We start from the raw sequence: 72,089 nt of genomic DNA on the forward strand, positions 1-72,089 counted from the left end.
GCAATTTATTTGTCCTTAATGGCAGTCTAACATTTCATAAATCTTGCATTTACTCATTTCCACATGTACTTTACATTCCCCTCATGATTTATGGCCATATAATTCTGCACTTTGCCTTGCAGATTCAAATCCAGATGCTCTACAACATGGACATAACAAGCTTCAACTCAATAGCTTCTGAGGACGGAATCTACATCAAGAAGCCTAGGCATGTTAACCCTTGTGGCTCATGGACACCCTATCACCTACGACAGACGCCGTATTATTTATTTAGTAGAGTCAGGCACCGGGCTTGTCGATCCAATAGGAAAAGGGTAGAGTGATCGTCGATGAGAGGCGCACTCTAATTGGAACACGCAAGGGTTAGTTGGCTAAGCATGGGTGCCCAAATGTGAATGGGGCGAGCTCATATAAAAGTCACCTAAACCTAAAATTGACCTATTCTCTCAGTGTGAAATAGAAGAAGTGCTCTTGCCCTATCTCCATCCCCATCTCCATTGTGTGCTCACAGGTGTGTGTGTGTGTGTGTGTGTGTGTGTGCGTGCGTGCTTGAGGGAGAGAGGGAGAGAGTGTGTGTGTGATCCAGCATTGCGATGGCACCTGCGGTTGTGAGGCGGTTGAGCGTAGTACGGCGGTGGCTCCCTCTTCTTCGCGGCGAGGAATCCTTCACGACGACAAGCGCAGGGAGGTGAGTAACACACCCCTGCTCTCTATGAGCTTGCTAGTCCTGCTAGTTGTGTGCTTGCAGCCTTCGTGGCTCGCACACGGTGCTCGACAAGTCCCTAGCTCCGACACGTGCGGCAGACGTGCACACTGGGGATAACAGGGCTAATCGCAAAACATTTGGGAAAATTGAAACATGAATTGGATAACAAGGAGATTAGATCTATCCCAATGAACAAAGTCAGAGAATACTACGAAGGGCAAGAAGGAAATACAACCCTTTCGGTGAGATATAATGATATAAAGGCCATGGAAATATTGGATAGTGGGGCAGGCATAGCCATAGCCACAAAAGTAGTATGGGAATCATGGGGAAAATTAGCCATTAGATAAACCTGAACGAAATTACAAATTTGCTGATGGACACATCAAAATATCCCTAGGACTACTTGAAAAAATGGATAGTTAATTCCTGTGGAATTGATTATCAACATACTTTTGTGATAGTGGACTTTGGAAAGAAACTTAACTATGAAATCATCTTGTGAAGACCATGCATGCGTCAAGTATAGCTTATTTGAATTTGGGGAAACAATTACATGTACTTGAAGAAAGTGGGATCAATCACAAGGATTAATTTGAAAGATCACGCTTATCGAGATATGATGAAAACCCCCATTCGAGAATTAGAGTCAAGTCTCTTCAGCTGAATCAAAGATCACGCTGTCGCGAAATTTGCGGTCTTGCCAGGAAAGTCAAGTCTCTTCAGCTGAATCAAAGATCACGCTGTCGCGAAATTTGCGGTCTTGCCAGGAAAGCACCGGGCTTATGGCTGTGAGAGTTTGTGAGAGAACTTGACAAAAACTATATGAAGGAGTTAAACCATAGATGCCATGAAGACTAGGGTTTGGAAAGAATTACAATCAAAGAAGCCCACCCATTCTCTCTTGCACTCACACGCACAAAGAAAGAACACAAAAGAAAATGTCAAAATAACACAAAGATGAAAACATCAAGGCTATGGTCATATCGTATCATGGGTAATATGAAAGGGTTAACAGATGAGTTAATGGCATTCAATCTTGGCTGGCCAAATAGGCTACGAATTGTTCTTTGGAATTGTAGTTTTGTGCTTACCATAATATATATATTTTGTCTAGTGATTGGGATTAATTGTGTGTACAAATCCTCTTGGTTCATAGCAAGATAACTACGCTTATGTCAAAAGAAAAGTTATAGTCTATGAGAGGTAGTATGATGGGATCCGGTGATAGAAGTATTTCATTGAGCCTTTCTGGGCCAAAGAGAAACACTATACGTTGTTGAAAGTGTATTTTACGGCTAATCCATACGTTAATTCTAATAGATCGTACAGAGTGAAAGCGATAGAAATTATCATCATGTGGGTTATTCATCTAGGATAGTATGTGAGAAATGTAGATATGAGAGAAGTGAAGAGATGAGAAGTTTCCCTCCCAAGCCCTATTCTTGCCCGTAGGCAATAAGGATACTGCGGGGAGAGATGTACCTGTAGCAAAGAGAACCTAGAGAGGATGAATTACTAGGAATGAGAGAGATAGATTTGGTTAAAGAGATGAGATTAGATATATATATATATATATGTTGGATTAGAGATGAAAAATAAAACAACCAGAAATCAAGAAAACATCAATGTAGAACACATCTTACTTGACAAACCCTTCGACACCATTATTGATGGAGAGAGAAGAAGAGTGGAGAATTCCACTTTGATTGATACACCAAGTGTAAGACCTTCTTTGATTAGAGTTGATCTTCCAAGGGTAGCTTGTTGCAAGAATGGCTAGTCTTCTTCTAGGAAAAAGTGTAGGCTTGGGCTTATGTTAATGGCTAAGTACAATTAGGCGTTACTACTCACTCCCTCATGAATTCCTCTCATCAATGGCTTGAATGCTTGAGTTCCTTCCAAGGAAGAAGAGGTCTCCTTTTATAGGTGAAGGGAACCCACAAGGGTTTACACAAGAAGAGAGGAGCCAGTGTGAACAGGAATTGGAAAAGTTGGAAATGAGTTGTCCCTGCATGATGTGGGCAGACTGGGGTCCAGTATTTTGATCATATCTCCTCAACCGTGGCTCCAAATAAAAAATTAAAAATATGGGTAGAAACTTCAGCTCATTAGCTACGATTTTTATTTTAAAATCGTTTTCCAATTCGGATTGGAACCTTGTGTAAAAATTCATCAAAATAGGGTCCATTTATGGCAGCAAAAGTCTTCATGTGGTCTCCTTAGCCTAGACTTTCATTTAATTCCAAAGGACACCTCATGCCATATGAAAGCATGACATTGCTCCTTGACAAAGTTTTGTAATCATGCTTGCAATAATGCATTAAAATAAGTGTATCTTTGAAATCATGCCACCTAGTGTCCCACTAGAATTTGATTCTCTCCTTGTAGCTATTTACAAAGAAATATAAGACAAGTATAAAAAATACATAGAATATATATATATATTGGAGTTTACCCTAGATATAGGATCTAGCTAGGGTGTGAGATGATAATGAAATAGTAGAAATAAAGAATCAATGCTTTTTGCCCCAAGTTAAAAAGGCGAAGCTATTGATGCTTTTCCCATAGTATTTTCTGATGGTAAAGTAAGGATAGGTTACCCTTGAGAAAAATAATAGGATGAGATAGAAGGCTTATTATTATACTGAAATATGCATATGTACACTATAGGAAATATAATTATGTATCTAAAAAAATACAAGATAGATCTTGTAGCATGCGTTCCCACTATGTACGTGTCACAGCACGACAACGCTTATCGAGATGTGATGAAAACCCCCATTCAAGAAAGATCACGCTTATTGAGATGTGATGAAAACCCCCATTCAAGAATTAGAGTCAAGTCTCTTCAGCTGAATCAAAGCTCACGTCTTGGTTAAACAAAGACACACCTATTTGGATGTGTGGAGCCTCAAAAAATGGGAGATTAAAACAAGAAGAATGTATCTTAGATATGTATTTCACAGACGAAGCATATATACTTGAACCCTTTCCAGAGCATTTGTTTGAGTGGACTCAAATTTTGGCAACAATGGATGTCTGTGTGTGTGAATACATCTATGCCTACTCAATTTGGCAATGAGGATGGTTATGACATAATTCCCATACAAATGATCTCAACCCTTTACATTGAAGATGAAGTTCAAAAACCAAGGCCCTTATTGAAAGCTCAACAAGTCTTTTCAGAACTCTTTTATAATGCTACTGACGAGTTTAAAGAACATTCATCTACATCTGATGATTTTGGATCAGAAAAAGAACATGTGAGAGCCAAACTACTCATAAAAGGAAGAAAGGAAAAGTTTTTTGACTTTCCAAACCAGAAACCAAGAAAACAAAAAAGGTATAGAAGAAAAAGAGACACAAAAAACTTGAAATCTAGACCTATGCCATCAGTTTCTAGCACAACACAATTTCTGTTGTTGTAGATAGATGCATATGATTGTGTCAAGGACAAAATCACGGGTAGATATTCTTCAGACAACAAACAAGAGACATCAAAAACATCAAGGAAAATGAGAAAGGAAACTCAATCAAAACCTAAACACCATGATGATAATTTATCTATGACTTGAGTTGAACAAAAGAACAAATATCAAGAGTTGAAGAAAGCTCTAAAGGAGATGTATACCACTGAAATGGAAACAACTGAGGAAGAGAGTAAAGATGTAATGAGTGTTCCATCCCATTACAAGAAATATAATCTCAAAGACTGAAAGATCGTAGTCAAACAACCTGTCAGGGAACTAAGAAAACAGGGTGAGTCATATGAAGGACCTAAAAATGCAAAGAAGATAGATCTAGCCAAACCAGGAGAAGAGCTTATACTTGCCTACAATGTAAACGATTTGACTGAAGAAAAGGAAGAGATTTTTCTAAGCTTACTCAAAGAATACCGAGATATCTTTGCTTAATCTTATAAAGATCTCAAGGGTGTTAATCCAAAATCTGTCAACATACCATACCTATGAGAGATGATGCAAAGCCAACTAGACAACGCCCATATACTTATAATGAAACATTTTCCAGAAAGATCAAAGAAGAGATAGAAAAGCTCAAGGAATTTGAATTCATTTATGAAATTGAACACACAGATTGGGTGGCTCCAATTGTGGTGGTACCCAAGAAAAATGGAAAATTAAGAGTGTGTGTCAATCTCAAAAAAGTGAATGCAGCCACCGTTAGAGATAACTACCCTCTTCCAATCAGCGAGCATGTTTTAGAACAAGTTGCAAGAAAAGAAGCTTACAACTTTTTAGACTGCTTTTCAGGGTACAATCAACTTTTGGTGATCCCAAAGATCATCATAAAACTACCTTTACAACTGAATGGAGTACTTTTGCCTATAGGATTATGCCTTTTGGATTAACTAGCGCTCTTGCCACCTTTCAAAGATTGATGAGCCATGCTTTCAAAGAATATCTTAGGAATTTCTTGGAAGTATGTATGGATGACTATGTGTATATTCATCAATCCGGGCTGACCATTTTGAACATCTCAAAAAGGTATTCGAAAAATACAAACTTTATAGGATTTTCTTAAATCTTGAAAAGTGCATATTTATGGGCAGACAAAGAAAAAATCTTGGACATATAGTGTCTAAAAATGGCATAGCGATCGATATGGATAAAATTCATGTTATTGCTGAATTGCCTAGACCAACAACAGTCAAAGGGGTTCAAGCTTTCATGGGACATTATGTATATTATATACGATTCATTTATATGTATTCTATAATTGAAAAACCGATGTATAGCCTGATTACACTCTTTGTATGGTTTGATGACTGTGAAGAATCCTTCACAAAATGTAAACAAGCTCTCACTTTAGCACCAATATTGCACTGTAGTTGTAAAAGAGGGTACCACACACCAAAGACCAGATCATTTATCAAGGATTATTTCAGGAGAACCACCAAAAGGGGTCGACGATGATCTACTAGATGCATATCTGTTCTCCATAGAAATGATACCCCGTTGGTCAAAAGATATGGTTTCATTGATGACTATAGCTCAAGTGGGATCTCAAATACCACTTCCTATTACATCAAGATTAATTGGGCAATTGGCTATGTATCAATTACTAACTGGAAGGCTATACAAAAGAAATCGAGATGAAATATTTCTTTTGTGTATTAATCATGACGAGAAAACCCAATACCTAAGTCAAGCACACATTGCCATAGTAGGCCTTCACTTTGCCAAAGACCAAACTATGCAATGGATCTTGAGACTTAGAGTTTTTGGCCAACCATGAGGAGTGATGTTCACTCATTTGTAAAAAACAGTCTTCAATGCCAAAAACAAGCAGCTATACCTCATGTGACATTATTTCAAATTTCACTTGTTCCTAAGTGGAGTAACTATTTAGTTACTTACTTATCAAGCAGAGCATTTTTGAAGGATATGAGTAAACACCGTCAAAGAGCTAAACTAAAGCAAGAGTCTGTGCTCTTATTGGAAACCAATTTTATTGGAGAGAAAAGGATCAACATTTGTGTATCTGTGCAAATGAAGATGAATATATTTCTAGAACAAGCTCATGCTGGATTAGCTGGAGGTCACTTTTCTAGTGAAACCACCACTAGAGCAATTTTAATGGTAGGCATATGGTGGCCAACACTTTTTACAGATGCCAAAGAATATGTTCGAATATGAGATGCATGCCAACGAGCAAAAATATCAACGAGCAAAAATGTCAACCAGGGTAGATAGCATGCCTTTAAGACCAATGATGGGAGCTAGAGCTTTTGCAAAATGGGGCATAGATTTTATGGGACTAATACAACCACCTGCTTATAGAACTCAATCTCAATATATCATTGTAGCTACAAACTATTTGACAAAGTGGACAGAGGCTAAGGCCACCAAGAAGAATGATGCTAGAACCACAGCCGCATTCTTGTATGAGAATGTACTCACAAGATATGAACTTCCAATAAAAATGGTTAGTGATAGGGGAACTCATTTCCTCAATGAGGTATCTCTTGAATGAATTTATGTTCATCCATAACAAATCCGCTCCATATCATCCACAAGAAAATGGACAAGCTGAGCACACGAATAAAATTCTTAGCTCGGTATTGACTAAAGTGGCTAGTTTAGGACAATCTAATTGGGAAATGAATCTACATGCCGCTCTATGGGCTTATAGAGTTTCATACAAGACAGATTTAAATGCTATACCCTTTTATCTTGTTTATGGTCTTGATGCCATACTACCGATAGAATTTCTATAGCCGACACTAAGGGTAGCTAAACATCTGGAGTGGATCGAACATGAATTGTCAAAGAGGCTTGATGTTAACTCCCTCGTAGCATAGCTCCAAAGAATCAACAAAATTATCTATTCAAGGATGGTAGCGACCCATCTAGGGCATGGAAACATCACACATGGGTGATTGTGCGAGAGAAATGAGATAGGATTGAGTGGGGAAATCACATGAGGTTATCTACAATAGGAAGAAGAGAGAACTAATGAAGGGAATTAGTGTATGCACACACGCTAACCCTTATGCTAATCAAGATTTCTAATCATTGCATTCTCTATTGATCCTCGTGGTCACATCCTAATCACAAGCTCACCCAAGCTCATGGAGTTACAATTAGAGAAATGCATGCATAAATCCTTAATCTACACACTTATCTAATCATGCACACTACTACAATCAAGCATACAATAAGCAATCAAGAATGAGAGAGCGATTAATTCTTAATATACACCATCAAGACACTAAGACACAACCTAATGAAAAGCAAGAGAAAGGTGAAAGGACTCATCTTCATTGCATGCATACAATCGGTCCATGAAGAGAGTACATGCGGCTCCATGCTTCCACCTCCATAGCCTCCTTCTTCTCCTTCTCCACTCTAGGTTTCTCTCAAAATGATATCTCCCCTTTCATATGAGCTACATTCACTTATATACCTAGGGTTTTAAAATTTATGGCTGGCCACCCAAAGTACATGAAGTGAATAAATAGATACAACTTGGAACTCAATATGAGCCAGCAAATGGAAAAAGAATGTCCATGAGAAGGTGAAAATGGCTGTTGATGTTGGATGCATCCAACATTCCACCCTTCCTAGGCTTTGTCGTTTTCAACAAAGATATGTAGTGGTGAATGCTCCAGGAAGAATATGTCTGCAAAAGACAAAAGGCAACATTCCACCCTTCCTAGGCTTTGTCGTTTTTGACAAAGATATGTCGTGGTGAATGCTCCAGGAAAATTATGTCTACAGAATATGTCTGCAAAAGACAAAAGGCAATGAAGTAGCAAGCATAATCATGTGGCAAATAAGTCATAAGGCAAAGTAAGGCACATCATGGAATGACTAAGTGCAAAGAATCATGAATTGTTAAACTGCCAATAAAAGACAAATAAATTGCACTTGCTAAAAATAATTAAACAAGAGTTTTGGGCTTATGGATGAGTCTATCAATTAGTTAGCTATGACGAAGGGTTAAAATAGTCATTCTAGTACTATCTAAGTTAGAAAAAATATCTAAAGGCAAGATTCCCTATTTGTGTTTATGAGCAGAGATAAGTGAACTAACTGTAGAACTTCAAACAAAAGCTTGACTTTTTTACTTTAAGCTCAATGGAAGTCTTTTCTTTTTCTGTTTCATTTTTCTTGCTCTTTTCTTCTTCATTTTTTTTTCATATTGTTTTTTAAGAGCATTTTTCGTGAGTGCTTATTTTGCATGCCCGATGTTTTTTTCTTCTCAAGGAAAAGTGTCCCACTAGGAATCTCTAGGACTCTAATACCATAGGCTATACGTGAGTGAAGTACCAAAATCCAGCTGGGATTTCTCCTCCAGCTTAAGCTTTTACACTTGTGGCACTTTTGTGCTTCCATATCCTTTGTATTCTTACTAGTGCTCTTTGTTGTTGTGAAGTGAGCAAGCCTCTCTATGCCTAAAACCCTCCTATGGTCTCAAACATTTAAATAATTCTGCCAACTAGGACTAGTAGGTCAAGTAAATGAGCTAACCTAAAGTCACAACCTCCTAAGCTCAAGGCTTATCATTAAGACTAAACTCTATGTTAATTAATTAAAGCATGTACAAACTTATTTATCTCTACTGGAAGAGAACAAGACATAATAGAATGGACTCAATCAAACCATGAAAAGCCACAATAAGTAAATATAGGTGTACAAAAACATATAGCATAAGAAGTGATACACCTGGAGATATATGATGTAGCTCCTCAATAGCTGTGGAAATTGGCATATAACTGTGAAGCTCAATGGAACCATGCAATCTAGAATCTAAAGTCCATCTATGCTGCAAAATCATAAGGCAAGACACTACCACCTAGAAAGGTGTTTCAGCATAGTAGTGAAAGTTTTATTACAAAATGAAGGAAATCCTAAACTAGGGTCTCAAACCTGGATACCTAGAGGGAAAAAACCCGTAGGAAAAAAGTGCCTCTAGTATAAATGCATGTAGCTAGTGCACCATAGTCAATATGTTCAAGTCAATGGTCTAGAGCAACTAGGAGTAATAAAAGAACTCTCTCCAAACAATAAAGCATGTAATCTTCTAGCTCTCTGTCTAATGGTCAATGGCTGGCTAGCACCTAGCTCCATATGGATGGTAGAATCTATAGCACAAGTAATGGGTCTAGGGAGGTCATCAGCATGTGACTGTGTCATCAAATAACTTTGTAGCATAGAATCCCTCAGTGGAAGACTCTTGCCTAGCTCTAAATCAATAGCATGATCAATAGGAATCTCTGGTGAGTTATGGCTCATGGCACTCTGTGGTGTAATAAGTGGTAGGCTCTTTGGTACCCAAATTTTCAATGTCCGCAATATCTCAAGGAAGGTATGTCGAGCTCTCCTCATATGTGTTTGTGGATATCTTTCTCGTGTATGTCCTTGGCATGGAGTAGGCCTCTCTAATGGTCGTGAAAATGGTCTAGATCTCTGTGGCATAAGTGTGGTCAAAGAAACTATAGTAGATCTAGGAGGATGTGCAGTGGTTTGTGGTCTAGGAAGCCAAATTTGTCAATGTCCTCTATATAATCTCTGTGCCTCTAGTGACTGTCTAGATGTGAGCCAACCATGTGATAGTCCATCATGTGTGTTGTGGCTCTCAATCCAAACTGGCATGTCGTCACTAGCTAAAGGCCTAACATGTGTCATCGTTCGAGGCACATAAACATGTCTAGTAGTCCTATCATAAGCTCTCGATGATGATCTATAGGCCTGATATGTCTAGGTGGCTCATGGGGGGACTACTCCTGGTGGGAACATCCTCTAATAAGACCTATTTAAGAATTTTGGGAATTATTTAAGTCCCATTTCTTATAACGCTATTAAAAAACTTAGTATTTTTGTGTAGTTTGAGATATCATCTATTCATGGTTACACTCTATGTTTCATATACCCCTTAACACATATCTATAGGGATATGTGTATTTATATACATACTTATATGCATCAACTACAATGACATCAAAAGAATGTGGGAAGCATGGCACTAACTCAATTTGCATTATACTAAATTATTCAAGTAGAAAAAGTTCTTTGAATCAGTAGCTCAGATTTGAGACATTAACGTTAAAGAATTGGTTATATCAACACTCATAAAAAGAATCTACAATAATCAAAAACAAATTTTAGAATTGAAGGGACCTCAAAATAGTGTGGTGTTTAGAAACACCAAGATAAAAAATAAAATTCAATTCACATATTTACATGGATCCAAGTATTGTACAACTCATCTGAGGAAATGATACTATGTCAAGAGGCTCAATGACTATAAATACATCATTAAACTTTGTGTTTTCTCATGTATTTCTCCAATACATACAAGGTTTCTCTATCACAAGCTGCTTCATTTACCAACATATTGTAAGTATACTCTCGTTTGTCCCTTGCATAGATCCAACCAAGTAACCATGCAGTGATTGTTCTCTCCAAAAAACTTTCAAGCTCTTCATTTGATTGATTCCACATTTTTGGAAAAATCAAGTAGGTTCCGGGCATATTCCACATTACACTGTAAAGGGCCTCGTCAAAAATTAAGGTATTATTTCCATCCAGATCATGAAAAATTCCCCATGCTACATCCAAGTTCTTGTGGTATACAAATCGATATCCAATTAGAAGATCTGTCTTTTGGCATGCTGCCTGTCCTGCTATGACATTAAATTTTTGATGGTGTTGTGGAAAGCATAACTCAAGAATACGACGAGTCCTTTGCAATCTATTAGTGCTCCAAATCCACACCTCAAACCATTGCATGCAATAATCAAGGAAAGTGAATGCATCTTTGCGAATAAAATGCCACACATTTGTACTCTCTTCAACGAGATGCATATGTTTTCCCAATCTGGGCATACATCACCATGTTGCATTTCAATGGTCTTAAGTAAAACACCATTGAGTTCAAGGATCAATACTCTTGTTTGTTTCCGTATAGTATCTGAGGGTGGTGGAATCAATTTCCTTCTAGGCCTATGAGTCCTCAATGACATGTGCCACCTCAATAGTAAATGCTTTGTACATTTGAAATCGAATTTATATGCTTCAAAATCTCCTGTTCCAAAAAAAAGGCATGATGGTCAATGGAAGAGATATTATTTTCAATTAACACACTATGCACCAACATTATTTATTTTATCCATGATATATATAGACTTAAACCTTGAGAAGACAACAAAAGAAAATATTTTTCTTCAATACACAGAAGAAATCTTGTACAAAGAGCTCCAACCACAAAGATAAAAGAGAGACTTCTTTTCCAAGGCTGAATAACATCTAGTTGATGAAATATAAAAGTGTACATATTTGCAGTTTCATGTTCAAATAATTGGACCCAACACATTGTTTTGGCCGGAATACTAGAGCCCAACACATTGTTTTGGTCAAAATCTTCTTAACACATTTCCACCACTCTAGATGTATGTGAATATTCCAGGTAATTGAGTCAACGCGCACGCCAAGCCCTTATTGGTTGTTTTCTTCCACCTACAATAACAAATATGCTAGATTAGATAAAAATTTGATTTTATTTTTTATATTTTTTGATAAATCTAAAGTGAATCCTACCCATAAGCTTAAGTAGGCCTTTTGTAGCTTTGATATGTATGCTTTTGCTGCAACTCCACTAATGAAATGACCACGACCATACCCCAAGCTAGTAGCATAAGCAATAGCATGTTGATCACTCAAATTTTTTGTTTTGTGAGACAATTTTAACAAGTTCAGCTGGTTTGAAGATAATAGTGGCACACCAAACTTGGATGCCAACATAGCTAGATCCTTGCTTAAGGAGTTTACTACTTTCTTGCCTCTACTTTCTTGAACATAACTTAACTTGTTATTGCACAATGGTAGCTGTGAAGATGCACAAGATGAGCTTTCCACTTCGACTAAATTTTTGTCAAGTTCTTCCCTTAGAACTTGGACATTGAACATGCCCCATTCTTCCATAATGTCTTGAAACTTTGTAAATAGGTCATGAACCTCTGTGATTGGAGATTGTCCTAGCCAATTGAGTGAAATAACAGATCGAATGTCATCTGTATTATTTAGATTTAAAAGGTATGGTAGAAGCTCATTGCAAAGAAGATAGTCAGGCCTCCCTTGAAAACTTTCAGGATATAAGCAGTTATCATTTGGGTTAATACATCCCTTGAAAGGGCTATCATCAATGAGCAATGTATTCTTTGTATTGCATAAATTCCTGCAGTGATACCAAACCCTCAACAAAGGCTTAAACATAGCCTCAACATTAGGCTTATCCGGTCTATACACTTTTCGAAGATTATGGATGTAGCAATCTTCTTGTCCCCATACCATAAAGAAATGATATTTTTTATGTGCATGCTTTTCAAGAGTGTTCACATAAGTGCAAACATTCTTTTGTAGCATGGTTGACCAAATACCAACATGAAAGTACTGACATATCTCATCCAAAAATTCAAAACAACCCGGGCGAGCAACAATTGTGGTGTGACCAAGGTCAATTTTGACACAATCTGTACATGGATGCCTCTTGTCTTCTTTGTTGAGTAAAACTCCATTAAGATCAAGAATGAGTGCATGTTTCTTCATGCTGATTGCATGAGAAATATTTTCTGCATACGATACAAAAGAATGAGAACAATTTAAGTTTTTGCACTTATAAATCTCAAAACAAGGGACCATATATTTGCAGCACACAATTGTTAATTGCACACGTTTATTTACGTCTCATACTCCCATACTCATCTATAATGATGTCTCCTAAAAGTGATTGCATTTCTCTATTGATGTGGGAAGATTGAAAGACTAGTTTATCTCCATCTCTCTCAAAAGAATATAAGCTTCCAAGTGGCCTACGTTTTTGTGCATCAGGACGTAGCTCCTCAATGTTGATGTCTACTTGTGGCACACTGGATCCTTGATTTTGAATGTCAATTTCACCTGCAAAGACAACATAATAGAATTTTTTATTATCTTCCAAAAAGGGCCATATCTATACTAATCACATTGGACAAATAAGTACCTTTGTTTTTCTCACCAACTTCAATCCCTTGCTCCCTTTCTTGAATGCTTTGGACTTTGTTTGTATTTGGTGTCGCTTTTCCTGTCCCTTTGTCAGTTTTTTCTTGTATGTCCTTGGTTGCAAGATTCGCTTGGAGCTCTTCATTGGCTTCACCATTCTTCTCACTACCCTCTGCATCCTCATCTCTTTGAGGCATGTTGTTAGTGTTGTGTGAAGGTTTTGGAGAATTTTGCACAACAAAATCACTTTGATACTCTACCACCACCATCTCCTCTTCACTATTCCTAATGTCACTTTCATGAATTTGGGTCTCTTCAATTGTAGGTAGCATGTTCTCGATCTCTTTAGTCATGTCATTTGAATGTTTTTGAGAGGTTTGTTCTACAAGATCACCTTTATGAAACTTGGTCTCTCCAACAATGGTGGGCAGCACTTGTGCTTCTTGAGATATGTTATCTCCGTCTTCTATTTTGTTGTCTTCATCTGAAAGATTAAAAAAGCCAAATTTTTACCTATTTAGAAAATAGTCTAGTGGATTTTCAATAACCATAGAATCCATTTCATTTCCATCATCTAACCCAAACGTTTTATGCTAGAAAGGCTCCATTTAGCACATTAACACAAAAATGCTAACCTAGAATGATACCTAAAGCACATTTGAAAGTGAGGCTTAATCTTAAGCTCAGCCTAAGGCTTAAATCTCAAACTTTAAGCTTTTGTTTCAAGCCTAAAACTTAAGTCTCAAAATTTATGCTTATGTTTGAAGTTTAAAATGTAAGTCCTAAGCCCTTTTTAGTCTTCATCATTCACTATGTGAAAACCTTTTATACTATGTGCACTGAAGACCTATTCATAAAACCCCTTATCTATGAATTTTTCAAGGTATCATCCAATTTTCTTCATAATCTATAAGTATTTTGTTATTTGTAACATTTTTTTGCTACAATGCTCATGAGACTGGACTCATATGGTAGTGCTACACTAACATACAAAGGCAAGGCTCGAACTTAAGTTCGATCCTACAAAATAAATTTCAGTTTCTTGTTATAGATCATGACTCTTTCTCTTTCTTAACATATGTAATCGCTACAATAGGATATGAAATTGTGAGCTTCACTTGGAAGTACTGAGGTAGGATTCTATGACAAGGACTTTTGAGGCTCAAACTTAAGTTCATGCCTAAGGCTTAAGTCTTAACCTTAAGCTTATGTTTCAAGTGTAAGGCTTAAATCTCAAGCCATGTCTAGTCGCAACACATTCACTATGTATAAAATTATTATACTGTGCACATCTAGGGCCTATTCAAAAAACCTCTTAACTATGAATTTTTCAAGGTATGATCCTTTTTACCTCATGATCCATAAGTATTGCTATTTGGAAGATTATATTACTACAATGCTCTTGAGATTGGCATAACATGGTAGTGCTCATGAGCTCGGCCTAACATGGTAGTGCTACACTAATATGTGGAGGCAAGGTTCAAACTTAAGTTCGAGCCTACAAACTAAATTTCAATGCCTTGTTAGGCACAAAGACATTATGAGTTTCACGTAACATATGCAAGTGCTACACTAGGATAAGGAAGTTCAAGTCTCACTTAGAACAACTCAGCCATGACTTTTTTGATTGAAGTTCATACACAAGTGCTTCACTATCTCTCCTTGTTAGGCTTGAACTTAAGTTTGAGCCTCATTAGTGTTTGATAATGCTTCATTATTGTCTCACCAAAACCAAAATTTCTTACTCTTAAAACACATCTGTATGTTAGCTATGCTTTGTGAATTGACACTTTAAATAAAGACATGTGCTTTGTGATGGCTCAAACTCAAGTTTGATCCCCCCCATCATTTTTTAAAACAACAACAATTAAATCTAATTAAAATGACATTCTTTTAGATAAAGACAGAAGATAGTATTAAGAAAATAGTGTTTGAAGGACCTAAAGTATCACAATTGATCAATTCAATACACTATCCTGACTTTTTATACTTTAGGAGTCTGTTGGTACATGATAATGGCATGCATCATTAAACCTAGTATCAAAAATACTCTAAGAAGCATTCACACCTTTTTCATCAGCTACTACAATGTCTTGAGGGGCTCTATCATCCTCTTGTGCATCCTCATGGCCTGCATCATCATCCTCATTATCTTCATCATTTTCTTTTGCACACTCAACATCCACAACTGGACTCATTTCTCCAACATTGTCTGCCCCCCCTTGATGATAAAAATTCGTAGCTTCTTGAACTTCACTATCATCCGTGTTGTCTATGTTATGTTGTCTTCATTTCCATCAACATCCTCTCCACTGCTTTGTTGCTCATCGATGTCAAGATTGTTAAGGTCTTCTTTTTCTTTATCATCTAGCTCCACTGTTTGTCTCGCAAGTGATGCTTGACTTGCACCACACCACTCCTACAAGGACGGATTGCTCTCCAAAAGACTAGAGCATTGAGATTCTAACTTCATTGCTTCAAAATCATCTTTACATAGAGCAATTGCCCTTCTCTTCTTCGACAAGCTTTGCTCCAACACAACTCCACCGCAAAAAATTTCCAACACATAGCTTTGCTCAGGACAAAACCCTGTGATAAGGCCATCAATGAAGTTTCTATCAATAAATTCATGATCCTTGCCACGAGAGCCTGAGAAAAAGACTTTTTTTGTATAAGCTTTGTCAATAGCCTCAAATCTATCAACCTTGCTAGCAAAAAGAGCAACCATTGCAGAGTCCACAGTTCCATCTATCCATGAGTCATCTCTTGTTGCTTGGATATTTCCATATTCAATATGGACCTTAGTTGACTGGCTAGAAACCCCTTCAACAAGCATTCCGATATTGATGAAATCAATGAAACACACTAGCACATATTCGTATTGTGCATTCAATGTGTTTAGATTGAGTGCCAAATTTGCAAAAAAAATCTATAGAGAGCTTTTCTTTAGTACCATGAAGATCCAAGACAACCAATTGAAATGGTACATGATCTGTATTGCAAAAGTCTTTGATCTTACCCATATCAAAGCCCACCCCCTTGATTCTCCATGGAATAGACTAATCTTGAGATATTATGCCCATATTAGCTCTATAAAGATGATTGAGGAGAGTAATTACACTTTTTGGAAGTGAGGGTGGAGTCTTCTTTGCTCTGTTGAGGGAGTCCTTGACATAGTACTGGCTATAGCTCCTCATTTGATTGTACTCATGCTCTCCTAGCTTGTACTTCTCACAAACTTGCTCCCAAGATAAATTTTCCCTTATCAAATCAAAGAAGAATGATATTATTGCTTCTTTCAACACTCGATCTGTTTTTAGCTTCCAAGCCATCTCATCCATGTCCATTCTATGAGGGGTATGCTTGCTCTTCTTTAGCAAGATGGTTTTGTCGAGGATTGCATTCTGTAGTTCAAGAACTTCTTTATTCTCGAGGCCTAAAATGCACCTGAACAATGTAGGTGCCAGTGTTGTTGTGCCAGGTGCTTGTCGAATCTGACCACCCTTCATTGTTAGAAATTTAGGATTTTCATTGGAACCTTCGTCAATTGTTTCTCCCTTTGTATTTGGTAGCAAGCCTCGAGCATATTGTCTCATGATCTTGACCCAATTCTTCCATATCTTCTCATCACATAGAAGCAAATGCAAGTCGGTCTTGACAAATCCCTTTTGAAGTGTGTGCTCTGTTGTCTCAACAAAGGTCTGCAAAATTAAAAATTCCAACATCAATATTGACAAGTCTCTAACTTGTGGGATTGAGACGTATACTTAATAAGTTCAAGCCTATCTAGATTGAATTGTTTCTTTATATGCTCACATACATCTATGCAAAGTCCAAAATACATGGGTATATGTAAGTGGGGCTCAAACTTAAGTTCGAGCCTCGCTTAGCCTCATATGCAAGTGACACTAAATCTTAAGTTAAAACCTGAATTTAAGTTCTAAATGAGCACATGGAGGTCTTGCTTGAGCCTATGATAGACTCTAGTTTACAAATAGATATTGATTAAAAAGACTCACATCCATTTTTTCAAAGAATCAAACAAGTACCTTCCAAGCCTCAAAGTCCTTCTTGGTTTTGTTGACACCAGGTGGTGGCTTAGAAGGACAACCATTTGCATGCCATTGTGCTCGTGCTTGCATAAGTTGGTCAAGAAATGGCTCCTTTTGCATTGACATTGCAACATATAGATTCGCATCTTTGGAGATTTCACGAGAGATCTTTGGTGGGCAATTGAGAATAATCTTTGATCGTCTATATTTGAATTGTTGACGCAATTGAGGGGTAACCTTTGCAACGTTTGCACCTTGCAAACGTTTTGCAGCACTAATGGAGTGTTGTCCAGAGATGATCCAGTAATCAACATTGCGAACATCCTCTTTGGAAAGTTTGTCAAGAGGATGTTTTTTGGAAGGATCACAAGGCATCAAAATTCCTAGTATCTCCTCTTGCTTTGGCTCTTGAATGAAGTCTAAAGTCAAAATCCTGACCCAATCTAGATTTAATCTTCTGTACACATAGTTTGATGGAGCAGGAAAACACCTTTTCACGTCAATGCTAAAGACTTCATTGATCCCAAAAGGATAGAATCCCTTCTTGATTTCTAAAGAGGTCAGTGCCTTGTTATCTTTGGATGGAGTTTCCATGTCCATCAACTCCTCTTCAGAAACCTCTTTTTCTTCTGCACTCTTTTTCATCTTCCTCTTTGCTAGTTTATGTCGATCTTCCTCAAGAGTAGAATCATCCTTTGCCTTTCTTTTTCTTCTGAGTCCTTGTGCATCTTGCCTTTGTGAACCTTCTTGCTCCTCTAAATTAATGGTGGCAGTGATCTTCTCTACATGTGGTGAATCGCTTGCACGGGCACCTCTTGATGCTGCAAGTGCACTCCTAACTATGGCTTTCCCTGTCTTCTCCACAACTTTCTTAGGTAGTGCCCCTATTGGTTTCTTTGCAGGTACAATATTCTTTGGTAAGCTCAAGACTCGCTTTGCATGTTTCACTGCCTTCACTAGGTCTTCCACACAGTCCACACCCGAGTCTTCTTGATTAGTGAAGCTAGAGATCTTCAATCCTAATTTTACAATAGAATTTTCTTTTCCTAGTTTGCTACCATTCATGTCTGCTACATGAAAAGTGCCCAATGATAAGCAAAACTTTTTTGCCTTTGTGGTCTCTCCAATAGGTAGCACATTACATGCAAAGCATGGCATTGTTGTTGCATCCACATCATCTTTGACACCCACAACAATCCCCATGTCTCCATATTTCATATCACCTTGTGACAAATATAGGTGGATGTCACCTTTGTAGTTTGCATCTGTATCGTAGGTATCCACAAACCACTTCACTCCTTCTTTTGTTAACTCAAAGGTCTTGTCAACCTTTATTCTTGGAGCAGTAGTTTTGGCGTGAGTGGACATTCCAAGAACATCGAGTGTGAAGACTTGTGCACCCTGCTCTGGTATACTTGGTACATTGGAAGCCTCCATTCCTGAAACAACCAAAAAGAACAATGTTAGAACCTAAACAAGGAGCATATTTTTAAGTTAAATAGTACATTTAAAAAAAACACTAGCATGTGTAGGCGAGGCTCGAACTTAAGTTTGAACCAAAAGATGTTGTTTTGTACCCTTGCTAGCCACAAGGATGTCATGAGAGTAGTCTTGCAAGTTAGTGCTACATTAAATTAGAGCCTAAAAGTGAAGCTCTATGATTTTTCTAGCTAGAAGGATGTCATGAGGCTAGGCATGCACCCCAGTGCTACATTAGCATATGGAGAGGAAGCTCAAACTTAAGTTTGAGCCTAAAAGTGATTTTTTATTCCTTGATGCACTTGAGGCTCGAACTTAAGATCGAGCCTAAAGGTGCTATTCTATGCCCTTGATAGCCACAAATATGTCATCAAGCTAGCCTTCCATGCTAGTGCTACACTCAAATATGCAAGTGGGGATCAAACTTAAGTTTGAGCCTCTTGTCATTGGTAACCAAAAGGATTCCATGAGGCTAGACTTAAGTTCAATCCTAAGTGTTTTTCTATTCTTGCATGATCCTAAAAGGAATTAGTGAATCTAGATTTTCATGATAGTGCTATACTAACATATCTAGGTGAGGCTCGAACTTAAGCTCGAGCCTCTTGCCTTTGGTAGCCACAAGGATGTCCCTCGGCTAGCCTTACACCCTAGTGCTACAATAGCATATGCAAATAAGGCTAGCCACAAGGATGTCATGAGGCAAGCCTTGCATCCTAGTGCTAAAGAATATGCACTTGAGGCTCAAACTTAAGATCGAGCCTAAAGGTGTTCTTCTATGCCCTTGGTAGCAACAAGCCCTACATGCTGGTGCTACTCTAGTATATGCAAGTGAGGATCGAACTTAAGTTTGAGCCTACTGGCATTGGTAGCCACACATATTTCATGAGGCTAGCCTTACACCCTAGTGCTAAAGTAACATATACAGTTGATGCTCAAACTTAAGTTCAAGGCAGACTTGCTATATTAGCATATGTAGTCAAGGTTCGAACTTAAGCTCGAGCCTCTTTTCCTAAGTAGTCACAAGGATGTCATTAAGCCAGACTTGCTACAATAGCATATGTAGGCAAGGTTCGAACTTAAATTTGAGCCGCTTTCCCGAAGTAGACACAAGGATGACATTAAGTTAGACTTGCTATGTTAGCATAAGTAGGAAAGGTTCAAACTTAAGTTTGAGCCTCTTTCCCTAAGTAGCCACAAGGATGTCATTAAGATAGCCTACAATAGCATATGCAGGCAAGGTTCGAACTTAAATTTGAGCCGCTTTCCCTAAGTATTCACAAGGATGTCATTAGGTTAGATTTGCTATACTAGCATATGTAGGCGAGGTTCGAACTTAAGTTCGAGCCTCTTTCCCTAAGTAGCCACAAGGATATCCCTCGGCTATCCTTACACATTGGTGCTACAATATCATATGCAATTGATGCTTAAACTTAAGTTTGAACCTAAAGGTGTTGTTTTGTTCCCTTGGTATCCACAAGGATGTCATGAAGCTAGACTTTCATGCTAGTGCTATACTAGCATATGTAGGCAAGGCTCAAAGTTAAGTTCGAGCCTCTTGTCCTTAGTAGACACAAGGATTTCATGAGGAAAGCCTTGCATCCTAGTGCTACACTAGCATATGAAAATGAGGCTTGAACTTAAGGTGCTATTCTATACCCATGGTAGCCACAAGGATGGCATTAGGCTTGCATTCTAGTGCTACACTAGCCTATGCAAGTGAGGAGCAAACTTAAGTTCGAGCCTCTTGGAATTAGTATCTCTAAAGGATGAGTCCAAACATACTCACTAGTGCTACAATAGCTTATACAATTGAGGCTCGAACTTAAGCTCGAGCCTCAAAGTGTTTTTCTTTTCCTTTGGTATCCACATGGATGTCATGAAGCTATACATGCATCGTAGTGCTATACTGACATTTGTAGGCAAGGTCTACACTTAAGTGCAAGCTTTTTCCCATTGTTTGCCACAAGGATGCTATTCTATGACCTTAGTAGCTATAAGGATTTCACAAGGCTAACCTTTCCCCCTAGCGCTACAGTATGAAATACTCAAACTTTAGCTCAAGTCTAAAGATATTTTTCCATGTCCTTGATAGCCACAAAGATGTCATGAGGCTGTGCCCTTGCATAGTAGGGCTACACAGCAAGCAAGGCTCTTTCCATTGGTAGCTACAAGGATGTTAGGAGGCAAGCCTTGCATCCTAGTTCTAAAGAATATGCACTTGAGGCTCGAACTTAATATCGAGCCTAAAGGTGTTCTTCTATGCCCCGTGTAGCAACAAGCCCTACATGATGGTGCTACTCTACTATATGCAAGTGAGGATCGAGCTTAAGTTTGAGCCTACTGGCATTGGTAGCTACACAGATGTCATGAGGCTAACCGTACACCCTAGTGCTAAAGTAACATATACAGTTGAGGCTCAAACTTAAGTTCAAGGCAGACTTGCTATATTAGCATATGTAGGCAAGGTTCGAACTTAAGCTCGAGCCTCTTTCCCTAAGTAGCCACAAGGATTCCATTAAGACAGACTTGCTACAATAGCATATGTAGGCAAGTTTCAAACTTAAATTTGAGCCGCTTTCCCTAGAGCTATTATGCTCTAGCCCTAGTTAAGTCTCAAGAACTTGCATGAGGCAACGCTATCATGCTAAAATATCCACAATAAGCTCATGAGGTCACACTAGAGTGGAATATGCTAGTGCTTTGAGAGCATTAGAAGGTGAGGTTTAAGCTACATCAGCTCATTGTTCTAGTTTCTCAACAAGGAAACAAGGCACCAAAAATGAGCTAAATATCAAAAGCAAAGAATCTACGTCAAGTGGAAATGTCACACTCAGTACCCAACCAAGTAAGTGTTGTTATCTATCTTTTTCTTTAAGTAGATTAATTACTTAATTACAGTTTTTAAAAAAAGTTAATTAAAGTACTTATTGATTAAGTACTCTAATTAAAGAATAGACACTTACTTTCAATTTATAGAGCGTGATTTTAGACGTAGTTGTAGTTTGATTAACTTAATGATAGAGTTTAAAAGGTGTATTAAGGAGACGGTAGCAAAAAATAATGAGTATAAGTAGTCATTAGAAGTAGATTAAATAGAGATTAGAAACTAATAGAATGATATTGAAGACTAAACTTTTGAGATGCAAGTTTAGGAGAGATTAAGAGGAAGGGAGGGAGTGATTAAGAGGAGGCAAGGGAGATTACATAGAGAGATTAGAAGAGATTAGGGAGTGATAAAGAGGAGGCAAGGGAGATTACATAGAGAGATTAGAAGAGATTAGGGAGTGATTAAGAGGAGGCAAGGGAGATTACACAAAGAGATTAGGGAGTGATTAAGAGGAGCTGATGGTAATTACACAGAAAGATTAGAAGAAGATATCACACACACACACACACACACACACACACACACAAGAGAGAGAGACAAAGAAGTGCACCTGGATAAGCCTTTCGAATTTGAAATTCAAATTTCAAATCTAAATTGCAATCAGATCTTCACTTGCAATCAAAAAGAGAAAGATATGCACACACACATACACACACACAGAGTTAATGTAGATCGTTTTGGGACTGCAAATACATTCATAGCAGAGAGGGAGATGGGTAAGTAAAGAGCCATACCTGTCACGTCGTCGTCAGTTTTTTCACTGTCTACACAAAAACCGAAACCCTGTTTTAATGTAGAAGAGAGAGAGGGAGAGAGAGAGTGATAGAGAATTAATCTAGAGTTGTGAAAAAGGGCCTTGTGGGGCCGCGAGCAGATTCGCAGAGGGCAAGGAGATGCGGGAGTAAAGAATCTCACCTGTCGTGCCGTTGTGGAATTCGTCACAGTCTGTAGAAAAAACCAAACCTATTATAATATAGAAGGTTTTAAAAGCATTAAAAGGCCTTTAATAGATTTTCCCACCAACCCTAACAAGGTTAGATTAGCAAACTCACATGCGTGGACCAAAACTAATGGTTTTCATGATGGTTAAAAGAAGTGAAAAAAAAACTTTTCACGAAAATCAGCATAACTTTCACATACGGAGTCCGATTGCAAAACTTTTTTTATGAGCCTGGAGCTTGAGAGCAGCTCTACGCTTTTCTGAACAAACCCTGTTCAGAAAACCTGTTTACAACAGGTTCTATTCTATGAACAGTTTTCAAAAAAACGACGTTTAAGGGGTCAAAAAATTCGACGAAGTTAGGGGTGTCTAGAACTAGTTTTTTGAGAGTTTTGGGAAAATAATACTCACAAGTTGGACATAATTTTGACTTCCCTTGGCTAAAACCTCTTAGGATCAATGAGTGAGGGACCCACCTCCACCAACCCTCTTCCTTAACCGATTTCATTGCACCTTTTTGCATGTAAAATTGTCCTGCTACAACACATAAAACACCAGGACTATAATCACCAAGAATCGATTTACACATAAACAACCGAGAAAAAAACCTCATTGTATTTTGAATGTCCATCAACGCTCAATTTTCATAACATAATCTCCAAGCCCACCTATACTCAAACTAATGTCCTATCCTAAAAGAAAACTATATGACTAACTAGGCTCGAACTTAAGTTTGAGCCACTCATACAACTACTTTGAAGCCTCACCTTCTTGTAAGCTCCGACTCTTTTGATAGGTCATTCAAGGAAACTTAGGTTTGATGTAAAGCTCATCATTACCTTGGCTCCACCTTACAACTCTTTAAATTTATAATATAGCTCGAACTTCAATTTGAGTCTCCTTCCAAATTCAAGGCTACTTCAACATAGCTTGGGTTTTTTCTCACACCTGTTGTTGCTCGTAGATTTCTAACACTTGAATGTGCATCTATGCTCAAACTTGAGTTTGAGCTTTCTACCCAATTCCATGGGTGCCTCCATGTAACTTGGGCTACATCTTGCAACCCGTGTGACAAGTATAGATTTCTAACACTTGGATGTACATTTAGGCTCAAACTTGAGATCGAGCCACCTACAAAAATCCATGCTTGCCTCTATGAAACTTTGGCTTTGTGAAACTCTTTTTATCTAGGTATTTATAGCACTTAGATGTACATCTAGGATCAAACTTGATCTTGAGCCTCTTACCGTCGTGCGTGGGTTGACTTATAGCTTGAGATCCATCTTGCAACTATTTTAAGCTAAAGATTTCTAGCACTTAGACCTACATTTAGGCTCCATCTATGCTCCGACATTGTAACTTAGGCACTATATTGGACCTATTTTCAGCTTTAGATTTCTAGCACTTAGATGTACATTTAGGCTCAAACTTGAGCTCGAGTCTCCTACCATCCCCAATGGGTTGATTCAGTATAACTCGAGATCCATCTTGTAACTCTTGTGAGCTATATATTTCTAGCACTTGGATGTGCATAAAGGCTCCATCCTCCTATCCAATTCCATGGGTGCCTCTGCAATGTAACATAGTCCCTATCTTGCAACTCTTGTCAGTTATATTTCTAGCACTTGGATGTACATACAGGCTCAAACTTGAGCTCGAGCCTCCTACCATCCTCCATGGATTGACTCAGTGTAGATTTTCTTAATTGAATGGGATGCAAGATTTTGCCAAAATTGTGAGTGTATCTTGGGAATGCATTAAATTTTGAGTTATATGTTCAGGCATACAATTTTACTAATATCTCTTGATTTTCTCAAAAATTGCAGGGTCCAAAACAAGGTGATTCAGTGTTTCTTGTTGATGGTTCCACAAGGAAAGCTCGTGGGGTTATTCATTCCACTGATGCATCTCAACGTTGTGGTTTTGAATTGATTGGCACAACATGTGTGGCGATACATGTACGAGAAAGTTTTGATGACACCTTCTTGATTCCATTCATCACTATGGATGCAAGAACCATGTCTCAAGCAGTTGGAAGCATCATCAAATGGCCATTGCATAATATTGTTATGGATAGAGGAAAATCTCACACAATAGATGAGGATTTTCTTGTTGGTCAAGAAGATGGCTTGATAGATAGAGCAAGTTAGAAAGAGAAAAGAGTCATCCTTTGGGCTGACAATAGATCTACAAAACTTGGTAATGGAGTGGTATTGCTGGTCCACCCATATGAGGCTATAAACTGTACTGAACTAGGTGAGAGTAGCTTGGGTGTCATTGTGGAAGGGTCGATGCATCCACATCAAAGTAATATTTCAAGTTTGAATTTGGTAAGCTGGCCTATTAGGCAGCTCACATTTGAGAATGGTGAGCCCTTGATCAAAGACACTGCATCCTCTTCTACCATTGAGGGTATTCAAGATTTCCTCATGGAAGAAACGGGAGATCCCCTTGACAGCTTATATGCTTCCAGTGATGACTATGAGGATGATGCAATAGATAAAAACACTGAAACTAGTTTTGAAGAAGGTACCACCAGTACAGAACTAGATCTTCTTCTTCATACTCAAAATGATAGAGAGCAGGATGCCATTGCCGGTGACTATGATATAAGAGATGGGACAGGTAAGAAAAGGAGTTATGTACATAGAGTTAGGCCTAGAAAAAAAAAAGGTAATGCTCATGCTTTCAACAAACAATGTGATGCTGCAAACATTCACAAAGTTGCAACAATTGATTGTTGTGAGATGCGATGCTGCCAGATTGGAAACAGATCCAAAATCATGCAAGCGAGGGCAGACTTTTGGGGACAAAGCTACACTAGTCGATGCACATTTGTATTGGATTGTATGAGCATGGCTCATAGAAAAGATCAAGAAGAGGAATGCTTTGAGTTTACTTTTCATGGAAATAAGGTATGTAGTAAAGCATGGTATGTAATGCATGGAATAGGAAATTCAACATTTTACAGGCTGCGTAAAAAATTCTTGGATGGAGCATGCAATGGCAATCATGGAAACACTGGAATAATAAGGAAGAGCTTGACACATGTTGAGATGGCAAAAGCACTCATACAAGGCTTCATAGATAATAATGCAAATCAAATGCCACATAAGTCAAGGACAACCATGCATGGCACTCAGGAAACTCAACGTGTTCTACCAACGATGTACAAACAAGAGGACATTTTGCGGGAAGTAAATGACACACTTGTCACAATGGAATACAAAACGTTGTCACAACCAACATTCTCAAGGTTGTGGAACACAGTCTTCAAGACAGTCACTTTATCAAAATCAAGCACATTCTCTAAATGTGACATTTGCACATCCATAAAGGTCAAGCTGGAGTCTACCAAAAATCAGGTGGAGCGTTCTAGATACATGGCACAAAGGAGATCACACATGTTACAACAAATGAGCTGTAGAAATTTGTACTATGCTTGGAGGAGCTCTTCAGAAATGAATCCAACCAAGTTCTTGTGCATTATACATGACAAGATGGACCAGTGTAAGACTGCTATACCACAAATTAAACCAGTTCCAAAATCTCTCAATGGAGTTGAGAGGCTTCCAGTATCCTTGACAGGAATGCTCACTCATGGACATGGACAAACAGCTTATGGTCACTTTGCATTGGGATTATGGCCGAGTGATCCCAACTTCACAATTGCATCTCTCTTAAAATGTCTAAGAAACTTAGAAACAAGAGATAAACATATGTTTGGTGACTTGAGCTTAGAAAACTCAAGTGTAGAACCACGAACAAATCTTTTTTATTGTGTTTTGTCTACAACTTCTCTCTATCACCATATGAAAGTGCTTAAGGAGAAAAACCAGTACTGCAAGGAACAGAGTGCTCATAATGAAGAGGCAGAGACTGATCTAATCACAAATGTAAATGTGGACACTGAGAATTTTGCTTCTAGACTGGGAAATGATTGTCCAAGGATGCAATCAATCTTTGGTACTAATGCACATATACAGGAGGATGGCAATGTATTTGGGTTCAAGAGGTTGCCAAGAACATTGCTGTTGCAACTTGACAATTGTGGTTCAGAAAATAAGAATCGATATGTGTTTGCATACCTATCATTGTTGGTTGCACGAGGAGTCTTTGACAATGTACAACTTGGATTTCTTATGGTTGGTCACACTCATGAAGACATTGATGCATTGTTCAGTCGCTTTTCTGAGAAGCTTAGAAAACAAGCCATTTTTACATTTCCACATTTGATGAAGATCTTCAGTTAGTGTGTTAGCATGCATCCAACACCTTTTCTCCTACAAAAGGTGGCAGACTTTAAAGGATTTGTAAAGGGGTTCTTACATGATGGAGCAGATAGCTTAGTGGGTCATTCAAAGCCATTGCAATTTAGGTTCTATATGAGTGATGGAATACCTTTGATGCAGTACAAAGTGCACCCTAAAAATGTGGATTGGTTACCCGAAAATGGTATAGAGTTATGGAAGATAAATGACCAAGGAGGAGCCAAGCTTCCTGAAGGTGTTCCAAAAGTATTACCACCCTTTGAGTATGTTAAAGATAGTGAGAAAGTTATGGAAGGAATAAAGAAGTATGTTAGTTGGTGGAAAGATCACTTGCAAGAGAAAGGAGATGAAAGTGAGTATGCTAGGTGAATCAATCCAGTTCTTATGTACTGGGAGAATCTCATGCAAGCTATGCAAAACCCTGGACAAAGTGAAAACACTTTATTTGATGACTTTTGGCCAAGGAGTATGCGTGAACAAGATCATCCTCTTGAAGTTCCATTGGAAGATGGTCTAGATGAAGCACTTGACATAATAGAGGGCCAGCTTTGATGATCGGGTGGTTCTTGGAGATGGCTATGCCGACACGATCCATGTGTTCTGATCTGGGGCAGGTGGTAAATTTTTTGCCATGCCAACAGCATGGTATGCTATTCTTGTCAATACCTCAGGTGCACCCAGATACGTGATCTTACCCTGTTTATTGGTACCCTTTAGCGTTGATAGCACATACGGCGCGTGATCAATGGGTTTCCTGGTTGTCGACTTCAACACTTGTGTGAATGTAGTCACAACTGCATGATTAGGCGTTGTGTACCTTGGCAGTCTCTTTGCTAGAAAATGGAAGTGTTGATGATATAACTGTGCTGGTTCTTCCACTTGCTTTTGAATGAGATCAGTAAAGGTTGCCGCAGCAGTCTCCTATATGAAGGTACCTGCTATCTTTCTGTCTCGAGCCCTCCCACATAGTGGGCTCAACAAAGCCAGTAATAGATCCCAGACCCACTTACCCTAATATAATTAACAAAACAACCATTAATAGGCTACTTAAGGACCTCTCTTCTTAAGCAAGAAAAGAGAAACCAAATGCTCTGATACCCATGTAATGGAAATTGCCTATGAACTTTGAGAGTAGCAGAATTAGGAAATTAGGTGAAGCACTTTTGAGAGATTCTTTGTGAGCATAGCGGTTGAACTTAATTGATGGTAGCAACATAAATATGGTACTTAGTTAACTTGGCATGAACAATACTTCTGCAAGAGAGAGAGATTTTAGAGAACATGTGGTCCAAAGCGTAGCAAACCTGCTGAGGAGTTCAACCCAGCTCTTGATGTGGCAAAGGGAGACTTTGTACTTGTGCAACCTTGTGATGAAAATTACCCAATTTGGTTAGGAGTGGCAACAGATATTGATCAGAACAATGACTCGGCAACCTATCTGCAAGTGAAGATACAATACTGGGCGCCAATTTCAAAGAAGAAGAATGCAAGTGATGTGGAGGTTTACAAGGATTGTTGGAACAAGTATTGGAGAGAGAACATCAATGATCCTCAACGTTGGGAAGACACTAGCTGCATCATTTGGGCATGGAAGCCCAAGGGTGGACGAATTCCTGAGAAAATCAAGATTCCAAAGGCAATAATCCTCAAGGCCAAAGAGAGTCAGTTGAAACTTGATGAACATGAGGCACCATCAAATGTCAATGCAAATGAAGAGGAATGATCGCTTAGCATTCACCTTTCAACTTTGTAATATTCTAGCAACGGGTCATTATCAACATTGATAAAGGCATCCCACCTTTGTAATCTTCAAGAAATCTTATTCAATATGAATGGTGTTTTTTTTTCACATTAGTCACCCAAGTTTTTCTTGCAACTTACATTTTAATTGTTTTATCAAATGAAGCATGTGTGGGAAGAAAACATTGGGTGCATGAGCATGTGTGTGTGTGTGTGTGTGTGTGTGCACGTGCACGTGAGTGTGTGTGTGTATTTGTAAACTAACATGTGCAAAAACACTCTAGTGTATAGTATGGTTGTTGAAAATGGACCATATTGGATCTTGCAGACTCATAATCATCCACTAAACATTGTATCTCAATTTTCATATGTGCAACAACCTAGTACAATACAACCTTACCTCAAGTCCATGAGACACAAAGAATCGTCCCAAATGTGTGAATTTTTCCCTATTTTCCTAAATAGGTGTTTAATGTAGGCTCTACCTCTCGGGGTATCTCAAGTACAATGGTAGAAGTCACTCTCATCAAAGGGGTCCTGGGATCCTGATGTGTGACGTCTACACTCGGGGGGTGACAATCATGGTCTCTAAATATCTCCTATGTCCGTGTCTCTCATGGGGGGTCTCTATGCTCAATCATCAATGAATCTAGTGGTGAATGCTCATGAGTAGGTACCTCTATGCAGGATTTGTCTCTATAGGTATCTCGGTCTCTAAAGGCTCTATAATAATGTCAACACTTTCATGGTCATGTGTATCGGCTATCTCCTCATGTATAGGCTATGGTGGACATCTACCTCTATGATAGGTGCAAGGGGATCATCAATAATAGCTATGGAATCTGGCACTCTTTCAATCTCTAGTGGCTCAGTGCTCGTGTCTAGTGTAGAAGCAATCTCACTAGGTTGTCATAAATCATAGAATAAGTATCAACCTCTGGAATTGGCAATGTAGGTGGCTCCATGGTAGGGCCCTCTAGTGTACTTGTCCTATAAGTGCTCGTGTCTAGTGTAGAAGCAATCTCACTAGGTTGTCATAAATCATAGAATAAGTATCAACCTCTGGAATTGGCAATGTAGGTGGCTCCATGGTAGGGCCCTCTAGTGTACTTGTCCTATCATCAATCTCAGCATTCCTCCTCTTCATCTCAATCAATCTAGATCACAACTGATCAACTATGCTCTGTGGCAAAATCTGTTTAGGTGATAAGGCTCTGGGAGGTGACCTGGTATGGCATATCTATCTAGGAGGTGTATGTGAAATCTTGGTGGGTATCTGTCTAGTATCCTGGCCATGCCATGGAGGATAGGAAAATCCAATCATCAAATAGTAAATCTCACCCAATGGGTCCCTATAAATCCTATCATGAAGATATGCCATAACGCTCATGGCTGGCTCAATATACCATCTTGTCTGCTCATATCTACATCTACGCCCACAATCATCAACATAAGTCAATGTGTGCTCCAATCTACGTAACTGCAATATCCTAGGATGTACATGGGTATCTAAACAATCATTGGGATGTGCTATGTCAATAGCATCATATGGGTTGGTCAGCAGGGACATGTATGTGCGCTTGAGTTCATCGGTAAAGAACTCAGTCGTACCAAAATGTCTCCTCTGAACTCTGGCTATCTGCCGTATATAAGGGCCTATGTCGTCTGAGAAGGTACCTATGGTATAGGTATGTCTGTCATGGTCAAGAAACCAAGGCATGGCTCCTCTATGGCCTACAAAATGTAGCCAATCTCATCTCGGTCCTCAATACTCGAGTGTCAACCCTAGGCTCGGCTCGTGCCTGCATGGTGGCTCTAGGTGATCTAGCAATCATCGATAAATCTGGTGCATGTGAGCTGGAAAGCTCAATATCTAGTGTGCTCATGTGACTGGCAATGTGAAGGGTGGTACCATGTCTACAACCTCTCTAGCATGTGTGCTAATAGTAGGAACAGTCAAAATCTGAGGTGTAAATGTCTATGTGGCTCGTAGCTCTAGTTGTGCACTAGTATGGCTCTGCATCCTACGCTCCATATCTTCCCTAGCCTCTACTATGATCTCTGCTGAGGTCAGTCTCCTAGATGGTGGTGAGGATGGAAATCCTGGAGGTGATCGAACCTCAAGATCCATGACTACCAAAGTCTAGCAATCTAGGTCAAATCTGGTGCTAGGGGGCAATAAACCAATGCACTAGGTGCAAGGCGTAATCTGGCAATGAATGGCTATCCAAATGGAAATTGGGATCTCTCTATGTAATCTGGCTCTAAAATCGGTCACTCAATCAAAGTCGTAGCCAAATGTAGGTCTAGTAACCAAATCGAGCTCTAATCGCACGTCAGTGTGCTAAGAATAGCCAAAAGCGGTCAAATCGAGATCTTGCTTGTGAACACGCTCAAACTACCTAAATTTGGTCAATATCAAGACCAAAACAAATCTCTATCGCAAGTCAAGGTCAAATATGGTCAATCGTAAGACTCTACGGTCAAATTGAGCAAAATGCAATATTGCGCGTGAAACAGCTCTAAAACGTGTAATCTGGAAAATCGTAAACCCAAAATCAAAATCCGTGTCAAACACTGTTTGTGTGTGATCTGGCTCAAATATGCTAAAAACGGCTCAAATCAACAAAAGCGAACAATTTCGGATAAAATCTGACTCTCGGGGCTCTAAATGCATCTATTCGTACTTAAATGCATGTGAATGGGGCGTGTGCGGATGTTTGATGCATGTGCAATGCAATGAAGAGGAACAAGACAGAGAAAAGCAAACAAAACAAAAAAATTTGTTTTTTGAGTTTTTGAAAAAATATATATATTTATTTATTTTATTTTTTTGTCTCTTGTGTGTGCGCGAGAGAGAAAACGCGTGTGTGTTTGTGTACGTGTGTGTGTGTGTGTGTATGTTTGTTTGTGACTATGTATGTTTGTTTCTTTGTGTGTTGACTTTCTTATCTTTTCTTCTTTTGTTTTTTTTGTGTGTGTGTGTGTGTGTGCACGCGCGTAGGGGTTGGGTCACACGAGGTCAACAAGTGGAGACTAGTTAGACAGTGTGTGCACGGGGGCAACGATTGCGGGACAAGGTAAGTGCAAACGTGGATGCAGGCGAGGTTGAGCAGGGCCCGGTGGTCACGGAAGCGGGGCGGGTGAAAATATACACAGATGCAACAAAGTAAAAAAATTTGTCCGAGAAGGTAAAATTACCCAAAAAATATCCAAAAAATGCTAAAAACAGCCAGAAACTTAGCGAAAGTTCATCGTTTCAAAAATTTTATTTCGGATCGATTGTTCACATCATATTTTTACAATTTCATCAGTTTTTTATAAAAATTGAACAATTTTAAGCACTAAATTAGCACAAAAAATGTTAAAAATGCCAATAATTAACGAAATAATTACCAAAATTTAGCCGAATTCTTTTAAAAATGCCCTTGGTACGTTCTTATTGGAGTTGAGTAGTTGAACGTGAAGTACATGTTCATGAAAGGTGAGTGCTTGGGTGAAACACGGAAAGAGTGCCTGATGCAAGTGCCAATTATGGGACACTCTATATGCATATGAGAAATTTGTCAACAAAAGCATGCAATGTGAAAGAAGGAGATGATGGGTGTTTCGAGGAATAAATGTAGCACATGTGACATCAAAAGATGTCTCAATAGCTTCACCTTTCCAAGAAGGGTTTTCGATGTAGAAGTTTCTCCACTCGTATCTCACTGTGCTCAGTATGTGAGTGTCTTTTGGACCTTCTCCTTCACTTCACCAAACTTAAGTGCTTAGACTTCGACTCTTTTGCTCACCTATACCAGCATGAGTGACACAACGTAAATATGCTCAACTCTTCTAGCTTGAGCAATACCTAGAATAACTAAGACACTTAGACCACAGAGAATATTACTTGAAGCTTTGGGACTAACACCTCACTCATTTTGTGGCTTAGCTACTCGACTCTGACTTGTATGACTTGTCGGTTGCATGTTGACACTGCTTTGTGACAAGTTCTTCGGCTGTTGTAGTGGCTGCTGAGACATACTTCGTGAAGTTTCATCGTTTTCCTGTACCTTCTTCTCTTTGTAGTTCTCAGGCCTCTCGTCAGTCTTTTCTTCATGTGGATTATGAATTTTTTTTATTTTTTTCTTAATAATAAACCAAGAAAATCTTTAAAAAAACTTAACAAAATAAAAATCGTTCAAATAGAAATCTAAATGCTATGTACACTATACACATGTCCCTAGGGGCTCATATATGGATTTTGTTCCCATACTCCTCTGTAACACTACTAATATACTCTAAATTTTGTCAAAAAATTATCACAATAAAACGCAAAAATTCAATGCCTCTCACAAAACATTGCCCTCTAATAGTCATAATGTTAGGTCCGCATTCAGAATGCCTCCATCCCTTCCTATTTGGAGTCATCCTTTCCAACAGGGTATCGCAAAGGGTATGTGTTGTGCTTGGGCAATTAAAAATTGTGCCTATGCAGGCCTTGTAATGTAGCCCTATTATGCATACACAGTCAATGCATGGAAAAGATTTATGTTGTGCAAGATGTGGGTATAAGCAATTTTCTTATTGGCATTTTTTGGCGAGGCTTCCTATTCTAAGCAATGTAATGGTCTTTGAAGCTCCTGTATCGTTGCTTGATTGAAGCAACTTGCTCTCTTCTAAATGTACTGTAATCGTAGGAAGAATTGTAAGAATTCAAGCGGCGATGCACTGACAGCAGTTTTGTTGTTTTTCTTTGGGACCCATTTCTTTGCGATTATTGGCTGTTTTGTTGTTGGCTCTCGTTTGGGAACCCATACTTGCCCGTGCTTCGTTTGTGTTTGAAGAGACTTCTTTGGGATCCACTTTTTTGTTGTGTGAGTCGGCAGTGGTCTTTGCTTCAGCCCTTGTACGCTTGGTTGGGGACTTGATTTAGGTTTTGAAAGTTGATACTGTGGTTGTTTTGGAATCCAAATGAATTCCTGATTTTTTTGTGCTTGAATCAACTTCTTTGGAGCCCAAACCTGAGTTGTGAAAGCTTGCGACTTTGTGATATTCTTACCCGTTCGTGCACGCTTTCCTTGTTTTTGTTTTGGTGTTGGATCTTGTGATTTGTCATTAGAGATCTTTGTCTTCTTGATCCATATTTGTTTTTGGCCGATCTGGCTTTTTGGTATCCAAATTTGTCGAGCTTTTTGGCTTTGACTTGTTGTCTTGTTCTTTTGACCTGTCATGGTTGTTGCTGACGGGGTTGGTGATAGTGATGGCCTGAGTTAATGATAGGGGATGTCGTAAGATTCATCGCTATCGCTACTATCCTCAGCAAGGTTGACTTCTTGTACTTTCCCTTGATTTTTTGGCTGGTAGTGGAAAGTTACTGTTTGTTTGCTTGTGGGTGGTAGTTTCTTGGAGGACTTTTCTAGCCGATTGATTAGAGCATTGTTAGCTCGTTGCTCTGGTCGTATTCCTCCTAGCTAAGTCTTGGCATCCTTATTAGGAGCCATGTATGAGGATGCTTGTGGTGGCTGTGTCTTCACCGAGGACTTTGGAATCCACTTTTGATGCACTTTATTCGTGTAGCGATGACATTGATTCCCAGGTCGTTGATCTTCTTGAAGCTTGAAGTGTTCTACAGAGTCATAGAACTCGTCATCTTCTTCATCTTTTGATTCTCCACATTTCTTTGCTTGCTCCTTATTTCGAGAGCTTGTTGATGTCTGGATCTCTTCGTTTTCCTGAATTACACTCGCTGCAATATAAGGAACGACATCATAGCCATTTTCATCACAAAACTTTGTTGTGGGAGCATCCTCCATGGCGCACACGTCCAGAGTAGCCAAGATGTGTTCCCATCCAAAAGGCTCTAACTCTTCTTCAGGAAATGGTTCTGGGATATAGTCCATATCCTCTATAACCCGCTCTAGGATACATTCCTCAAGTTTCAAGCTACCACATTGTGAAGCTCCACACATCCACAGTTCTTTAGGCTTACCTAACCAAGCTGGAAGTTCTGATCCTGCAACTGCGGTGGAATCAAACTCCTCAATCGGTGTTCTTGTCACATCCCTATAGCTATGGTCCCTCAATTTTATCTTTGTTATGGTTTCCATATGTCTCAGGTATATATGGTCATAACCCCAATCATGGACCATTTTCAATTGTCGCATGAATGGTCTTCCCAGAATGATGTCATAGTTGTTCTTCTTGCCAAAGCCAACAACAGAAAAAGTGTGTTCATATTCAATGCCACAAGAAGTAACAAGTACTTTTTCTAGCAGTCCTAGGGGCTTTTCCTTGTGTCCGTCTGCAAGCTGCAGGGTCATTCGTGTGGATATCAAGGCAGGTTTTCCCCATTTTTTCCAAACCTCTTTGGTTGCAATGGCCACACCAGCTCCACTATCAAGGATTGCCATGGTTTTTACACCATTGAATTCCATAGGAAGGGTGGTGTTACCCTCTTCTCCCTCATAATACTGGCCTACCTTGTTTAATGACACTGGCCTAGTATTTGGTTGAGGCATTTCAAGCTCTTTGACGCGTTCCTCGATTTGAGTCATTGGGGTTTTTACACCAAATTTCTCTAGACATTTACCCACATTAGCCCACATGTTTGGTCTTATTATGAGCAACTTGGCTAACATTATTGTACAGGTGACTAGGGTAGATAGAATATCTACTAGCCCCTTTGAATCGGTGGCCTTGTTGGGAGACAGTCTCTATGATGGGACTGCAACCACATCTGACTTGGTCTCGTACTCTCCCATGTAGGACGGTAGTGTTCTTAGCGAATGAGGTTGACTATCCATAGATTGTACAGATCCTTTGTCGCCCCAATACGATCGCACGTCTATATTCATTTGAGATCCAGTCTCAAATTCCTCTATTGGTGGTAGAAACACTCCTCGTTCATCACCAGTCTTGTCTACTCGTCTTCTTAGGTCATCGGCTTCATTGGCCTCTCTGACTTGTTTCCACAATTCGTCAAGACCATCTATCTCTTTACAATCCTCACATATAACTTGGTGAAATCCCTCGAAAGAGTTATCCGTGGTATTCAGTACTATCCTTGGTTCTAATGCTGGGTCTTTGAGGTTTGGTATGTGCTCATGACTAGAATTTGGCTCTTTTAGTTCCTCGTTTGGTGGGATTACTTGTGTAGGCATGACACAGATCACATCCTCAGGTTTTGCACCTGGTGGTTCTAGTAAAGCTTGGGTTGTTTGAATCATTTTTCGGCACGTTTCAAACTTTTGCTTTTCTAGTTCCACATAGGGATATGTCATCCACCTGTGTTCTTGGGTTTGGTTGTTTTTGAGCCTTTCATCATAGGCTTTCAAGAGGGCATCTAATGTCTCATTAACCTTCTCTGCCAACACAGATCCTCCTGTTCTCGTTTTCTCATCCGTGGATGGTTCTTCTAGAGGTTTAACCATCTGTGTAAGAGAAGGTGCCTCCTTTTCCTCATGTTGTTTTATCTTCTCCTCAGCTTCGGTAACCTTCTCAGCTAGGGATTTTTGCTCTCGTTCCCTGCGTGCTTTCATCCTAGTCTTTCTAGCTTTCCAACTATTTTGTTTGCTCTTGGTTTTCTGACTAGGTGCATCTGTCTTTGGTCCATCATCTGTCTCTGGACTCATGTCACTTTCTGTGTTCTTTGTCTCTGGATTCTCATCAGCTTTCTTTTGAGCTTGTGCTCTCATAACCACTTGAACTGGCACGACATTTTCATTTTCTGAGCTACTAGGTAGCTAAACAATCCCTGATACATTTGTCGTGATTTTCCTGATTTGGTTTGGGTTTTTCGGGCAATCGGGGATCAAGTGAGTGATGCCACACTCAAGACAATAGGCATTTACTTTAGTGATCTCCGTATGAGGACATTGTTTGACCGAGTGGTTGTCACGACTTTTGTGACAATCTGTCTCTGGTTGAGGAGATTATTTTAGCATTTCCTCTTGGCTATAAGCAATCTTTGACCTAAATAAGCCGCTATTTGCAATGAATCGCAATGTCCTTTTGTCCATTTCATACCTTCTTTCTTTCGACTGAAACCCCTGCAGGAGGTGGAGGTTGTACCGGCCTCACCACTCCATGTGTTTCTCTCACATTTTGTTGCTCCGAAGGGTAGTACTCACTTTGTTTGCTATACCACACTGTAGGTGGTACTGGAGTTGGTTTATTTGATGCTTCCACCATTGGCATGTATCTCATGTCTACCGGCATTCTAGCACCTAGCAGTGGAGGTTGTTGTCCTAAGACAAGCTGTGGCCTTAAAACTCCTACTGGTCCTGGCGCATTCCCCGTAATGTATCTAGGTGGAGTAGGTGCTTCTAGAACAGGTTGTACATACCTCTCCCTAGCATTTTCCATGCTATAATAGCACTCTTCCCCCATATGGTTCGTCCATTTTCTCTCAATTTCACACCACTTCGGCTCTCCCGAATCAGACCTTACAAGAGGAATCAACCTCTTGACCAAGTTGTCGATAAGCTTTTCTTGATCAATAGGTGCCGTTGGCTTGGAAATGGACTCACTTATCTGTGAAACACTGTGCTGAGAGGATGTGTCATCTCCTTGACTCTTTAAGTCCTTTTCTTTGTATGCCTCACACTTATCCACTAGATAAAGAGCTTCTTTGATCAACTCGTTTAGCGTCATCCTCCTTATCATATGCAGATCCTTTTGAAGGCCCGCATGTCTCATTCCCTGGATAAAGATCAGCATTAGTCGTGCTTGCGTAGGTAATTCCGCTCTCGGACATAGCTTAACATATCTCTTGATCCGTAATGATGCTTTGCATACTGATTCATCCTCTTTCTGTTTGAATCTATGGATTTGCGAGACCGTGTTGTGAGCAATGCCTTTTGGAGAGAATTCTTCAATAAACTCCTCAAACAGCTCATCTAGGGTCTCAAAATCCCATTTTTCCACCAAGTCGAACCATGTAGCTGCATCATCTTCTAGAGTCAATCCAAATCCCGCAAACTGTGTCATAAAATCTGAAACTTCCTCTACTCTAATCACTCTTCTAAAAGCCGTTACGTGATCTCTCGGATCTTTATCTCCGGAGTAATTTGTGTTTACCCATTTCTGGACTTGGGATGGTCTATCTAACTCGTCGATTGTCTACAAGTCTAACCAGAGACTCTCCCAATCCTTCTCTCGTTATCGCTCTTGAAGGGAATCCTGGTGGCTCTCTTCTTGGAATTCCTATAGGAATTCTCGTGTTTGGTGGAGGCATTTGTGGTCCTTCATTGACCAAATATCCACCTCTTTCTAGTACAGTCTGTGGATTTGTGCTTTCTACAACTCTGTATTCTCGTCCATACTTGTCGACAACTATAGATCTCCATTGACAGTCGACTCCGTATGTGTAGACATATAAGAGCTTGTAATCCGTTATCTCTTCTAGGTATGGATCTCAGCACCTATAAAGATTGACCTCATTGTCGTCAATGTATCTATATAGTCCTTCACTCTCATGACCAATCATCCAAACTCTCTCAACAAGATGGGTCTTTATCAATTGCAAGTTTGGAAGATCCATTGGAGTTCTACCAAACATCGAGCAAACTTATCCGAGCAAGCTCAGAACCGAGCAAAGTTATTAAGTGAGTTGCTCAGGTATATGTATTCTTTTCTAGAGAGAGATAATAGAGAGAGAGATCTTTCTCTAAACCCAAACAATAAATGTCAGCACCATTGCTCCCCAAAAGCATGGTTATACAAATCTAGTCATCATTATACATGTCACCATTGCTAGCAAATCGAGCAAATTTCAAGAAGGCCATAATTTGTTTGCAACAAACTTCAGTCTCTTTTGAGCTTGTTTCTGCTCAAGAGAAGGTGGTAAGGAAATCTTGCTAGCTGGATGAGGGAAAGGGTTGAATCGTATTGACAACGCATTGTTTTGCAAATAATAGGGACTTGCCAAACCAAGAGCTACCATGTCCATCCACCAGGAAGAGTGCTAATAAGTAAGAGAAGATGCTTAGATTTCTCTCTCTCTCTCTCTCTCTCTCTCTCTCTCTCTCTCTCTCTCTCTCTCTCTCTCTCTCTCTCTCTCTCTCTCTCTCTCTCTCTCTCTCTCGCTCTCTCTCTCTCTCTCTCTCCAAAATTCTCTGAAAGGTTCTTGCCTCTTCGAGTTTTCAGAGTTCTCTAGTCTAGTTCACGTGAAGGTAGGGTGGAAACCAATTGAGAACTTTTTTAGTTTCCATGAGATGTTTTTTTTTTTTTAAAGGACGTAAACTGGTTGGCAGTTGCGACCTTGCTCCTAGGAGCAATGGTGGAGCAGGCTGGGAACCACCAACAATGACAAGCAAAGTGAAACTTGTGATATATTCTTTTGGGCTCTCACAAAATTTAAATCACACAATTGCTTGCAGTTCTCACGGGAATGTAACATGGCTGGTTGTCAGTTGCACACAAATGGACAACCATTGAAGCCAATGTTCAGGAAAAGTGTACCTCAACATAGAGCCGAGTCTTGCTAGAAATTTATAACTTTAACAAAATCAATCCTTAAAAAGCAATCCCGCTAGCCCGTAGCTGAAGACAAGAATGAGAAGAAAGGGAAAATGTCTCCTAATTCTAGAATCAACGGCAACCATTGCCCTATATTGAAACACAAATGCCACATAATACTAGTAATGTAGACAAAAAAAAGCTGCATTTGCAGCACTGCACAGATCTCGGCTTCATGTTCCCTTCATTGGCATTGGTTATATTTTGGCTTGCTTGCCATCGTGGCAAGCAGTCGGAACCAGTCTCGTAGTCAAATGAACCGACTAGCATGGAGCTGACCAAAAAGGTCCACATGGTTTTCACACGCAAGCTTCAAACCTAGCACTACGTGTTAGCGACCTCAATTCTCAATCACTACACCTGCATGCGAGCTTTGAAAGGGTCACGACCAGCCATGCTGGTAACTTCCACCCACATACTATCTAGCTAGCCTCGGAATTAATATAGAGTGAGGCGCCCCCTTCATTGTGCTAATATATAGTTCAAGTGCAAGGCCACAATTTACTTAATTTACTTAGTTTTATTAATCTTGCTAAAATACAATGAGACTCGGATCTTAGCATTGAGTCGATTGAGAAATTAAAATAGCCGATTGAAGGGAGGGAAAGAAGGATAAAATCCGCTTTGAAAATTCAAAAAAATAGAGTTAAATTGTAAAAGATGCATGTTATTTTGAAGAATTTCCTTTGATTTTTCCCAAACCTCGACTTAAGCATGTGAACCTTCTCTCTCTCTCTCTCTCTCTCTCTCTCTCTCTCTCTCTCTCTCTCTCTCTCTCTCTCTCTCTCTCTCTCTCTCTCTCTCTCTCTCTCTCTCTCTCTCTCTCTTAAAAAACTGTCTGAAAGAGCGCCGGCGCTTCAGACAGTTTTTTTAGAGAGAGAGAGAGAGATTGTTGCTCCCAAACAGTTGCACTTGGCAATGGTATTGCTCGCTCTTCTGTGTCGCATTTCTCCATTCTCTCCCAGCCCTCATGCCTCTGCAATATCTACTCCTCTTAACATGTCACCCAAGCACACAGAGAGAGAGAGAGAGACCATCACTGCCTGTCCTTGAATTTTGAGATAGGGTGGCCCAGATTGGCCAGCCTCAGCTTCTTGCGCAAGAAAGAGAACATCTTGTGCAGCAGTCAAGCAATAACGTAGGCTAGCGACGCACCTCGCAGGACCTCCATATTGGTGTAGCTTGCGCTTGCCTTGTCTTTCAGGCCAACAATAGAGAACCTCATTCCTATCCGCATCGATGTGGAGGTCTAAGTTCTCTCTCTCTCTCTCTCTCTCTCTCTCTCTCTCTCTCTCTCTCTCTCTCTCTCTCTCTCTCTCTCTCTCTCTCTCTCTCTCTCTCTCTCTCTCTCTCTCTCTCTCTCTCTCTCTCTCTCTCTCTCTCTCTCTCTCTCTCTTTTGTGGGGAAGTGTGTTCCGAGTAAGGAGGGGCGGCCTCCACATCGTTCACGCGTGTGCCTGCTTGTTCGTCGTCCATCTGTGAGGCTCGTCATTGCCAACATGCGTTGCGTAAATCGGCGCACCGTCCGTGCTTCGAAAGTCGACTATTGGATCTAACACTGCGACCACAGGGACCCATCACCTCCAAAAATTCCCTTCTCTCCACAACTGTGTCATCAGAGTTTGCTAATAAGGTATCTCCTCAATTTCGTGAGTTTCTTGCTAAGGAACATGGGAAATATGACTCTCTTTCAGATGCCCATGGACGAATAGAAGAGGTTTGCGCAAAGGTGCTGCATAATTATACGTCAACATATTCTGGTGGGATTGACGTGAAGCCTGTCGAAGACCTGAAAAGAGCTCTCATAGAGGAAGTTCTGTTGAGATGTCGAGCTTTACACCTTGAGCTGGCATCCACTACGGGTCTTGGCCACTTACGGCATTTACTCACTGGCGCGTTAGGTGACCGACACGGAGGATCTCTGCCAGTGATTCTACAGCTGGACTACACTTATAGTGCCAGCCTAGTACGCTTCTAGCGAGTTCACACTTAGTGACCGCATGTGCATATGTGCTACTTTTCAGCTTTAGCACTTAGTCATTTTGTACTCTCTTTTCTGTGAAGAAGAAGAAGAAGCTTTCCATCTCTGTGTGCTTTGTGCTTGTCTTGTGTAGCTCTCTTGCATCCTCATTCTTTACAAGTTCTTCCCCATCAGCAAGCCTTGCTTTGCTCAATTTTGTGGCTGCGAGTGAATCTTAGGAGGGATTGGGAACAATATTGTGCAGCCCAATGATAAGTGTAGTGTAGTTTGGGTCTTTTGGAGTCTTGCAAAGCTTATGCACTTTCTTTTTTTTTCATCTGAGCCATGGAGACTTCATTTTTTGAATGATATGAGATTGAAATTTGAGCCGGCTGAGAGAGAGAGAGAGAGAGAGAGAGAGAGAGAGAGAGAGAGAGAGAGAGAGAGAGAGAGAGAGAGAGAGAGAGAGAGAGAGAGAGAGAGAGAGAGAGCGAGAGAGAGAGAGAGAGAGAGAGAGAGAGAGAGAGAGAGAGGAGACCTTGCGAGGAGGAGTCTGGTATCAAAAAATGTACAATGAGGAGGGAGAGAACGTGGATTTGTACATCCCTAGGAAGTGCTCGGCTTCAAATCGGTTGACAACTGCAAAGGGACAATGCTCTTCACAACGCTCCCTCAGTCCTTGCAAGATAGCCTCGTCTATGGAGGTAGTGAGTACTTGCACTTAGCGGAATTGACATTCCAGTGCAACAGCCTTCTAGATTGGATTTCAATACATTAATCAAGTTCACCACAAGATGTCAGCCTTGTCTAAACCTCTTCTCAAGACTCCTGCACTTCAGCTACGAAAAAAGGATGATGTTGCCTTGCCCTTGCACTAGTCTTATATCTCTTCTTCAAGCATTTTTGAAATTCTTCCCCAGCTCGTGAGCTTGCAATAATCTTTCTAACAATCCTCTTTGTAGCTATGGCCTCATAAAAATATGCAGCACGAGCAACCATTCGGGCAATGATCTCAATAATGGCAGTCTAGCCCAAAACAAGGCATGGATTGCTCTTATCCCATCAGCCCCAGGAATCTCAATTGCACGATTATTGGTTATCTTGAGATGTCGACCAATGAAAGGGTCAAACATACCTAGTTTGGGAAGCTTAGTGATATATGCAATCTTGCATTGCCGCATTGATGCGGCTAGAGTCATGGGGATGCCGTCAGGACAGTGTACTAGACAAGATAGAGATAAGGCAGGGTAGGACAAAGCATGCACTCTCACCGAGGTACGGCTATGGTAGAAAGCATACCAGTGAAGAGCTAAAAACAATGAGCACTGAGCTCACCATTAGAAGCTAAGCTTTACCCTGGCAATGGCACATGCCTAAAATAATGAGGCATGGCATTAGTGGATGAGAGAGGGATCTTCCGCCTACAGATCAAGCAACACATCTATATATACATATGCATATATATATATATATATATATATATATATATTATATATATATATATATATATATATATATATATATATAGAGAGAGAGAGAGAGAGAGAGAGAGAGAGAGAGAGATTTTGCAGCTCGCCACTTGGACTACGAATCCTTTGCTTTTCTTCATTTCATTGCATGCAAAGTCTAAGATATCGAGTAAAAACTCTTTTGCACCACCTTCTAGGTTCTCATATTTAATGTTGAGGATTTCATTGTTAGCAACATTTTACGTATGCATTTGTAAATATGTATCAATATTTCATGAAGTATTGTCGAGCAATAGTTTGCCCAAAGTGTTCCATAGAATTTCCCCAAGCTTCTGGAGTTGATTTTATCAACTTGTTCTTGGAATTAGTGTTAACTCTCTCACTGCTAGAAACATTTTATATATGTGCTTATGAATATGTGTCAATGTGTGTGTGAAGGCATCAAAGTACAAGTATGGTTCTTTTGTTTGAAACTATTTGATAAAGAACGGGTTTATTTTTCTACCCTATCCTCTGAGAGGAACTATTAAGGTGTTGATATGGTCTATGGCTACATGGCATGAAGGTCTTCTTATGTAAGGTTTTATGGGGAGCCATGCAAATTGGGATAAAGGTTTGCACCAGGGGAATTGGTTTCAAATAAATGCTTGCAATGCAGAACGGCTAGTGAAGACTTCCCTCACCTTTTCAAAGAGATTTTTTCAATTTGTAGCCTTGCAAGGACGATTTGCAAATGGGTTCAAAAGACCTGGAAAATAGGATTCTTCAAGAATGATCTCTTCTTGGAAGGGAAGGCATTCAAGATACAAGTGCTACTCATCGCAACACCAATCACGAGATCATTTTGTTACTTCAAACATGTTTGGAAGGCAAGGAACTATCGGATCTTTGAGAACACCATGGAAACAGCTAAGTTCACGAAGATAATACAAGAAAGCAAGAGGTTGTTCATTGCCAATGGGGAAACAAATGAACTCTGATGAGTGGAACATGTCCATAGGTGCCGCAATGACTGACTTGCATGGGTAAAGATATGGGCTCATCCATTGTTGTGGGGTGGCTCCCATATCAGCAGATGTATCTCTGTTCCCTTGAAGATGTCATGGTTCGTCAGGAGCATGGCAAAAAAATGTACTGTCTTGGTTATGCTAACATTAGGGAATTTCGGAGGTCATTTGGAGGGTCTTCTAAGAAAATGTATTTTTTGCACTCTCTCTCTAGAAAAAATGGCAAATAATAGAGCTGGGTCTTTCATAGTAAAAGTTCAAAAAGTGTACTTTAAGTAGATTCCTTACTCTTCTGAACATTCGTTCGTAGTGATTGAGGGATAATCCTCTTTTCAGTTGCATTGAATGAACCTCGTCAATATGGAGGGAATGAGGCTAACATGGAGGGACGAAGGCGCAACCGCTATTCACTTTCCATTAAACCTGCACATTTGGCTAATGGAGCACTCCTCAAATGGCACAAATGTTACCCAGAAACGAGCCAAATATCACCTTCACATTGATTTGGACAATGAGTACCAACCATTGATTAAGCGCAGTAAAACAAACACACATATACCTCCCGCTTCCATAGACACGCTCAGAGCTCAGGGAGCTAAACACATAGATATCTGGACGAGAGGCTCTCTCTACCCTAAGAATCCAATGACTAATGCGTCTCCACCGTTTGTCAATCCTACAAGCTTATTGACCTTTGCTGGTGATGGAGAAAAGGGCCTTCTGGGTTATTGTAAATCTCTTACAAGAGAAGCTGAAACTTACAAGAGCATTCTCCAAGCTCAACAATGTGAGATTGTTCGCCTTTCACATTTACATTCTACAGATCAGGTTACCATTTTGCAACATAAAACAGAGGTACAAGAACTGAAAGGAAAGGTGCGAAGTTGTCAAATGAAGGACACCATCTTGGGTGGTCGTATCCGAAAGAAGAAATTGCGCAATCTTGAAACATTGCAGGTTGCATCAGGAGGTCTCAAGAAAAGAATCCGAGCATTAAGGTGATGCTTCTTGGTTGGCTACATTGTTTTAGTTAAGTAATCTTTTTGTTTTTTCTTGTTATGCATTGTTTTCATGTGCCTAAATAGTGTTAGTGAAGCAAATTTTCTATTATTTACTTATGCATTGTCTTCATGTAGAGATTCAATCTATCCTGACAAGGAAAACATTGACCCCAAAGCCAATATAGGAAAGAGATTGAAGCCACTTATAAGTAGAAGCCTGGCAGCAGATACAGTACATGACAAGAAGTTTAAGGTCCTACAACGAAATGTAGTGGACCGCTTTATTTCAGAGAACTCAGTGCCTGCAAAAGAGATACAAGGGACACTTGATTCACTTGGTGTAAGCAAAAGAGGATATTCGTCTATCCAAAAGTCTGTCTCATCCATCTTTGTTAAGAAGGGTATAAAATCCAAACTTCTACCATCAGCCTCAAGTGTTTGGAAATAGAGGCTTCAGCTTAACGAGGCACAGGGAGACTATCTTGGACAGCCCTTTCATATTAAAGCAACTTACAGTGGCCATAGAGCAAACATGGTATATGATGAGTTCAATAATATTTTTATGGACCTACGGATATTACAGAAGAGAATGGTGGAGTTTTACAACATCACATTTGAAGAGTCACGAGGGGTATTACATTTTGTGTTAAAACTGGATGAGTGTGAGCTTGTTAAAGAGAAAAATCTAGAGCATGTTACTATTACTTTAATGAATAGAGACCTCTCAAAGTGTCCCAGTGATGATCCTTTATATTTTAGTGTTTAATCAGAATCTAACATATGGTGGCTTGGTGCGTTTGAGGTAAGCGAGATTCTTAGGTAAGCTCAAATGTTCACATCTACTTAAGTCTCATTTATTTTGTGTTGCAAGTAAAGAAATAAGATCATGAGATTCTATATTGGGTGTTTCATTGAACTAATATTCCGGAGGTGATTGATCGACAGACTAACCAGGGAGAGGTACTACGTCTAGATGGAAGGGGAGACTTTCAAGTTCAGTGGCATCTTGCAGGTGACCTCAAAACATTAAAGTGCATGTATAATTTTGGAATGGGTGCACTGGCAAAGTCGCCGTGTTTGTTCTGCATGGAGCCTGCAAAGGTCATGGACCCAAAGTGGTGGAGAAAAGCTCCAACACGTCACATTGAGGATCCTGCTTTTTGATCGGTTTTGAAAATACCACTTGTGAATGTCCACATTTGTACAATGCATGCCCTTTGTAGAATTGTGGAGAAATTGGTCTACTTATACATCGGGTTTGCTTGGAAGATTAAGAACTCGGCAGAACGACAAGTAGCCCTGCAGTGCTTAGAAATGGTACTGTCGGATATGGGGCTTCATGGTGGCAATCTGAAAATCCAGCGGGATGAAAAGAGATCAGTTGCTGAGAAGGATGTCCCATGCAAACCATCCATCGGTGGGGTGAAGGCACGGAGGTTTTTATCTAAACCCCAAGGTACAAGAGATCCGAAGCTAACAAAACATGGAAAAATATATAACACATCTTATGTTAGCAAGGTAGGGTATCAGAGCTGGAAAAAGCTACATATTGCAGTCAAAGACCAAGAACCAAGTACTCGTAACGCGAAGGCTGAGGTTTGGCGATCAATAGACATCCTATTTTTGATGTGCGACAAAGATGACTGGTCACAAGGTGATATGAACAAGTTCAAGGAGAATCTCAACCTTCTGAAAAAATCATTCAAGATAGCATGGACAGACACCCAGATTACTCACTACATGGTATTATCGTGTATTTCATTCTCTCTTATGTGCAAATATGTGAGTGTAAAACATTCTAACTAATCTGTTTTCATATCCAACACATCATCTTCAATCATTTACCATATTTTAGACAAAAGTATGGGAACCCGGCAATATGGAATACCCAAGGGATGGAAAAGTCTCATTACATGGCAAGAAATGCTTATTTCAGGCACACATGACATAGTGGCTCTCGAATCAAGGCTAACAGTTTGAGAGAACTATTTGAATGGTTCTATCGTAGAATCATTCATCGAATGCAGGCAAAAGAAGTCTTGGAAAATTCAGCAACAGCACAAGCCATCAGACATTTACAACAACAAAAAGTTAAAAGATCAATGGCATACAACAACTCCGGAGCTCATGAAAGTCAACGAAGGTGGAGAGAGACAATGGTGTATGTGAATCACAAGTGGAGAAAGATACTCTGAGTGGATGACATTGTACAAAATTTATGTAATACATGATCTTATACAATTGCTACTTGAAGGTTCAATTTTGTTTTTTGGCACGTGACCCTTGTAACGAATCATGAGATGTTTGCCATACTCTAAAAGTTCATCTGGGTTTTGTCTACCAAGAGCTAGTGCCATTGCTGTGTAGGTGTAGTAATACGCTGCCCGACCACCTATATAGCCCGGGCAGTAACCAAAACAATCTCTAGCAAACACTTTGTCCACAAGAATGACTTTATCTGCACTTTTGGGCAGCACCGGTCCACACCCAAGAAGCGTGATAGTGTCTTGAATGTGTAAGTTGCTATTGAACCCTCTTGTGCATTGGAATTGTGAAAAACTACTATCGGCGACTCGCAAAGCTTTGAAAGGTACTGCGCTAGGGCCGCATCCCTTCCACGATACTCTCAAGTCCGCCGCCAAAGGAAGTCATCCTTGTCAGCAATCCAAGACTGCACATATCATGTCAGAAGTGACACAAAGAGAGAGAGAGAGAGAGAGAGAGAGAGAGAGAGAGAGAGAGAGAGAGAGAGAGAGAGAGAGAGAGAGAGAGAGTTACCATGAAGCTCTCATCCTGCAGAAAGAGGTTTTCCTGCCACAGTTCTACAGATGTAGTTGACCCCTGACCTGAATGGTTAAACCAATCCTCCACTTCTTTGTTACTTGTTGATGGTCTTAGGCTTTGTCTTATTGCTTGGAAGGTGGCTTCATCAGGTAGTGTCTCCTTGTATTTTTCAGCTTTCTCAAAGCATCTTCGGAGGCATTCCATTGGATTGCTGGATGTTTCCATTGCCTCATCATCACTACTATCCTCTGAAACAAATCCACTCCTCTCCTCTTGGACTCTGGAAATAATAGCCAGGGAGAAATCCTCCCTTAAATAAAAGACACTTTGCACATCATGTAAGAAGATATAGGTCCTGTCTCCAATCCTGAAGTCAGGCACAACAGGCAACATCATCTGAGCATGCTTCTCAGTGAAGTTACTGACATCCAATGGAAGTTTGATTTCTGTGGTTTTCACAGAGAGCATCTTACTTCTTTGTACTTCAATTGCCTCAACCTCAAGGTCGACTGTGTCTTCAACCTCCTCGACTTCTTGTATATGAGTTGTCTCCTCGCATTCTTCATCTGGTGCTGCATCCTGCTCCTCTAACACCTCATCAGGATTCTGCATGAGGAATCCAAACAGGCTGTTCAGGTAAATCATAAAGCCAAAGGCTTCCTGAATGAGTTTGCACTCTTTTTGGTGCAAAGGGCAAGCTGAATGTCGGCAAGAAGGTGGTAATTTCCTATACTTCTTCAGTCCCTGTCCCTTTCCACCACAGTCATTTAAATGCACAAGAGTCATAGTAGGCAGAACAACCCTCCCTACCTGCACCATCACTTCAAACTTATCTCTGTAGGACTGCAAGAAATTACTGTGCTGAGCTAACAGGTCTTCAATGTCAAACTTTGGATTAAACATAGAATGAACTAGATCAAACTTGTCCCCAGCACCACAAGATGCTGCAAAATCAAACAGCCTCTCATCAGTTGCAGCTGGGTCTTCCAGAGAAGACACATCCTCTTTGGCTTTACATTTAGTTGCACAGGGACTACTTTCTAGCACATCTGCATCATCTGAGAAGTTTATATTCCTCTTTCTTGTATTTTTCTTCACAAGTACTGTACAGGGTGAGGGAGCCTTGTAGGGTGAGGGATCCTCTTGCCCTGGTGACCTCTCTGATTGATCTTCACCAATTGACTTTTCTTCAGATATGTCTTGACAAAAGTCAACAGTTCTTTTGGCAGAAACATTAAGCAACTGAGCTTGCAAAGGTTGAAATCCTGGCACAAGCTCTGGGTCTGGTTTCAGCCTCTTCTGCCTACTGGACCTTAATCCTATTCATCAGGAAACATGACAAGTCTCTCTCTTCTCTCTCTCTCTCTCTCTCTCTCTCTCTCTCTCTCTCTCTCTCTCCATATATATATATATATATATATATATATATATATATATATATATTGTCTCTCTCCAAAGCACAAACAAAAACACACATAGTCTCTCTCTCTCTCTCTCTCTCTCTCTCTCTCTCTCTCTCTCTCTCTCTCTCCCCAAAGAACACTAAAAAAATACACATAGACTCTCTCTCTCTCTCTCTCTCTCTCTCTCTCTCTCTCTCTCTCTCTCTCTCTTTGTATGTGTCTCTTTGTACTAAAGGCGCGCAAGGACGAAAACGTGCTTTTTGCAACTCTCTACGCGCGCCTTACGTACAATTGAGAGAAAGGCGTGCAAGGATGAAAACGTGCTTTTTGAGAGAGTCATAACTATACTATAGGCGCGCGGAGAGAGCTGCAACCAGTGTTTGGTTGGCTCTGCGCGCCGTTAGTAACGGGGACAGAGAGGGGAGGGAGAGAGAGAATGTGTATATCTGTGTGTGTGTGTGTCTGTGTGTATGTGTGTATGTGTGTGTGTGTGTGTCTGTGTGTGTGTCTCTCTATCTATGGAAGTATGTGTTGAGGTGTGTGTGTGTGTTGAACAACAGTCTGGGTTTTTCTTTGTTTACACACACACACACAATTTGTACCAACTGTTGGAAATACAGAGAGAAAGAGTGAGAGATCACCTTTTGTTGGTGGGGTTTGCAGAAACTCCAAGGGAGGTGTCTCCTCCATTGCTTTTTGTATGTCAAACTGACTCTGTCTCTCTGAGAGTAAGGAGTCCCTCTCTCTATCTCTCTCTCAATCTGTGTCTCTCCCTCTCTCTATCTCTCTCACAATCTATTCTCTCTCTCTCTCTCTGTCTCTCTATCACTCTCTCTCTTTATCACTCTCTCTCTTTCTATGGCTCTCTCTCTCTCTCTCTCTCTCTCTCTCTCTCTCTCTCTCTCTCTCTCTCTCTCTCTCTCTCTATTGTTCTCTCTCTTTCTCTCTCTCAAAATCACACTTATAACGGATACACACGGCGGTGCCCCACGTGTTACTATAAATTAGAGTATAATTGCATGTTGTCACACGTGCAGTCATTATTGAGACCGTATACTTTTGTACGTCATATATAGAGGTCATGAGAGAGAAAAACCACACCTCGTGAAAGAGAGTGAGTGAAAGAAAGAGAGAGAGAGAGTGCAAGAGCCGTCGTCTGCGTCTCCGACAGCAAGCCGACCCATCGACATAATGAAGGTCTGCGACCTCAGGAGGTTTGGCCCTCTCTCTCTCTCTCCCTCTGCCTTTGCCTCTATCTCTCTCTCTCTGTTTCTGTCACAGTATCAAGCTCAGTCTTAACAAACAACACACACAAACAGTCACAAACACAACACACACACACACACACACTCACACACTCACAAACACACAGACACACATATAAAACATACACACACACACACACAGAGACACAAATATAACATACACACACAGACACACACACACATAGAGAGACACACACACAAATCACAAACACACACACACACACACACAAATATAACTTACACACACACACAAATACAGACACACACACACACATAGCCTCTCTCTCTCTCTCTCTCTCTCTCTCTCTCTCTCTCTCTCTCTCTCTCTCTCTCTCTCTCTCTCTCTCTCTCTATACTAAAGGCGCGCGTAGAGAGGCATAACCGGTGTGCATGTCTCTATGCGCGCCGTTAGTACTGTGCATTGACCAGTGTATGTGTGAGTGTTATAGAGAGAGGATGTAAGGCGGGGAGAAGAGAGAGAGAGAGTGAGTGAGTATTTCTTTTACCTTATACTAACGGCGCACGGAGGTGTTTGTTGAGGTCAAAACGTGCTCTACGCGCGCCTATAGTAATGGGCTCTCTCACTCTCTCTCTCTCTCTCTCTCTCTCTCTCTCTCTCTATTTAAATATGCTATAGAAAGGAGAGAGAGAGAGAGAGAGAGAGAGAGAGAGAGAGAGAGACTCCTCTTTTTGTATACAGTGAAATGGCTAGAACAAAAGCCACTGCAAGGAAGGCAGGCAAGGGACCAGGATTAGCAGTTAAAGCAAGTAGCAGATCTGCAACCCCAAAGAAAAGACCTGGAAAACCCAATAAAATTCTTAAAGGTCCAAGGGTGAAGAAGTTTCAAACCTGCATGGGACTTTTCAGAGAAATCAGAAAGGCACAGAAATGTGTAGATTTATGCATACCAAAGCTGCCCTTTCAGAGGATGGTGAGGTCCATATGTGAAGAAGCTACCTGGGGCACCAAAAGGTGGAAGGTGGTGGCATTAATGGCTCTACAAGAAGCAGCAGAGGACTTCCTACTGAAGTACTTCAGTGACATGACCATTGTTGCAGCCCATGCCCACAGGGTTACTATAATGGACAAAGATAGTGAGACACTGAAAAGAATAAGGTGAAGGTATGACAAACTACTGGTCCCCAATGTCTGCAGGGATAAGAAAATGAGGGAAATTTTGTTATACCCCCCGGAGCTAGTGCCACAACTCACAGTTGTAGATGTCACACATGATGTGAATACAAGGGCAAGGGCAGAGACTATTGCTCGCCAAACAGAGGACATGAGGGAAGCAGAGCTTAAGGAGAAAGCAAAAGTAGCAGTGGAGTCCCAGAGGCAAATAGAATGCAATGTGTCCCTGTCCATAGAGGCAAGCAATCGAGAAACTCTACTTTCAATGAAGGATGGTTTGCTTGCAGAGATACCATTTGTAGATGGAGCCAGAAAGCTAGCTCTGGAAAAAGTGGACATTAATTTATTGCAGAATCTAGATGCTCAGATTTCAGACACAATTATCTATGCTTGTCTTAAGTAAGTGTTACTATCTTGCTAGCTTTGAAAACTCAGATAATAGGTTTGCTAACTCAGGTAAAGTCTCTGCAGCCTGATCAAAAGTCAACTCCCACTGCACACCCACACAGAGGTGTTTCTTCTTGATCCACAAATGTCAGTGATTATTAGACAAAAGAACAGTCCATCTGGGACCTTTGAGAGTTGGTTTCTCCACTGTGCTATGCTAGAAGTTACTGTCATCATCTTTCCATATGAGAACAACCATCACTAGAGTCTCATATGCCTTGATGTTGACCAACCAGCAGTGTGGGTGTTCAATTCAATAAAAGGAACCCACCCTGAAATTAGGCTGTAAGTGTTTTGTATCAGAAAGTGTTTCTTATAGATATCCATGTAAATTTGAAGCCTCATGCTAACATCTTGACATTGCTTTGTGCAGTTGTATAAAGAGGTTGTTGCTTGCCTATGGCAAGCTATGTGGAAGGTATGAACTATACAAGGCCCCAATCAAAGATGTACCTGTCCCAAATCAAACCGATGGAAATTCTTGCGGCTGGAGATGTCTTCTCCATGCAGAATATGTCCTGCAAAGCTACTTTGCATTAAAACCTTTCATGACTAAGGTACCCATTTGGCAATGCATTCAGTTAGTTTTGGTTTAGTTATAAAAGAATTCTCACCATGTGGTCTTTCAATTTTGCAGAGTGCTTTAAAAAACTACACATATGATTATTTGCAAAGATACCGGGTAAGTTTAATACAACACCTGCTTACTATGTCTAGCCCCAGAGAGCTTGAAGATAGCGGCTTGGATGACCGCACTATTGATCTAACAATACATGACGTGCCACCACGACAAACCCTGCATCCGATACAGTGGAATCACAACGGGCCGAGGGGGTCATATCAGCAAAAGATGAAAGAGCCGAGGATGAGGAAAGGTCAAATGAGCATATGGAAGGTGCTAGTGTACAACCAGAGGAGACAATGAAAGAGCCAAGTCAGCCAGTGGAGGAGCCAAAAGAGCCTATGGCTGAAACCCAAGATGAGGAAAGCAGGCCTATAGATGAGCAAAAGGATATGGATGAGGAAAGCAGGCCTAGGGATGAGCAAACTGATATGGATCAGGCAAGGATGTATGAGGCAATCCGGTCAACCGAGGGAGAGGAAAATACCTTGGAGGAAACCTTGAATGAGGCAGAAAGAGCCATGGGGGAGACCCCTGATGAAGATGTGAATGATGACTATGAAGATGTGAATGATGAAGCTAAAGAAGAGGAGAGCAACAACGACATCAACACTACAGAGACCCAGTATGGACCCTTGCTACCTGTAGATACGGTTGTTCCGGTAATGTCTATTCAAGTATGGCAAAATATGTTCAGCTTCTAACTACTTATATGTACTTGTCAACTTTTACAGAGGTTGATTATCTTGGACGTCAATGGATTGCTGTTGATGCGGGTGCCTCTCGGTGACACAGAACCCTTTGAGGATTTGCAAACATTTCAGATGGGAACTTGTCGAGTCGTGGTTCGTCCAGGAACCAATGAATTTATTCAGTTTCTTCTTCCGCGCTTTAGAGTTGCCATATGGTCTTTAATGCAAAGGCGAAACTTGTCGCCACTAGTTACAATAGTTTGCAGTGTATGCGACGCTCACACGTTAGATTTTGCCTTTTTGTATGATCAAAGAAAATGCGTTACCGTTGAGGGCCACTACCACCCTAAAAAACCACACTTACCTCTTTTGTACAAACCGTTTAGCCAAATCGGTGTACCCTTTGATGCAACTAATACACTACTGATTGATGAGACTCCTGAAAAGGGAGAACTAAATCCGCCGGGAACAACTATCTCACCACCTTCTTTCGAGGGGCATTCCTTCGATTTTTACCTTGAAGACATTCTGATTCCATACTTACAGAAATCGTATCTCAGTCCATTGTTCACAGACGAGTTTGTACTTTCTAATGAATTAAGATGACTCTCTATCATGTCTTTGTCTTGTCTAACATGAGAGAGAGAGAGAGAGAGAGAGAGAGAGAGAGAGAGAGAGAGAGAGAGATTTGACATGGTAAAGAAATGTATTTCAAGCACACTTTTTCACAGGGCACAATTGACAAATGAGCTCAATAAACTTCATGTATTGAAAGTCATTTGTATACACTTGGGTTCACAAGAATATCTGTTACATTGACACTACTTCAACCCGACCATCCAACTCTTTGCACAAAATATCTTTTTCCCTTCGCCGCATCACCTTACGGCCAGCTAGGAAAAAGGAAAAATCTGATAGGTCCTTGTCCATTGACTCTTCAATTATGTCATGCCGCAAATGCTGAAGACTGCATAGCTCCCTTATTGTAACCACCAACAGTAGGCCATGCTCTTTATCAATCACTTCCACATCCACAGCAGGATTATCTTCCAAACCTGTAGAAACCTGGTCCATAGGAATCTACTTACCATAGAGCATTTGTGATCGCATCTACCAAAACGAGAGTAACAGTGATTGGCTTGCAATTATGTACTTGACAACTAGAGTATCAAGCGCGACCTCGCACCGTAAACCAATCTCTTCCTTTGCATACCATCCTCTGTCAAGACGTTTGTCACAGGATGACTGCTGAAATGACTTGCACATGAACATAGTTTTCGTAACACGGATGTTGTAGCTATGAAACAACTCTATGAAGAGTGCAACAGGACAAAAGTTTGCAATTATAACCAGTTTGGTGGGAATAGAGCTACGTAGAGACCTTTGTATATCCTTGTAGAGCTTACTTCGCATTGCCTCCACCACTGTTTCCTCGGGAATTGGCCAGTCCACAGTGTTCCAATCGGTTGGTAGAGGCACTTTCACCAACATGCCATTCTTATTCCTGAGCTGAGTTGGTAGAAGTGGTCATAAAAAAATATTCCCTCATCAGCCAGTCTTTTGCTGCTCCTCCCTGAATACTGTAGAGAACCAATGTGGGCATGAACAACATGGAAGAGGCCTATTATGCACTCCACAGGCTCCCATTGCTCATAAGAAGAGGGATATAAACATCTGCAATATATATATAAGGAGAGTTAAACTAAGAGTATCAATAAGTAAAAATGACAAATCTAATGTAATTGAGCTGTGAAGAATGGAGACATTGCTCATAACAAGCGGGAGAAACATTGCAAAATATATAAGAAAAGTTATAATGAGAGTATCAGTAAGTTCACATGTCAAGAGTACTTACAATTGCAACGTGGTTGATGTATATCTGATACATTTCCACCGTTTGCTATCACCTCTGGATGGGTAAACACATGCTGAACAAGAACTTCCTTTACAGATCTTTTGCCGATTTCAACTTTGAAATCCAACACTCTGGCCTTCCATGCTGAGCGGTAAACGTTGATACCACTAGACCTCTTGGGTCTTCTTGGTTGCATGAGGACCCATGAACCTTTGTTTATCCTTTGTCCAACCCATTGGTTCTCTGCACTTATTGAAGTTGATATTGTAATTGAGGATATGCTACTACTTGGCCTTCTAGGCAAAGTGCAGTTGTTGGTTGTTGGTGTGAGAGACAGTAAACACCTGGAGCTTCTTGGGCGAGAAGACGTGGAAGCCATAGCTCTCAGAGAAAAGCTTTAGTGGAGGGAGATTCACTTTGAAAGCATTCTAATGGAGGGAAAGTGTTTTAGAATTCCAATATCTTGTGCGGGCTTAATGGTCACCTCCAGTACGTTAATGACCATAAGAGAATATCAGAAGTGGGACCACATGCAAGCACCTAAAAGCTCGTTAAAAGGAAGGAAATTACGATGCTACAATCCTAGATTCGTGAAAGTTTTATGCTATTTTCCTATTTTTTGAGTCTTTCCACGTACTTTCCTACGTAACATAGCCTTCGTGCTCATTGGACGCGCTCTATTATTCTCTCTCTTCATATGGCCCTCCAAATGACCTCTGAAATTTCCTAATGTAAAATTCACTCACCACGTGCACTATGAGTTTTGGGGGGGGAGGGAGGGGGGAAGGTGTTGATATGGTCTTTCATTGTGTATTCTTGCTCGATTTCATCTTTGCTCGGAAGTGCTCGCTCGGGGATTGGGATTCCCCGATCCATTGTGGGAGGATATTGCTCTATCGTCAGGATCTCCAAGCTTGTGTAAGCTGCGTTTGAATCTAGGGTAGACATGATTTCTAGTCTTAAGAGATTTTTCTTGGTTCAATTAGACTTAGTTCATTGTGTTCAAGTACTTTGGTTAGGGAAAAGTCAAAACTATGTCCAAAACCGCAACCGTTTCGTCACAATTCTCGCAAATTATCGCTTTTAGACACCCCTAACTTGCGGATGTATTTTGAGGCCTCAAACAATGTTTTTTTCAAAGTTGAACTAAATGTTGCCATAGGCATGGCAACCATTTAGTTCAAGTTTTGCTCTAAGATCTGTAGAGCCGCTCTCAAGCTACGTTTTGATATAAAAACTTTTCCAATCCGATACCGTTTGTGAAAGTTATGGCCAAAACAGTGAAATGCAGTTTAGAATGGTCAAAATGAGTCCAAATTCAATTTTGAAAAAAGATTTGGAATCTCTGTGAGACTGTGAACACTTCTTTATGGTCAAAAGTACAGTTGGATCCTAAAACTGGACCTAGAGACATCCTACGCGTAGGATGTCTATATGCTCAGAATTGAACAAAATTTGGTCTAGAGACTCCCCTTGAGTCCAGCAACACAATGGTATGCTCAGATTTTAATTTGGATGTAAAAATGGCCTTGAGACATCCTACACGTAGCATGTCTTTTTGCTCTGTTTCAGCTCAAATTTGCACTGTAGCTTCCCCTTGATGTGCTAAGCTCACGGCTATTTTTACTTTTTGATTCTGACACCTATAGGTTGGTCAAATGATCAAGAATCTGTTCCAAAAGCCTGATGTCTGTTCTGATGAATTCCTAAGTCAAATCAACTCCAAATTGGACCAAAATTGACTAGGAGGCTTGTCTAAGGCTATACAACACCTTGCTATGTCCACAGTTTGAATTTGGCCTCTAAATCATGCCTTAGACATCCTACGCGTAGGATGTCTAACTGCTCAGAATGAACCACAGACTCTCCTTAAGGTGTTGATCACTGTGGTATGCTCAGAACTTATTTTAGAGTCCAAAATCACACAGCAGACATCCTACGCATAGGATGTCTTTTTGGCCTGTTTGACCCCAGACTTGTCCCACAGCTTCCCCTTGATGTCAGCAACCCAATGCTATGCTTAGATTTTAATTTGGATGTCAAAAGACCCCAAAACTAGTTATCCTTGCTTTTTTCAATCAAAAAAATGCTAAAGTCTGCTTAAAACCCAATTTTCTCACCCAAATGAGCTGAAAACTCTTACATGCACTCAAAACATCATGTATAGCATGCACATGAAGTCACCCTATGGTTTGGTCTCAAAAATTATGCCTTGGACACAATTTGGGTAGGATGTCTGGCAATTCTCGTCTTTTGGCTTTGATCTGTCAAAATTTGGTCAAATTTCCACTTTCCATGTGAAAATAGGGTAAAACCTACCTTCTGAACACACTGGTAACCTCAGATTTTCAAAATTTCCACCAGATCACCCTGTAGACATCCTACGCGTAGGATATCTACTGCGGATTTTTTGAAACTGAAGTGTCCTTGATGCTTCCTTATGCTCTCAGCAAGTGCAAGTATGCTTCACAATTGCAAAAACATGCAAAAATCACTCAATTAAGCCCTTGCTGAAATTTTATGTTTTCTGACTCCGCCTTTTGGCTTTTTGTCAACAAAAATAGGGAAAAACACCCAAGTCAATATGTTACTAGGGTAAAACCTACCCTCTGAACCCACTGGTGCAGTCAAAATTTTCAAATTTGGTCTCCAGAACCCCCTTGAGACATCCTACGTGTAGGATGTCTATGTTTACAGAATTGCAGGTTTTCTTCACAGAACCCTTGCAAATGCTCTTTTATATGCATAGCATCAGTCAGTCATACAAAATTATCCACAAAAGCTTGTTTAATGTATTGCAATCAAGCACTTTAGCAAATAATTCAGTGCTGAATAGCTCTAGATCAGAATTGGATCACTTACCTAAAGCTACTCTTACAAATCATATGGGGTTTTGCATCTATGAGTAGAAAAACGCTTCACTGCCACACACGCACTAGTAAACGCTTTTATCACCTCACAAATCACTCGACCACCAACAACTACTCTAATCCACCGATCCTAACTAAACATATCTAGTTGCACACCCTAGGCAAGACACACACTTCCTGGCTATCCACTTGATCACGGAATATCCTCTTCCGGATCCACTTAAGAAAAACGCTTTCTTTAGCCGAAACTAAATCAAGCAACCATCACACGAGTGCTAGTAGGAAACCTACTTAGGTCCTTGTGTCCCCGGCAACGGCGCCAATGTTGGACAGAGAGCGACTCACACACCCATGAAGTGCATGCAAACACTACCTAGATCAACATAATGTCAATCAAGGACACAGATGACACGATAGGCACACGGAGGAAATCTCTTTGGCTTGTCAAGCTGAGACCATCCTACACATACAACACTCTGGAAGGCCAACTAAACCACAATCAAGAACCTCACTGCTCTTAACTACACCACCTAGCCACATACACACATATGGAAGGTAACTCACCTAATCATGCCAGATTCCTACGAAACTTAAGGAACACCATCCTCTCACTAGGATAAACCTGTCCCTAAGCTTCTACACCCAAAACTCTCACTCTAAACCCATCTACGGAAAATGCAAAGGATGACAGAACAGAATTTTGGAAGTGCCCAAAAATGAAATTTATGAGTACCTATGCGTAGCTTATGTTGTCTATTCTATAGACTACTAGCAGGCACAAAACAGACATCGTTTGATACACTTACGGCCACAAATAGCTCGTAGATACGTCGGCGTGTACGCTTCGTCTCGCGTGGAATGCTTGGCGTTGTCGCGTAGCTCTCCTCGAGCCTATAGCAATGGTGCAGTCGGATCTCTAATGTGTTGAGCGAGCCTGGCGTAGCGAGAGGATAAAGCTCACACTCACTCTCTTTCTCTCTCACACACAGTAGACGGCAGCGCTAAGTTTTGATTATGAAAAAAGTCTCCTTTACAAAATGACCTAGGTACCTTAAATACTAAGGCTACCTTAGTTTTAACCAAAAATGAGGTTGAAAGGGTCAAATGGCTTTGTATTTACAATCTGGAAGTGCCATTGCACCCCGGCTTCTGAAACTAGAATAACTACTCATTACAAATGACGATTATAGCCATAATCCGCAGCATTTCATAACTCGCAAAAGATAAGAATTTGGTATGAAACTTGAGTTATGTTGTGTTGTTGACCCAGCAGCCAACAGGTGGATAGGTTAAAACAAGATAAATATTGAATCACAAAGCTAGAACAGAATAAAGATGCTTACATCAAAAGAGTGGTAGTAGTCCAGGAGGGGCAAGATGATGGGACGTGGAGATCTGAGGATTTCATCAAGCATCTTGGCTCTGAACAAGAAAACAATCTTTTGCTGGTAGAATATCTTCCTATCAATATACACGTTTACATGCATATGTTGCAAGAAACGGAAAGGAAATACTTCTGGCCTATTGTTATTATCCATGTTGGGTGTAGGGCAAGGATCTTGACCACTAGGGTTGCGTACCTCAGGTGTTGACGAGGTGACACCTTCACCACATGCTCCTACCTCTTGTAGTAGTCCGCACAATCCTCCACATTGGGTTCAAAACAGACTGGACGAACAGAGTCTACCTCAATCAGCTTTCCACTTTTCATGCGGCGACGGTGCTTGGGTGGTCGAACTTCATTTGAACTCTCCACGCCTAGAGAGAGTGTAGGCCCACTTGCGTCCACCAAATGCTTCAGACTTTTGGACTTAGACTTTGTGGTTGATGTAGTTGACGACTCCTCTGGAAGCATTAGAGAGAAAACACTTGGTGCTACAGAAAATCTGACTCTCGTGAGAGTGCCGCAGTTTTCAAAAGCAAAACTCACCGTTGTTTCTTCACTTCCTCTGTCGGCACTCATTGACAAAAGGATGTGGTTGACAGCAGTGATGGCACTTCATAGACCTCCCACCTGATGCTCTCAACTTGTGGTTAGAACGAGCAACACGAGATGGAGAATTTACCTCTTGAATACTGACGACACTCTAGCATGGCAGTAGTACTTCAATGAAGGCGGCTAGTTCCTCCTTAGTCTCCTCCTGTTCCATCCTCCAGTTAGAAAATTCCTTGGCGTGCGTCACTTTCAGCATTGTAAACTGAAGGTTTCGTAGAAGCCCTCCTCAGTGGGGGCACCAAATGACGGGAGCAAAGCGACACCCGAACCCCGATGGCCTCTAAAACATCGGGGACCGATGGCACACCTCGAGCCGGTCACGGTAAAGTGAACAGGGGGCACCACCTAGCTTTGAGCGGCTAGGGCGCAGACCACGATGATGTGAACACCGCAAACTTACATATAGGGAGAGAGAGAGAGAGAGAGAGAGAGAGAGAGAGAGAGAAGAGAGAGAGAGAGAGAGAGAGAGAGAGAGAGAGAGAGATTGACAAATGATGAAACCCTTGGGGGTGTGAGGGAGAATTATTTCTGTAGTATTTACAATGACCTTCCTTCCAACAAGGCGGCACACCGTGGTGATAGAGAGGTAGGGAGAAAAGATGGTGAAACTACTTGGTGCGTTCTCTAACGACGACTCCATGATTGTGAAACTTGCTACCAAGAACGTATATGTGTGTGTGCATCGACCATTGGAGTCGAGAGGTGGACGTGGATCCCTTTACATGGTGCAATTCCCAAAGCAAACCATCACACAAGCCCCCTCCCCGTGATGCCAATAGTGTCAATTCTTCCCACTAAAACTCTACCAAATGATGACCTCTCATGAACTGCCCCTCCCCCCCCGATAGTGACCTCTCAGTGCCCTTTTATAGGTGTTGGCTGCTTGGATTAGGATAATCCCGGTTTGATTAGGGTAAGCTAATTGGGGAGACAAAGCAAAGTTGTGGGCCTGGTGTGGTTGACCCTTACTTTGTCTTGGGAATTATTAAAAATGAAAACCTCTAGGTGGGCCTTTGTGACCATCACCTAGAGAGAGGGAATTTACAAATTGGGAATTTTACAAGTCTTGGGTGAAAACTAAAAAAATGATTATGATAACCTACGATTTACTAAAAATGGTGTCGTGGTTGCGTGATACCGGCGAATGGGGTGTTGTTGACGCGTCGGTGTAGCGCGTATGTCTTTTAGGGGTCGTCCGAGGCATGCCTTCGGCGCATTTCTTCGCTTCGGTGTCGGTGGCGCGTGCTTTGGGCCGTCTTCTTCTTTGTCGATGTTGATGTCGTTTTGGTTTTTCTTCTTTTTTGTATTTTTTAGGTGCGTGCGTATATGTGTGTCGTGTGTATGTATGTGGGTATATGTGGGTGAGCGTGTGTGTATATATATAGATGTGTGTGCATGTGTATTTATATGTGTGTGTGTATGCGTGCGTGGGAACGAGGGGTGGAAATTAATATTTTTTTTTTTTTCAGACCTGGCAACGCAGAGACGGAGGGGGGTGAAGATGGTGAATGAGGGGGGGGGGGGGGGGGGGGGGCGGCGGCTAGGGTGTGTGGGTGTGTGTGTGTGTGTGTGTGTGTGTGTGTGTGTTGTGTGTGTGTGTGTGTGTGTGTGTGTGTGTACTGGGGACGGCGCTGTGCAAGCTGCGTGAGAGAGAGCGCGAGCGGGAGGGTAAAACGTGGCTGCTACGGGCTAGTACAGAGCGCGAGAGAGAGAGAGAGAGAGAGAGAGAGAGAGAGAGAGAGAGAGAGAGAGAGAGAGAGAGAGAGAGAATGAGGGTGGGGAGAGGTGGTGAGGGTGAGAGGATAGGGGTGGATGGTGTGTGTGGTTGTGTATATCCAAGGTGCCCGCGAGGGCCCTGGTCCGGGTGCGAGCGTGAGAGAGAGAGAGAGAGAGAGAGAGAGAGAGAGAGAGAGAGAGAGAGAGAGAGAGAGAGAGAGAGAGAGAGAGAGGCAGGGCTCGATAGCGGCCACAAACGAAGGGGGGGGTGGGTATTATCCAACGAGGGACTTAAGAGAGAGAGAGAGAGAGAGAGAGAGAGAGAGAGAGAGAGAGAGAGAGAGAGAGAGTAAATGCCTAGCGGCGGTTCCCACCAAGGGAAAAAGAGGGAGAGAGAGAGAGAGGGGGTGTGAGGTTGTGAGGGGGGGACGAGGATAGGGGTGGGAGAGAGAGAGAGAGAGAGAGAGAGAGAGAGAGAGAGAGAGAGAGACTAGAGCTAGGTGAAGAGGGGGGGGGGGGGGGGGGGGTGTTAGGCTAGTGGTCCGCCAGGGTTGGGGGGAAGAAAACAAGGGGGGGGGGGGGTATAGCATCCCGCCAAGGCTGGAGTAAGGACAAGCAGAGAGAGGGAATATTATCCCTTGTTTTGCATGGCAGCTCAAGGATGAGAGGAGGGGAGAGAGTCAATGAGGTGGGGAGAGGGAATAGTGGGCCAAGGGAGGGAGAAAGTGAGGCCGAGGGAAGGGTGAGGGGTGTGTGTGGGGGAAGAGAGGAAATATTTTCGGGCTATCGGCTTACATAGAGAGCGAGGGAGGGAGTGTGAGAGGGGTGCGGGTGTGTGTATGTAAGAATAAGGGAGAGAGAGTGTTTGTATGCGGCTGTGGGTTCAACACAGCGGGAAGCGCGAGAGAGAAAGCAAGAGAAGGGGGTGGGTGCTCGAGGCCGCTCCTGGCCGAGGGTGGCCGGGGGGGAGGGGAGGCATGTGACGAGGCCATGCGAGTAAAAACCAGCATTGTGAGGTTGACCAGGCACTGCCGAGCCTTGCGACGGTGCCGCAACGGCTCCGACACAGGAAAAATAAACCTTTCTCTTTTTTTTTCTTTGATTTCCAAAAATTGGCTATCAACAGCTTGGACAAGACGAAGGAAGCTCAAGGCACACAATAGTGTGTGTTACTTATTGTGCAATGGAAAGATAGATAGCCTTAGAGCCATGGGCGTATATACAATGCACGGAGAAAAAACCTCCTAAAGAGGGAAAAAATGCCTCGGCGGTCCTAGTGTGTTCACACACATCACTACCACATGTATATGGTAACACATATATAGGTGCACTTGGCTTTTGGACCATGTTATAGTGCATGTTCATCCTAGAAGAAGGAGGTCTAGGGTATTTAGGTCTAGGGTATTTAGGTCTAGGGTATTTACATGATGATATTGGTGCTTAAGTCATGGGGATGGTCTTATCAAAGTATATGAGCAATGTCTATAACCCCTTACAATCTCAAGATTTATGTATGATAAACATAGCATAACTTATGTCACTTGTCTATAGAAGCTTTGATGCCTAGAATTATTTGCATATATTACAATTCTCTCCAAAGCTTCAATGCCTAAAACTCAAAATACATCATTGATGTCACTTCTTTATAGAAGCTTTGACGACTCGAATTATTTGCATGCATTACCATACTCTCCAAAGCTTGAATGCATGAAAATCAAAATACTTGAACATTTGTTGGTCAAAGGCCTTGAATGCACTTCAAAATGTGTTTGAGATGCTCTTGCTTCGTTATGGGGTGGATCGCCCATGCGTGAGTGCGTGCAATAAGGGCAAAGGAGAAGAGGAGAGGAGACAATTTGGGGGAAATAGACACCAAGGAGTAGTGATTGTGTGATCTTCTTTATTCTTATGTGCAGGAGAAGAATACAAATGCTAGAGTGTAGGGAGTGTCTGGGTGGCCAAACACAGGGCCTTTAATCCCAACAATCTCCCACTTAAAGGACAATGTGTCCATAAGTGGTGATTGTAGCTAGTGTGTACAATCGTGAATCATGACAGCTTCACCCTTATACAAATATGTTCACCCTACACCCATTAACTCAATGCAATGTGCAAAATTTTTCGTGTCTAAGCTCTTTCATAAGAGCATCTACCAGGTTGTCATTAGTGTGGACCTTGAAAATCTCAAAGTGCTTATCTATCAACGCATCCCAAATGAGATAATAACTCACCTTAATGTGTTTTGACTTGGAGTGAAACAGAGGATTCCTTGCCAAAGCAATGGAACTTTGACTATCAAAATGTAAATTTGGAACCTGTTGAATGTCTAAATCTCCCACTAAATGTGCCAACCATATAGGTTCCTTGCTGGCATTTGACGCTACAATATACTCAGTCTCTATTGTGGAAGAAGACATACAATCTTGAAGAAATGATCTCCAAGAAATGGATCCTCCTACAAATATCAAAATGTAGCCAGTCGTAGATCTTCTACTATTTTGCAACCCGCATAATCTGCATCCGTGCAACCAACAATAGATATACAATGTTACCAAAGCCTAAACAATTGCTTGTTGTACCCTTCAAGTATCTACGGATATGTTTCATCGCTGTGCTACTTGCCAAAATTAGTCATATATCGACCAATCACTCCCACTACAAATGCAATGTCTAGCATCGTAGCTACCATAGTGTACATAAGACTACCAGAAGTTTAAGAGTATGGCACCCTTTGCATTCCTACTCTCTCATCATCTAACTTGGGAGAATCTTCCTTGCTAAGTTTCAAATATGACGGTAGTGGGGTACACATTGCCTTCCCCCTTGGATATTGAAATGTTGCAAAACCTTGTGGATATAGGATTCTTGAGATAATTCAAGAATGCCTCTTTTCATATCTCCCTTGGTGTGCATACCAAGAAAATGATTTGCTTCACCCTAATCCTTCATAGCAAATTTTCTATTCAACATTTGATTTCATTTGGGAATCTCCTCCATGGACTTTCCTACAATGAGCATGTCATCTACATATAGAATGAGAATGATCATATAACCATCACTAAGTTTCTTTGTATACAAGCAATGATCCTCTTGGCTCCTTCTAAAACCCTGAGACCGCATAAAAGTGTCAAATTTTTTGATACCACTATCTTGAACACTGCGTTAATCCATAAAGTTCTTTCTTGAGTTTGCATACAAGCTCCTCCCTTCTAGGTTGTTCAAAACCTTTAGGCTGCTTCATGTAAACATCCTCTTGTAGATCCCCATGAAGAAAGGCTATCTTCACATCCATTTGTACAATTTCCGTGTCCTCTATGGCTACTAGGCCAAGCACTATACACAATGTAGTCATCTTGACCACCAGCGAGAGAAGATTTTGTCAAAATCAACTCCCTTCTACTGTCTCAATCCCTTAGCAAACTAATTAAGCTTTGTACTTAGGATGTGGATCATCATATGTAAATTTTTTCTTGTAAACCCATTTTCAAGGTAAGGCATGCTTGCCTTATGGAAATTCAACCAAGTCCCTTGTCTCATTGCTAACAATCAAGTTGTACTCAGATTGCATGGCCTACACCCACTTGACATTGTCATCCATTTGCATGGCTTCTTTGTGTGATAAGATAGCTTATTGCAATCAATTAGCATGACATAGTCCAACCTTGGTTACAATCACTCAAGTGCATGTGAGGATCTAATAGATTGTCTCAAAGCCTTGCTACACCTCTCTACCTTGTCAATTGGAGCACTCCTAGTGGAAGGTACATTGCTAGGCTTCTATTTTCACCAATTTTGTGGGAATGTCCTTGAATGTGACTTTTCTATACTTAACCTCTTTGTTAGGTTTCTTGTGAATCTTTGAGTCATTAATATTGAAGATAACATGTGAAGTGTGAATTACTTTGCAAGATTTTGGGTGCTAGAGATGATATCCCAACTCTCCATTTGCACCATAACCAAGAAAAATGCACTTGTGTGCTTTTGGGTCTAGCTTTTTCCAAAGATCCTTGGGCACATGTGCATATGTCTCGCATCCAAAGACAAGCAAATGATCATAATGTGCTTTCTTTCTAGACCAAAGCTCCTCTAGAACCTGGTAATTCAATGGCATATTAGGTGACTGATTGATGATGTGTACTACTATCAATACTACCTCTGCCCAAAAGCCTTGAGTCAGATTTTCCATAGAAAGCATGATTGTGACTTGCTCGTGAATTGTACGATTCATCCTTTACGCAATTCCATTGTGATTAGATGTATAAGGTGCAATAAGTTGCCTCTTAATACCTCTCTTTCTACAAAAATCCTTGAAGTTCCTGGAACTTATTCTTCACTATCATCAATCCTCAAGATTTTGATCTTCTTGCTACACTGATTCTCTACGAATGCTAAGAATTTCTATGAAGTAGAGAAGACATCATCCTTATGTTGCAAAGGATAAATGTACACCTTCCTAGTGGAATTTTCTGTGACAGTCACAAAATACCTAGCTCCGCCTGGAGACTTGGTCGGCATAGGGTCCCAAACCAATTGTGGGGCCAATCACCCATGCAAGAGTGTGTGTAGAAAGGGGGAAGGAGAAGAGTAGTGGAGACAATTTGGGGGAAACACACACCAAGAAGTAGTGATTGTGTATGCTTTTTTATTTGTTGCAGCTTGTGGTAGGACAAATGATGAGTAGCTAGTGTGAGCCAACCAGGTGATGATGGTGAGCTTTAGCATATCGGAGATGGCGCAATGAAGGGCAATGCGGTGCATGGATAGTGAGGTGTCCAACAATGAGGAACAAGTTGGGTAGCCTCTTGATGATTACGTGGCATGCCTTGATGAGATGGACGTGATGAAGATTAATGGTGGCGTGAAGATTTGGATGGGCAGTTCCAAGCTCAATAAGCCAACAAACCTTTTTCTCTAATGGGGTGGACTCTCACACTTCATTCACACTTTCAAAGAAAATACTTACACAAGTGCACACTCATGCACTTCAAAAGTGTAAGGGGTCCACGATGCTTTTTGCGTTTAGGCCACATATCCACACACATTCAAAAAAAAAGGGAACACACACACTCACGCTTATGAAGTGGCTATTAGCAGGGACTAACAAGAGAATTTGAGCATAGAAAAATACGAATTTATTCAAAGTAGGGATGATCAATGCTTGTTGGAAACCCTGTGAAAAGCAGTACACACACACATGAATTGAAATATTCAATTCATTATTTCAAGCAAGGTGATGCTCCAAAAATTAAATCTCTCTCCCTCTCCTCTCCCTTGCCTCTCCCTCTCCTCTCCTCTCCCTCAGCCCTAACTCTCCCCCTCTCCTCTCCCCTACCTCCCTCTTCTCACTTCCATTGCCTTCCTCCTTTGCATCCTTAGGTTTAGCAACCATAGTGCTCAACAATATCACAAACCATGCATCTCGCACACCATAAGTGTGTATATTCACTTTTCCACATAGTTTGCATCAAAAGTCACACACGCAGGTGACCAAAGATCATCACAACAATGCCATGCTACAAGCTAACACCAATGTCGACCATTGAGTGGATGTAAGTGATAGTCTATACACTCTCATTTATTTTATATTGTCTTTCTTTCTCTTAAAATGTTGAATTCAAATTTTTAACCATTTTTCACCAAAATCTCTTATGTGTGTGCGTATGTATACCTAGCACACACGCGCACATACATGCACTCACTCACCTCCCTTCTCTTTCACTGTAGAGCTTGCATAACGTTATAGTCTTTGACATAATAGATCTTAAACACCACTTTTTCTTTAGAACAGCCTTATTTCTTACATCTTGCAGGTAGGTGCTTCAAAGCTATCCTTATTAAAGGTGGATAATCTCATCGTAATGTCCATTTTAGCATTGTTTATCCCAATTGAATGGAAATACTTGCAAATTTGTACATCATATACAAGTCTGTTTATTATACAACTTGCAAATATTGAATCCATACATGTTTTTGAGCGGGCATCTAATGCATCATGGTACAAGATGACCTCTTAATATGTTAGTTGAGTGGTGGTCTTTGTAATAATGGCTCAAGGGACTCGCATAACATGAATCTCTATAGCAGCACAAAGCTCTCCTCAAGCAATGTGGCTCCCACTACACCAAGAGAAATTATGCTCGCATGGAGAGACATGGAGAGACCGATGTTTGGCTATTTTGTGCGCCCTTGTGGCCCCTCTTTTTGAGCGGTTTTGGGGCCTTATCATGGTAAACATTCCCTTTTTTTAATGCATCACCATGAGGTGGAGATGTGATGTTTGATGTACTGAGAGCAAGAACCCCCCCCCCCCCCCCCCCCCCCCCCCCCCCCCCCCCCCCCCCCCTCATTTTGCTATGTGCTCAAAGGCCTCACAAATCCTATGCCCTCAACATTAAAAATTGCCCAAACAAGGAGCCAATTTTTACTCCCTTGTGTCCACCTTTATTCTTGGTAATGTTTTGGTAAAGCCATTTTTTTGGCATTTGAAACCACATGTGACCCCTATTGCTATAGTATCCAACCAAAGGTTTCTTGACTAGAGTTTACATAGACTCAAGTGGCACATATCTTCTAGGTTATCAATACATGCATTTATACTTTATGTTTACACTTTCTCTATCCAAATGAGCTACGGAGTAGAAGTCAAATCCACAATCTAGTAGTTAAGTTCACAAGGGTGATAGCTATTGGTATCATCCTCAGCAACAAATAAGCCAATGAATAGGGATATTTAAGAAGATTTGATACCAAAAACTTGTCAACACTACTCAAAAGAAGGTGGAAACTCAAAGTCTTTAAAACATATGTATGCTAAAACATGAAACAACAATAAGTTAATTGTTCACCTATCAATCACAGCTATACATCGACACCTCCATCTCAAGCTATTCCTTCTTTAAGTCAAGCTTGCCACATAGGCATACTAGTATGGAAACAATAACATGTTGGAAAGCAAGAATCTAGATTTCTCAACTTGTGAAATGTTGCTAATGAAGCAAGATATATTCAACATCCCTAAATGATGCCATCTTGACAAAGGTTATGATCCACATTAATAAGAATAACCATTAATATTCAAGTTGCAATCGAAATAGTGTTTGAATTTCTTCTTGGTTGAGTGATTTAAGACTTGAGACTTGAAACATCTTAGAGGCAACCAATAACAAAAAATCAAAATATTTGTAAAGTTCAACAATGTTTCTCAAATATGTATGAAACTCCAGTAATCTAGATTAAATACTCTCACTCAATACGACACCATTATTTTCAAAAAAAACATATATATATTGCACCAAAATGAGTATACAAAAGCATTTATAGAGGATTCCAACCTCATGAAAAAGTTTACAAAGGGAGACATTGTTGTTGTTGAGATGCTTCTCTTATAAGTATTTGTCTTCCTAATTTAGAGATTCATATACACTTGAGTCTTTGTGTGTCTATGACACTAGGGAAGATTGTAGTACTTTATGAAGGGATTTCCTAAGAGCTCCTAGAGAGAGTACCTATTGGTTCAAGATTCTACACAAATACTACTATTGTTATCAAAATCTTGTAGCATGGTATTGTAAGGTTCCTCATGGACCAAGAATAGAGTGTTTTCCATCTTTGCTCATGGTTTCTTACTAATCTCCCCTCAAAACGAGTTGACTATGTAAGTAAACACTAGATTTTGTAAGCACAAAGGGATAAAGAACAAAATGATATCATTCTAATAATCTAGATTCAATTATACAAATAAGAAATTAGAAGGAGAATCTTTGATAGTTCTCCATAGATAGCGTAACTTACTTGCATTGTGAGACTCAATCACATGCTACACAACCCTAGATGGTGCACCAAAGCCACCAACAAAATATCACACCCCAATGTTATAAGGATCTCTCCTTACTTTTGATGATAGAGATGTAAGGCCCTAGACATTGAAATCCATAAAGAGGTTGATTGTCTCCAGTATAATAAACTTGGAGATGGAGATGATGTTAAGCTTCGAACGTAAACTACAAAGATAGTTTTCTTACCATTCTATCTTTATCATGGAGGTGAACCCTTGCAATGCACACTCACCATTTATGCCTCCTATTGTTGTGGTATACAAGTCATGTGAGCTCATCCTTTTTCCACCTTTGGGAGTAGAGGTTTCCATGTAGTGTGAGTGAATGAAAGTAGAAGGAGGAGGATTTTGTTTCATGCTGCAATGGAGGTGAGAGAAGAAAGAGGAGCTAGCTTGGCATAAAAATATGTGGTGGATAAGGGGAAGAGATAGGGGAGGAGCTTGCTTGGTGCTACAATGGAGGTGGAAGAAAGCTAGCAAAGAGAAGATGTTGGACTATAGGGGGTGCATGTGGCTGTTGCAAACGGAGAACTTGGAAAAGGGTTTGTATAGAGAGAAAATCTTTTTTTAGTCATAGAATAGATTTCGAGAGACTTTGGAGGGTGGAAAGTGATATTTTGAATATTTAAAAAAAATAACTATTTTGGACTTTTTTAGTGCACGTTTTTACTTTTGGGGGTCAAAATTCCTTTTTTGACCATACAATACGTTTGGGAGGCTTTTAAAGAGGAAAATTTTGAAATTTGAAATTTTTAGTGTATTTCTAAATCCGAGCCAAAAAGTGGAGGGAAAGAGGTCAAAGTGGTCCCCCCTCCTTCTCTTCCCCCCCTTCCCCCAATCCTTTTCCCATAACCACCTCCCTTACCTTCTCACTAAGTAAGAGGCCATCAAGAGGTGTAAGGCTACCTTGTCCCCCTACTTTTTTGAGGGTATAGAGAGTGTGTCCACCACCCTCTTCCTATTGGATGGCCTCTAATTAACATTCATCCCAAAGGGCCCTTAGAGGGTTCGTATTTTTCATAATGTTGCCATGACTAATGATTTTTATTTTGTAATGCTTATGGTAGATGTTTTGTTCATCACATCCATAAAAAATGATGGAATAAAATGTGTAAATAGCTCTTCAAAAAGAAACTAAATACTTTCCACTACAATTACCCAATAACCTTCTTAAAACATTTGGATCAAATAGAATGTGAAAAATAATTTATATCTAGGAACAAAAAATGAAACTTTTTCATTAACACGACATAGCCTTGCTATACGTGTAATTTTGCTACTATGAAAAATTGTAGCCTAAAAACTTAAAACAACTATTTGTTTAATTTTTTGAACAATACTTATGACATTAACAACTTTAGTAGGTATCCGACAATTGTTGGACATTGTATTTGTTCTTGATATGATGTGCTCAAAATGGTCTAATAAATGGATTTGATCAATACCTAGGGACTCTGTCACGACATACGATTGGAGAAATAGGCACCAGTGTCAGTCCATGAGACTCATATTCTCACTTGTGGAATATGTCTCGTATAGTGATATCAAGAAATATGACATCCATGAAGTACGAGATGTACTTGTGTGTGGAGATAATTGGAAACACTCAGTGATATGAGTGAGAGGGACCCTCATAATCTTTTCTCCATAATAGCTAAACCAAACTCCATGAGTTCCTAGACCATATTGTACACCTTGTGACCGATAACATGTGTCAAAAAATGATCGCCACCTTGGAAGGCCTATGACCATCTTAATAGAGGTAACCATGAAAGAGTATAAAATATCCATAGTCATATTCCATGATAAAGAAAAGTAGTAGATATTCTAGCCTCTTAACTTTCCTCATAATAGCTACCATGTAGAAAAGGGTGACCATGCCACTTCTATCCAAACCATTTGGTCAACATTGTTGCACCACTAGAAAAAACCCTTGGTTTTCTTTGGTCCAAAATCCTTGGTATTAACTTGGGAACTCAAACCCCTTGGTCTCCGTAGGCCACGTTGTACACAATTTGTGCCAATGAATCACTATGCAACCTCCAACAAATCGTTTTCTAAATACTAGTGCCAATACACCTACAATGTAAAGATATATCTGAACGATAGAATGTAAGATACTCAAAAGTAGTGGCAACCAAAAAAACATTACTTGGTCATGGACAACAAGCGAAGGGAATGAAAAAAATGACGAATATAGACATCCCACTTAGAAATCTCAATTGCAGCCTTAACAACTAAAATTGATACGCATGAGAAGAGTACCATATACTTACCGCTATAGAAGAGTTCACATATACAATCGCAATGGAAGGTCTAGGCAAAGGCGCATCACTCACAATACTTGCTTCTATTGGTCCATCCTTTTCTTTGACCATGTCCAGTGAGCTAAACACGGAATCCATGGAGTAGTGTGTGCTTGTCTAAAAATTAAAACAATAAATACCTTAGCCAAAAGACACCTTGGACAAAAGCTACCTTGCAAATCCCTTTTCAAATTGTTAGATGGATTGCTAATGAGTAGCTTCCCGAGAGTTGTCGATTAGCTATGCTAAATTGCAATTGTAAATGCAAGATAATTCTCCATGGCACCACTCTACGGTAGAAGAAAAAGTCTTAACTTGACTTTCTTCAATCGTCAAGAAGGAAGGTTAAGATCTCAAAGAAATTTGCAGGTGTGGAAAGTTGTGAAATTACACAAAAAAGTTCTACTTGTTGGAGATCAAAACCCCTTCACAAAATTCTCATAGGACTTTGCAAGCTTTGATGCTCAAAACTATGTATAAGGGGTGTGCTTGGGATGGGCATGCTCCCTTAGTTGGCGTGGAAGGTTAACTTTTGACCTTCTCACCCCAAATTGGGTGCCCCCATGTAAAACAAAGGTCCATAAAACATTAACGGCATCGACCTCGCAGTGCTATCGAAGGAGGAGAGAGAGAGAGAGAGAGAGAAA

The 72,089-nt window shown here is 40.6% G+C and overlaps 1 protein-coding gene across 1 annotated transcript; it reads left to right on the forward strand.

The window, feature by feature from the left end:
• The first annotated feature begins 18,027 nt into the window (after nt 1–18,027).
• Nucleotides 18,028–41,316, forward strand: LOC147423969 (uncharacterized). The gene is made up of 3 exons (XM_086501535.1): nt 18,028–18,166; nt 40,508–40,909; nt 41,225–41,316. Exons 1-3 carry the CDS (start codon nt 18,028–18,030, stop codon nt 41,314–41,316), a joined length of 633 nt encoding a protein of 210 aa, XP_086357661.1.
• The last annotated feature ends 30,773 nt before the right edge of the window (nt 41,317–72,089 follow it).

The sequence above is a fragment of the Adiantum capillus-veneris genome, chromosome 26 (genome assembly GCF_014529385.1).
Source record: "Adiantum capillus-veneris isolate H3 chromosome 26, ASM1452938v2, whole genome shotgun sequence".
In the NCBI taxonomy this organism is placed as follows: Eukaryota; Viridiplantae; Streptophyta; class Polypodiopsida; order Polypodiales; family Pteridaceae; genus Adiantum; species Adiantum capillus-veneris.

What these genes read in the sequence shown, in the direction of transcription:
- LOC147423969 (XM_086501535.1), top strand. Translation starts at nt 18,028, where the DNA reads ATGGTGGCAGTGATCTTCTCTACATGTGGTGAATCGCTTGCACGGGCA. An exon ending in CCCTATTGGTTTCTTTGCAG is followed by an intron (nt 18,167 to 40,507) that starts GTACAATATTCT and finishes GTTCCGAGTAAG; the next exon opens with GAGGGGCGGCCTCCACATCG. An exon ending in AGAGGAAGTTCTGTTGAGAT is followed by an intron (nt 40,910 to 41,224) that starts GTCGAGCTTTAC and finishes ATTCTTTACAAG; the next exon opens with TTCTTCCCCATCAGCAAGCC.